Here is a 72,089-nt window from a genome sequence, read left to right as displayed (position 1 = left end):
TATTTGTTCTTTCGTTCTGTAATAATGAAATTTTGTGATTATATCACGTAGGGGTCCATCTTTCTTTTTGGCTGTGAGGGCTCTGTGTACTCTGTCCAGTTCTAAGCGTTCAATAGGGATATCTGGCTTTAGTTCTTGTAATAGAGCAGTAATAGTAGATTGCAGGTCTGTCACAGTTTCAGGTATTCCCCTTATGCGCAAGTTTGAACGTCTGGCTCATTTTCGTAATCTTCGAGCTTAGTTTGAAGTATTAAATTCTCTTTTTTTAATTGTTCCAATTCTGTTATATTTTCTTGGGTTGTAATTTCAATTTCATCCATTTTTATTTCTAAGGCTGCAGTGCGGTTTCCCAGCTCTCTTATTTCTTTGGTTAGGCTTTTTGTTATTTGGTCTGAGGTTTGTTTTAAAGCCTTATGAAGCATCTTTTCAAATTGTAATAATATTACTGGGGATACTGAGGAGGCTTGTGGAGAAGTTTGTGAGAGGATTTGTTCTGTATCTGACTCTAATGGAGAGTCTTGCTGTGACATTTTTTGTCTGTGAGAGCGCCCTGATGCTGTATCTTGTGAGGTGACTGGAGCTGCTTCAGCTGCAGTGAGTGCCTGCGAGCTCTTTGTGAGGTGATTTTTATTTCTGCCATGGTTTCCTCCCAGTACCATATTTCCTGCCCAAACTTTCACAGTTTGTTCCCTGGGGCAAAAATGTTCAAATGGATACCTTTTGAGCCTGCAGGCTCCGCTTTGTCCTTCTCTTCTCTCCTCAGCGGTGTGGAACTCTAACAATGCATGTCTGCTCTGCTAGGCTCCGCCTCCTGCAACCAAAAGCTGCAATTTTCATGTAAACATTAGTACAAGAAGGAACATCTGGAAAATTAGAATTGCGCTAACCTTAAATTGTTAACCAAAAATCAAAACTGATCTCATACGTGCATCTAATAGTGAAAAATCATAAAAATTAATTGAAGTCAAAACAATTCCCAAAAACTAAACGTGCATAAGCACATTAATAATTAAACCAAGCATTGATAAGTCCGTGGTTAATAAGCTGGAAAAATATTCTACATCAATATAAGAATATGTAAATTATGTGTCCATAATACATTCAGATAGTGACTGTGAAAAAAAGCAATCTAGTGAACAAATAAAAAAATATAAAACAGAACAAAAGACCACCCGTGCAAAAATGAAAAGTCCATATAATGCAAACAAGCCTTCCTCAAAAAGCGTTGATTGAGAAATTATGTTGAATCCACCACCAAATCAGCAGAAATGAACTCTTACCAGAGTTCCATGATCCCCCATGACAGAGGATCAGGGAATGCGTATAAGGAAACACTGTATGGCTCCAAGCACAATCACAGATGCCGGTTTTTCCCAGGAACAATCAGGGCCTCAAAAGACCTCCATGGAAATGGTATACAGCCATAAAACCGAGACACTTTCCAGATCATCTACCGAGAGATGCGATCGCTCAGATCCATTTTTTTCAAACCGAGGAAAAATTCCTCCAGCTCATGAGAAACCCTGACAATGCACCAACTCATGGGAAACCCTGACAACACACCAACCTGCACCCATGGCCTTTCCTTCTATCCAGATTTATCAGCTTACACAATGCAAAGATGGAGGAATATGGCCACTATCAACAAACCTCTGAGAAACAACCAAATCACCTACAGGTGGGCATATCCAGCGAAACTTCTCATCAAAAAAGAGGGGAAAGCCTTTTACATTAATTCAGTGGAAGAAGGAATACAGCTCCTGAGAGAGTGGAATATCCTGGAACTAGATGAAGATCATCCATCAGCATCCTCCTCACCTCGTCCTCAATCACCTACCTGACCACCCAACACAAATGATTAAAGGCTCAGGTTACACAGTATCACTACTACATGACTTCAGCTCCGGTGGACCTGTGATTCAATGCCTAGTTCTTTTTTTCGTCCCCTTGAAAGTTACAGGAGAATATCCCTACAGATTCAGTTGAATCATTTACTTTTTTACTCAATTTTTTGTTTACATCAGAGTTTGCGGATTCTGTTTTAATCTCTGGTGCATTATACTTTTGAATTAACATTACAGCACTTTGGACTCTGGCTCACCGTTAGCGCAACCTAATTAAAGACTCTTTTGCTAGAGATTACACAACTACACTGTTTGAAGATCTATGTCATCCAGTGATTCATACCATACATAGCCGATAACATGGGGCTTAAAATCTCTTCATTCAACGTTAGGAGGCTGAATAGCCTACAGAAAAGAATCATGTTATGGAAGAAAGCGAGATTTCTACAAAGTGATTTTTTATGTCTTCAAGAAACTCACTTTTCTTCTCAAAAACCCCCAAAATTTCAAAACCAACGCTTCCCAACGACATTCTATTCCAATGCTCCTAAGAAGAAAAGAGGGGTGGTATTCTCATCAAAGACACAGTATCGTTCAAACATATTCATACAGAAATTGACAAAATGGGTAGATATATCATACTCGTGTGCGAGGTAAATAACACAATCTACACCATAGTAAACATATATCTACCAAATGTGAAACAAATATCCTTTTTAAATAAGGTTTGAAAATTGGTACGTGGGGTGCGCAAGGGTCATACCATACTATGTGGAGTTTTCAACGCCATACCCAACAAATCCTTTGACATCTCGGCTGGGACAAAAAATCTACGTGGTATAGCTACCCTCTGGCACTTCATGTCTGCAGAAAACTTGTATGATGTGCGGTGATGCCAACACTCGACGGGACTACTCCTACTTCTCAAGTGTGCATCAGACATACTCGAGAATTGATCTCTTTTTAGTTGACAAATTTCTCCTGCAAAATGTTAGTGTGTCTACCATACATAACATCTTGTGGTCAGACCATGCTCCTGTCTCCATGGAGGTGGAGGTGTCCCACACCAAAACAAGGGCGATTAGATGGAAAAACTATGTTTTTCTATTTGAACACCCAGACCATAAACTCAAAATTACTAAAGAGCTTCCCAACTTTTTTATGACTAACGCCCCATCGGAGGCGGATCCCTTCACAACATGGAACTGCCATAAAGTGTACATACCAGACCTAAATCCAAATGAGAATCTGTGGCAAGACTTAAAAATTGCTGTTCAGAGATGCTCTCCATCCAGAGTGCAAAGCTGGTAGAGACATCCCCAAAAAGACTTTCAGCTGTAATTGCAGTGAAAGGTGGTTCTACAAATTAATGACAGGGGGGCTTAATACAAATGCACGCCACACTTTTCACATATTTATTTGTAAAAAAAATGCTATAAACCATTCATACTTTTCCTTCCAGTTCACAATTATGTGCCACTTTGTGTTGATCTATCACATAAAATCCCAATAAATTACATTTACGTTTTTGGTCGTAACATGACAAAAAGGCACTGTACATACAGTTTATACTGCACATCCAACTGTCTCACATGATAGTGAGGGACATAGTCCATTTGGGCCTGGCTCAATTGAACTATGTAAAGTATATCAACAGATGGAGTTCAGCTTTAAGGACTGCTGAGACAACCTTCACAAATATATAAGATTCTACATTTTTAAAGGAATTGCACAGGAATTTTATATGAGGACGCACACCTTGCAAAAAGTTCAACTTTTGTTGATCAGTCCACAGAATATTTGCCCAAAAGTCTTGGGGATATTTCAGATGTTTTTTGGCAAATGTGGGAGGAGGCTTTGTGTTCTTTTTGGTCAGCAGTGGCTTTGGCCTTGGAACTCGCCCATGGATGCCATTTTTGCCCAGCTGATTTTTTAATGTTGAATCATCAACACAGACCTTACCTAAGGTAAGTGAGGCCTGCAGTTCTTTAGATGTTGTTCTGGGTTCTTTTATGACCTCCTGGACGAGTTATCGTTGTGCTCTTGGAGTAATTTTGGTCGGCTAGCAACTCCTGTCAAGGTTCCACACTCTTTCAAATGTTCTCCATTTGTGGATAATGCCTCTCACCGTGGTTTACTGAATTACCAGAGCCTTAGAGATGGCTTTGTAACCCTTTCCAGACTGATAGATGTCAATTACTTTGTTTCTCATCTATTCTTGAATTTCTTTAGATAGCAGCATGATGCATTTAACTGATTTCTTGATTCAACAGGTCTGGCAGTAATCAGGCCTGAGTGTGGCAAGTGAAATTGAACTTAACTTTCCAAAAAATGTGGTTAATCACAGTTCATTCTTGATTTAGCAAGGGGGGAATTACTTTTTCACATAGGGCAAGGAAGGTTTGGACGGCTTTTTCCCTTTAATAAATAAAACCATCATTTAAAAACTGCATTTTGTATTTACTCGGGTTATCTTTGTGTAATAATAAAATTTGTTTGATGACCTGAGTCATTTAAGTGTGACAAATATGCAAAAAAAATCAGAAAGGGGGCAAATACTTTTTCACATAACTGTATACATATTGTTTTGAAGATATTCTATGTATTCTTTGGTGTACCTTACGGGAAAAATGATGACACACATTTGTATCAATATTTTAATATGATTACTATATTATCCCCATATGTGTATCTCATACAATTCTGATGAAGCAGACCTAGGTATTTGAGAAACACATCAAAAGCTACCACTACTCCACTTGAGACTAGCTCCACAGTCTACAAGACTAAGCCATGGCTCATTCCATTTAAACAGTGGTTGGGGGAAGGTTAGTTCATATTGGCAAATTACCTTTATGCTGTATAGATGCATTATGTCTTTGCATTGTATATGGGAATATGTTTTAAATAATAGCTTTATATGGATAATGAAAATTGTAATTTTTTATAATAAAATTAGATTTTTTGATTGTGAATTAGTGACGTGATTAATGTCTCCTATTAGTTGCTTTTTCTATGTTAACTTATTTACATGGTATGTGGTGTCCTTTTTTGTGGACCATCCTTAGTTATGTTCTGATTTACTTGATTGAAGACACGTATATATTTGTGGTCCCGTAGATTGTATATAGACAAAATCTTGTTGAGGATCAAGACAAGATACAAGGATTGGTAGAGATTTATTAGTTCTCACAATGTGTAATACTTATGAATGAAATTTAAACACCTGGGTTCATTATATTCAGTATAGGAAATGTGAATGATTAGTGTCTATACAATCTGATGATGATGTTGAATCTGAAATTTCCTTTATCTCCTCTGTTTCCTCACAGGTTAAGCATTGCGGTTTACACCTCCGTGGATACACAGAACACACGCAAGGTTTGGATCCAATCAACAAGAAAAGGAACAATCAAAGTATTTTTTCACAGGACATGGTTTCTTCTGTTCACACAGTCCATGACCAATCTAATAGGCAGCACTCTAAAGGTGGTGGTACATCATATTTGTCACAAGTAGCCAATTTATCTCATCCCCATAATTGGGTAATTCTAACATGTACATACAAGTGCAGCACTTAAAATCATTATAATGGATAAATGATATCTTTTCTCATAACTTTAGCGCATTGATTTTATTTGCTTATCAATTCTTCACATGGTCTTTTTAATCAAATTGCTTCACTTATTCCAGTATGTTCAGGTCCCAAAATTACAGTGACTCATGCACAAATACACAAGAATATGAAACTGAGTTTAGAAATTTACACAAAAAAATAAAAAAATAAACTTTTTGGCCATAGCAATGCAATAGACAGGGAATCCAGAGACCTGGACATCATACCCCAATTTTTGATGAAAGGGACACAAGGCAAAATAAGTTTAACCTTTCGTCACTAGGAGATGAAGGTACTCAGATTGGGATTAACTTTCTGCTTACACCAGGATTTTGATAGATTTCATAAATCCTCTCTCCAGAAATCATGTGACATTGTGGATGAATGGAAGGACTTTTCTCAGGATTTTTGCAATTTGATACATTTGAAGCAGATATTTCAAAGATTGAAAGTTGACTATGGACTAAGGTGAGGTTACTGATTGGGACATAAACATATCCCAGTTTCATGATGATAATGAAGGGACTCATTTCCTTTATGTATATCCCTGAGGTGTAATCTCTAAGTCTCCACATCTCTACAAATAATCCCCATGGATGGAGACTTTTGTAAACCAAGTATTGTCTGAAATCAAATATCTTCCCTTCAAAAAAGAAAGAGGGAGCTCATAATATAAATTTACTACCAATATCATGCATTAAAAAATCTTCAAAACAACCTTGATATCACCATTAAGTCATCTGATAACGAGGGAAACATAGTGATAATGAAAAGCTTAGAATATGAAAAAAAGTGTATGTATACAAAGTGTGCAAGTGTAATGCCGCATACACACGGTCGGATTTTGCGACGGGAAATGTTCGATGAGAGCCTGTTGTCGGAAAGTCCGACTGTGTGTATGCTCCATCGAACATTTGCTGTCAGAATTTCCGCACACAAATGTTTGAGAGCAGGTTCTCAAATTTTCCGGCAACAAAACTTTGTTGTCGGAAAGTCCGATCATGTGTACACAAGTCTGCGCACAGAAGTCCACGCATGCTCAGAATCAAGACGGAAGCACTCGGTCTTGTAAAACTAGCATTCGTAATAGAGATAGCACATTCATCACGCTGCAAATTTTGAAATCTTTCAATGGAGCTCATTCTCTTCTTCTTTATAATGCTAGAATAATGAAGTTGCTTTGCTGCTGATATTCACACAGAGTTCTGACAAACAGATTTTTTATTATTTCTCATGATCTCATAAATAATCTTTGCTTTTGTTGTTTTTTTTTTTTTTTTTAGAGTGATCTCCAGAATAATCTTTTTATTTTTTATAGTAATCTCTTTATTTTTTATTTTTGTTTCTCCAGATCTCAAAAATTTTTTTTTTTTTTTTTTTTTAAGAGTGATCTCCATAATATTTATTGTCGTTTTGTGTGTCAAATTACCACAACACCATTATTATCTTGTATTTTTTTACCTCAAAGTGGTTGGTTGGGGTTGGTGTCCCTTGTTAATTTGACATTGTATTTTTGAAATGTACCTGCCTGCTCACAAACAAACTGTCCTTTTTGAAGTAAAACACATAGCTAAGTATTTGTCAAAACAAAAATTGTAAATTTATTAGGGGTCATAAAAAAATAAAGAGGAAAGCAACGCTGGAGAAACAGTTGGAATTGATGAAGCCTTTGTACCCCAGGGCAGACATCAATTATTTGACAGGCAAAATTGGTAACCTGAGGAGTCAATTTAATAGGGAGCACAACACGGTCCAGGACTCCAAGAGATCAAGAACAGCAGCAGATGACATATATGTCCAGAGGCTGTGGTCTTACAACAGCCTGCGTCTTTTGCCAGACCACAGCAAACCCAGGCCATCAATATCAACACTTCCTTCCACGCTTCCTTCCATGCTGCTGTGGTGGGTTGGGTGGCTGTGTTGTTGGTGGTGTTGCTGGAGGTGGTGGTGGTGGAGGAGTAATATGGTCCAACTCACACAGGTGGTTTTTAGTTGTGAGTTTGTCTCTTGTCCCCTTGTTTAGGGCCTGATGTATTATCTCCTCACAGATGAGGCGTTAGCCCTCCTCCATTCATTCCAGTTTACTGGCTGTCAGACAGCCATACGACTCAGGGCCACCAGGGGTTGTTGTGAGGACCGCAGTAGCCTGCCGAATCAAAGCAGTCGCTGACTCCTCCAGGTTCCTCGCCTTCCTGGTCCTTTTTGTTGGAAGGTGGAGGGGAGGAACCTGGGATTCACTAAGGCTACTTTCCACGGTCACCTCCTTGCTGAGACTTTCCATATCTTCCTCCTGGCTGAGACTTTCCTGTGTATGAAAATGGGACATAGTTTTAGTTTTTTGGTCCTCAATCACACACAATTTTGAGCTCATGACTGTTGCAAATTGAATGTTACCAAATAGAAAAGACTATCATTCTGACCCCAGCATTTTTCATTCTTGTCCCAATCATTTTTGGCTACTATTGTCTATTGATATGTAAACTACTTTGTTAAATAAGAAATTAGTGTTCAATTATAACATCTAGTTAACATCATTAACCACTTATGGACTGCCCGCTGCAGTTTTACGTTGGCTGTTTGAAGGAGGATATCGTTGTCATGGCAGCAGCTAGCTGCCATAACCCCGGTATCCCCTTCTTCAGCGGGCGGTCCGCTACAAGATAAAAGTGGTCTCTGTGGCAGATTCGCCACAAGATCACTTTTATTGGCAGCAGGAGAAGGGCCCCCTTGCCCCGTTCCGGTGCCCTCCTCTGCTTACCGGAGCCATCGGCAGAGGCGATCACGTCCTGTCACTAGCTGGGGCCCCCACCCGTCTCCATACAATTGCTGGGCGGAAGCAAAGTCAAAACGTTACTTCCGCCCACAGGTCTTAAAGGGCCATTTTTTTAAAATATTTTTTTTTTATTTAAATTTTTTATTTTTTTTTTGCATTTTAGTCTAAATATGAGATCTGTCCTGTCATGCTTTTTTCTATTACAAGGGATGTTTACACTCCTTGTAATGGGAATAAAAGTGACAATTTTTTTTAAAACAGTGTAAAAATAAAAAATAAAAGGTAAAAAAATAAGAAAAAAATATTTTTTTTTAAACGCGCACCGTCCCGAAGAAATCGCGTGCAGAAGCGCACGCATACGTGAGTAGTGCCTGCATATGAAAATGGTGCTCAAACCACACATGTGAGGTATCGCCACGATTGGTAGAGTGAGAGCAATAATTCTAGCCCTAGACCTCCTCTGTAACTGAAAACATGCAACCTGCAGAATTTTTTAAACGTCGCCTATGGAGATTTTTAAAGGTAAAAGTTTGTCACCATTCCACGAGCGGGCTCAATTTTGAAGCGTGACATATTGGGTATCAGTTTACTCGGTGTAACATTATCTTTCACACCATAAAAAAATTGGGCTAACTTTACTGATTTATTATTTAATTCAAAAAAGTGTATTTTTTCCAAAAAAAGTGTGCTTGTAAGACCGCTGCGCAAATACGGTGCAACAGAAAGTATTGCAACGACTGCCATTTTATTCTCTAGGGTGTTAGAAAAAAATGTATAATGTTTGGGGTTCTAAGTAATTTTCTAGCAAAAAAAACTGTTTTTAACTTGTAAACAACAAATCTCAGAAAGAGGCTCGGTCCTTAAGTGGTTCAATTTTTGACAAGAAATATGTTCAACAATGCTATACCTGGCTTAAGCTGGGCTCCTCCACATCTTCTTCCTGGGTGGAAGACCCAGGTTGGACTTCAGGAGCCTCATATGATGTGGAAGGAATTGTGGAAGGAATTGTGGAAGGAAGTGTAGATAGTGATGGCCTGGGTTCACTCTGGTCTGACAAAAAAACCACAGCCACACCATTTAATAAAATGTAACGCTTGTCTCGGTGTGGATGGGGACGTCTTCTTCCCTGATGTTTATACGAAACGTACGTCGGAGCGGTACGTGGTCGCGTGATCTCTTCCTACGTCCGGTGTATCTGGTTGTTACTCACGCCGGGTGGAACGCACGCTGACCCTCGAGGAAAGGAACTCTTGTCCCCATCCACACCGAGACAAGCGAGCAGCCCCAGTGCCGGGTAGGCACCTACCAATGTAAGCGGCCATTTGGCTTTTTATCTGTTTATACATGTTATTAAACGGTGTTATACTATGAAAGTTTCTATTGTTTTTCACATATCCCATATCTGAACTACCGGGGCCTGAAGGTTTCTTTGCTTATGACCATCCAAACATCCAGTTATCCAATGTGAGCAAGCACAACCCTGCACAAGCGCTAATGACTCTCTTTTTAATTAAAGGAGTCATTGGTATCTGGTAAGCAGATATCTTTTTACTACTTCAAGGTGCATTTTCCTTTCTCTTGGTGAAGGAACTGTTTACATCAAGAAATTAATCAGTTTTGGAAGATCTTTTTGCTTCACTGGCTACTGAGCCAGTCCACCACTGGGACATTTTCCATTATCACTTTTATTGTGTGTGTCACAAATTTGTTATATATATATTTCCTTATTCATTCACTTACTAATTCTCAAGGTTTGTGAAAGGTTTTCCATATAATCTTTATATTACATTCAACACTCCAATAATTTTTCATTACTGTTTTTGACTTACCAGAGACATGGCAGCTCCCTGTACCTGTCTATAAGGTTTGGCAGGAAGTCAGGGTCTGTAAATTTATCCATTTTCTCTGCAAGACACAACACAAGACAAACCCTAATTTCAGGCTAAACTCTCCTAATCTTGTCCCAATATAAGCCTCAAACTATAAGCAGTATAGGCCACTAACCACTGATGTCCCAAGTTAAAATTATACCTTCGTTTGCACGATCAGCGCTTACGATGCTCCGTCCTCCGCTCACAGATCACACTGTGCATGCATGAAACTCCGCCCCTGACCTTCTTTCTACAGCAGGTGCATGCAGAGAGCAGCAATGAGGAGGAAAGCCCGAAGCAAGGCAGTTCCCGATCCAGGATGACATATAAGGCCTCAAATATGTCCTTTGTAGAGATGGTGGAGATGGTGGACATCTTGAAGAGGGCCGATTATCATGGGAAGTATGGACCGTACCCAAACCCAAATCTGAGAAAGACCAAGATCATGACTAAAGTTGTAAGAAATCTGCACAGGAATTTTGGGGTACAACGATCCAAGGAAACACTGGTCAGACCTGAAATTGAGGGAGCACGATCAGTACAGAAGGATCAGGAAATTGCTTCTAAAAAGTAAGTTTTTGTCATGTGTTCCTATTATTATTATTGCTTTAGTGCTGCTTCATGTGCTTTTCTTTGCTGTTGTACAATTTAAAATGCCAAGTTTGAGGTTTGTGGGCACAGTAATCGTTTGTATTAAACATCGTTCATTCGACCACTAATATAATGTTTTTGGCAGATGCATGTCAACTACATTTGTTCACAAATTTATTTTCCATTGTTTTTAAACAGTATCTGGCATATCAATTGCCCCCCTACTCGCAAAGTACTCCACATAGCTTTGCTATACTTAGCAGGCACTTTGGGGGGCAAGCCAGGACGGCCAGCTTTAAGTGCTGTCATGTTTGAGTCCAGTGATCCGGCCTCAGTCACAACTGAGGCCGCATAGTTGGCTGCATTTTTTAGTAAAAATTTGTGCAAAATACAGCAGGAAAGAGCAATGTGGTTTAGTTTATATTCCGTCATATTGATTGCAGTAAGGAATAGGCAGAACCGGCTGGCCATTATGCCAAAGGCATTTTCAACCACTCTTCTGGCTCTGGCCAGCCAGTAATTAAAAACCCTCTGGTCCTCGTAGGGAATGGCCACATAAGATGATCCCCCAGGGCAAATGCCTCATCTGCGACAAAGATGAATGGGAGGCCCACCACATTGTCTTCTGGAGGTGGCAAGCCCAAGTTGCCATTCTGGAGCCATCTGAAGAACTCCGTCTGGGTGAGGACTCCACCATCTGACATCCGGCCATTCTTCCCCACATCCACATAGAGGAAGTCACCGACACCACCACCAACAACACGATACTACTATACCCATTATAGTTATAATAGTACAACCCCGAGTTGGGGGTCGGACGATGTGGACATGTTTCCCATCTATTGCCCCACCACAGTTGGGAACGTCCCACTGCTGGCCAAATTGGGAGGCCACAGTCTGACATTCCTGTGGGTTGGAAGGAAACTGTGGAGTCAAACAAAAAAAATAGTACTTTTGCACATAATATTGCAAGCAGATTAGACACAAACATTCTTGGCCAACATAAGTAGAACATTTATTGAAATGAGTATTTAAAGTCAAAAGTATAAGGTACACTTATCAGATTCCTCACCCCCTCTGATGGCCCATTGTAAAATTTTTAGGGTGGGGGGAGATGTTTTGGACAAGTAACCCTCTACACTTCATTGAGAGCTGAATGCATACATAATGAATGTGTGTTACTTTGGCCAGGTCAGCCTTACTTACACTATTGGCAGCCCACTGGACAGGTAAGAAAGGTCATAATCCAAAAATATGAATACACACTGTCCAAATTGAAGCACATTTTTAACATTCTGCAATTACCTATCAAGATAATAGGAGAACAAAACTTGAAACAGTACCATTTGAAAGTATTCAGGCAGGCCCTTGCACTACATGCTTTGGTGAATTCATCCATAAATAGGACAACAAAAGAGGTAGGTATAGTATGTATGGATTTGGCAAAGTCAGCAGATAAAGTATTGGTATCTGTTGACTTAGCGGTTGGGGGGAGGAAGGGTTAAAAATGAGTTTTGGCCCCCAAAAAAAGCCTCTTGCACTCTGCCTGAATTTAAGGACAACAATAACATTTGGACAGATTTTTTGGGGGTGTTTAGGGTAAGCACTACAATGGAGCTGACAAAATACATTGTTAAGTGACTAGGCTAGGTGTGTATGGGCCCAGGATAGCATGTTGCGGAGGTTAGTTATTGAAAATATGCAGGACAATATGAAGGACAAAAAAGGAGCATTAAAAGCTTCCAGCATGCATGAGGAAAAAGAGGACATTCACAGCATATTACAATCATGGTAATTATGGAACGATGAAATAAATAGCAATACATTAGCAAACATTAAATACATAGAATGTAATTGCAAAATAATAGTATATATAAACAATTCAAGTAAACATACACTACAAACAGCACTATTGTTGAGCGAAAACATATAAATAAAAATCATGCGGCCAACTACGCACAAAAGTGACTAAACAGAGAGGTATAGAGTCTGTGAAGTGATCAGGAAAATGTCCATAAGTGATAATACAGCTGAATCACAGTGTGCGCCTTCCACCGGTCAGTAGGACTTCACCCTGTGTTGACACTCTCCCCCTAGGGGGTCAAACTCACCAAATATGCAAGTTAAAAAAGCCTCCAAGAGAAAAAGATCTCCTTAGCACATCTCTCTCAGTACCACTCCAGGGGAAGTGAGGTATGCGTTCCACCTCAGCCTGATCCACAAACCAGGAAGTGATTTGTTCCCCTGGATACCGAGCCGGCTGATCTTCTGAACGGTGATACGCAGTACTCCTTTTTGCTTGATTGACTGCTTTTATTTTGTACGTATATTGGTTGAGGGGTGTTTTGTGAAGATTGTGGGGTTCATCTTAATAAACAGAATTACGCTATGTGCATACTTTCTTTCTTTGTCATCTATCTGTTTGGAGTTGTGACCCCCCCCTGAACCCCCTGGAGTGGTACTGAGAGAGATGTGCTAAGGAGATCTTTTTCTCTTGGAGGCTTTTTTAACTTGCATATTTGGTGAGTTTGATCTCCTAGGGGGAGAGTGTCAACACAGGGTGAAGTCCTACTGACCGGTGGAAGGCGCACACTGTGATTCAGCTGTATTATCACTTATGGACATTTTCCTGATCACTTCACAGACTCTATACCTCTCTGTTTAATCACTTTTGTGCGTAGTTGGCCGCATGATTTTTATTTATATGTTTTCGCTCAACAATAGCGCTGTTTGTAGTGTATGTTTACTTGAATTGTTTATATATACTATTATTTTGCAATTTTATGACTTTTTAAACGGCTGCTGCTTCTTGGAACACTTAGTGTAGAAACTGAGTGTTTATACCTCCCCCATTCTCTAGTTCTACTCTCTCACTTTTGGACATTAATCTACCCATTTGGCGCTGAGCGGTGTGCTGCAGGCCCGAGCAAACCTTTCCTTTCACATAGAATGTAATGTTAAAGGATAAAAGTTGCCTTAATATAGTGCTTCTGCAGGACCTGTATGATGGCAGAACAGGTCTCTGGAATAGGGATGAGCTTCGACTCGAACATCGGCTGTTCACCCGTTCGCCGAATTGCGAATGATATGGGCCATTCGCGCCAAATTCGTGTGGCGCGTCACGGCCCATAATTCACTGCGGCATTGCAGTGCATTGCTGGCTGATGATTGGCCAAGCATGCACTATGACCCGCATGCTTGGCCAATAACAGCGCCGTCTGTAGAGAGAGCTGTAATTGGCCAAAGCCATACAGAGACAGAGAGACAGTGTCATTTGATTTAAGTTAGATAGATTAGGCAGGACAATCAGTCAGTTAGCTGCACTTACAGTGTATTGTGTGTATATATATATGCATCCCAGGTGTTGTATATATCTATATACACTGTATTCAGTTTAGCTAGATCCGTTCCTGTTATTATCTTCCTACTGACAGGCAGGCTTGTGTTGTTACAATATTTACAGCTACCTGAAGAAAATTGCTGGTGTTCTTCTGATCCTATTAGTACCACAGTCAGGCAGCTAGACTATTTACAGTTAGTGTAGTGCGTCCTCCTCACAGTGTTCAGCTAAAGCTACAAGTTAGTTTAGTGTGACCTCTGCACAGTGTTCAGCTAAAGCTACAAGTTAGTGTAATGTGATCTCTGCACAGTGTTCAGCTAAAGCTACAAGTTAGTGTAGTGCATCCTCTGAACAGTGTTCAGCTAAAGCTACAAGATAGTGTAGTGCACAGTGTTCAGCTAAAGCTACAAGTTAGTGTAGTGCGTCCTCCTCACAGTGCTCAGCTAAAGCTACAAGTTAGTGTAGTGCGTCCTCCTCACAGTGTTCAGCTAAAGCTACAAGTTAGTGTAGTGCGACCTCTGCACAGTGTTCAGCTAAAGCTACAAGTTAGTGTAGTGCATCCTCTGAACAGTGTTCAGCTAAAGCTACAAGTTAGTGTAGTGCACAGTGTTCAGCTAAAGCTACAAGTTAGTGTAGTGCGTCCTCCTCACAGTGTTCAGCTAAAGCTACAAGTTAGTGTAGTGCGACCTCTGCACAGTGTTCAGCTAAAGCTACAAGTTAGTGTAGTGCGTCCTCCTCACAGTGTTCAGTTAAAGCTACAAGTTAGTGTACAAAGCTTTGAATAGGAGAATCTGGATGCCGCACACTGGATGAAGTAGAAAAATTGGCTTTATTGTAAAAATAGGATCACCAAAAATACAAGACAATTTGGCAGAATGTTCAGGCTCAGCTGATGTGTTTCGCACTCCTGATTGAGTGCTTACTCATTGAGCTATGAGTAAGCACTCAATCAGGAGTGCGAAACGCGTCAGTTGAGCCTGTACATTCTGCCAAATTGTCTTGTATTTTTGGTGATCCTATTTTTACAATAAAGCCAATTTTTCTACTTCATCCGGTGTGCGGCATCCAGATTCTCCTATTCAAAGCTTTGTACTACCTTGCATTTAGCCAGCACCTGGGACTCTTCACCTCTGAAGGATTCACATTAACTACACACCTGGGTTTGGATATACCTGAGCGGTGAAACACTTTCTTTGTTTCAATTACAAGTTAGTGTAGTGCGACCTCTGCACAGTGTTCAGCTAAAGCTACAAATTAGTGTAGTGCGACCTCTGCACAGTGTTCAGCTAAAGCTACAAGTTAGTGCAGTGCGTCCTCTGAACAGTGTTCAGCTAAAGCTACAAGTTAATGTAGTGCACAGTATTCAGCTAAAGTTACAAGTTAGTGTAGTGTGTCCTCCTTACAGTGTTAAGCTAAAGCTACAAGTTAGTGTAGTGCGTCCTCTGAACAGTGTTCAGCTAAAGCTACAAGTTAGTGTAGTGCACAGTATTCAGCTAAAGGTACAAGTTAGTGTAGTGCGTCCTCCTCACAGTGTTCAGTTAAAGCTACAAGTTAGTGTAGTGTGTCCTCCTCACAGTGTTCAGCTAAAGCTACAAGTTAGTGTAGTGCAATCTCTGCACAGTGTTCAGCTAAAGCTACAAGTTAGTGTAGTGCGACCTCTGCACAGTGTTCAGCTAAAGCTACCTGTAGAAGGTTGGTGGTGTTTTCCTGATCCTATCACTACCGCAGGCAGCTACATTATTTACACGTTAGTGTAGTGCGTCCTCTGCACAGTGTTCGGCTAAAGCTAACTGTAGAAAGTTGGTGGTGTTTTCCTGATCCTATCACTACCGCAGGCAGCTACATTATTTACACGTTAGTGTAGTGTGTCCTCTTCACAGTGTTCAGCTAAAGCTACCTGTAGAAGGTTGATGGTGTTTTCCTGATCCTATCACTACTGCAGGCAGCTACATTATTTTAACGTTAGTGTAGTGCGTCCTCTACACAGTGTTCAGCTAAAGCTATCTGTAGAAGGTTGGTGGTGTTTTCCTGATCCTATCACTACCGCAGGCAGCTACATTATTTACACGTTAGTGTAGTGCGCCCTCTGCACCGTGTTCAGCTAAAGCTACCTGTAGAAGGTTGGTGGTGTTTTCCTGATCCTATCACTACCGCAGGCAGCTACATTATTTACACGTTAGTGTAGTGTGTCCTCTTCACAGTGTTCAGCTAAAGCTACCTGTAGAAGGTTGATGGTGTTTTCCTGATCCTATCACTACTGCAGGCAGCTACATTATTTACACGTTAGTCTAGTGCGACCTTTGCAGAGTGTTCAGCTAAAGCTACAAGTTAGTGTAGTGCATCCTCCTCACAGTGTTCAGCTAAAGCTACAAGTTAGTGTAGTGCGACCTCTGCACAGTGTTCAGCTAAAGCTACAAGTTAGTGTAGTGCGACCTCTGCACCGTGTTCAGCTAAAGCTACCTGTAGAAGGTTGGTGGTGTTTTCCTGATCCTATCACTACGGCAGGCAGCTACATTATTTATACATTAGTGTAGTGCATCCTCTGCACAGTGTTCAGCTAAAGCTACCTGTAGAAGGTTGGTGGTGTTTTCCTGATCCCATCACTACCGCAGGCAGCTACATTATTTACAAGTTAGTCTAGTGCGACCTCTGCACAGTGTTCAGCTAAAGCTATCTGTAGAAGGTTGATGGTGTTTTCCTGATCCTATCACTACCGCAGGCAGCTACATTATTTTAACATTGGTGTAGTGTGTCCTCTGCACAGTGTTCAGCTAAAGCTACCTGTAGAAGATTGGTGGTGTTCTCATGCTACAGGCAGGCAGTTGATTTTGCTAGCTGCAGTATCAGTATATATATATATAAATATATATATATATATATATATATATATATATATATATATATATATATATATATCCCAGCTTAGTGCAGCTACATCTCACTGCAGGCCATTTGTATGTCTGGAAAGCCAACAAGGAGAGGCAGACAGTCACAAGCCAATAAAAGAGGGCAAGTAGGCTCTGTGTCTAGAGGCAACAGTGCTGGTCATGGAGACGGTGCATCCTCATCAGCACGTGGCCATGGGACACGCTTGGCCTTTTTTTCGGCAGCTGGCCATGTTGAGCCGCAACATGCGGAAGACTTGGTCGAGTGGATGACCAAGCCATCCTCATCCTCTCACCCATGCTCAGGGTACTTTGTCTGGCAAAGCAGCTGCCAATGCAGCCTCTTCCCTCAATGGCATCAGTGACTCCTTCCCTAGCCCCACCATGTCCTCCTGAGGAGTCCCGCAAACTGTTTGACCACAGTGTTGGGTACATGCTCCAGGAGGATGCCCAGCGTTTAGAAGGCTCTGATGATGATACTGAGCTAGATGAAGGCAGTAATGTGAGCACGGACAGAGGGGGTGCCCAAGAAGGACAGCAATCTGGCAGTCATGCTCCCCCTGCTGCAGCATGCTGCCAGGTTTGCTCCAGTGATGAGGAGGGAGGGGATGATGAGGTCACTGACTCAACGTGGGTGCCTGATAGGAGAGAGGAGGAGGAGGCACATCACCAACGAGGCAGGATGCCCTCCAGGGGCCAGCCTAAGGGCAGCACACTGACTGCATCACACCGCAAAGCTCTGCATGTGCAGGGCGCTGCTATCTCTGCACGTTATTCCAAAAGTTCTTTGGTGTGGGCCTTTTTTGAGACCAGTGCATCAGATCGCACCGCTGCTATTTGCAACATATGTCTCAAGCGTATCTCGCGTGGCCAAAACATCTCCCGCTTGGGCACCACATGCTTGACCAGACATATGTTGACCTGCCATGCAGTTCGTTAGCAAGCGTACCTAAAAGACCCACACCAAAGAACAAAGAGGACCTCTCCTTGCTCCTCATCAGCTGAGATCTCCAACCCCACTATACCTTCAGTCCTCTCTGAGACCTGCACTGAGAGGAATGAAGGTGTCAGGAGATCTAATTGACCAGACTGTGTGGACTGCACAGAGATAACCCAAACGCATGTAAATGAATAAATAATATTTATTAAAAATAAGTGATAAACCAGAAAATACAAACAGTGCAAAACCAACACAACAAACCCACAGCAAACAATAGTATATACAGCAAGGGGCAATACCGGAATCACAGATGTCAGCCAGGCCAGGGTCATATACAGCAGGTAAGCAGGAACAAGGGATTAACCAGAAGCATAAACGTTAGCCAAGCCAGGGTCATACACAGGAGGTCAGCAGATGGGTAAGGATGGGAAACCAGCAGGAAGGGGAGAGGATGGATGGTAAAGCTGCAGGGTAGGGATCCAAGGGAATCAGGAGGGACAAGAACAGGATGGGCCTGGGATAGGGATCGGATCGGATCAGAGCAGAGCGGGACAGAGCAGGTTCACAAACAGGATACAGGCAGCAAGGTCAAGGCACAGGGAGAAAGATACCAAGGCAAGCCTATGAGGGCTTGCCGGGTATTTATAAGGCTGTGGTAATTGACCTCATGTCACAGCTGAGCGCAGTGTGTGCTGTTTGCTCCACACTGCCAGAGTGCACCCGCTGGTTGACACCGGTACTACGGCCCAAGGATGCAACAGTGCCACCAGCAGGAGAGACCTCTTACTGCAGGTCCTAGGTGTTGGAAGACACCTGCTGATGGACACTGGTACTGCGATCCAAGAGACCGATAGCGCCACCAACAGGTAAACCCTCTCATGACAGTACCCCCCCTAAAGGAGCGGCCTCCGGACGCTCCAACAAGGTGCATCTGTCCAAAATTAATGGCCTCCAACCGAACAGATGAGGGCACATCAGGCCGGGCATCGGGTACATCAAACTGGACGGTGGGTACGTCTGAGATGACAGTGGGCACATCCGAGCAGACAGCTGGCATGTCAGAGTCATTGAGCTGGGCGGCGGACAGGAACAACTTGAGCAGGGCAGCAGACAGGAACAACTTGAGCAGGGCAGCAGACAGGAACAACTTGAGCAGGGCAGCAGACAGGAACAACTTGAGCAGGGCAGCAGACAGGAACAACTTGAGCAGGGCAGCAGACAGGAACAACTTGAGCAGGGCAGCAGACAGGAACAACTTGAGCAGGGCAGCAGACAGGAACAACTTGAGCAGGGCAGCAGACAGGAACAACTTGAGCAGGGCAGCAGACAGGAACAACTTGAGCAGGGCAGCAGACAGGAACAACTTGAGCAGGGCAGCAGACAGGAACAACTTGAGCAGGGCAGCAGACAGGAACAACTTGAGCAGGGCAGCAGACAGGAACAACTTGAGCAGGGCAGCAGACAGGAACAACTTGAGCAGGGCAGCAGACAGGAACAACTTGAGCAGGGCAGCAGACAGGAACAACTTGAGCAGGGCAGCAGACAGGAACAACTTGAGCAGGGCAGCAGACAGGAACAACTTGAGCAGGGCAGCAGACAGGAACAACTTGAGCAGGGCAGCAGACAGGAACAACTTGAGCAGGGCAGCAGACAGGAACAACTTGAGCAGGGCAGCAGACAGGAACAACTTGAGCAGGGCAGCAGACAGGAACAACTTGAGCAGGGCAGCAGACAGGAACAACTTGAGCAGGGCAGCAGACAGGAACAACTTGAGCAGGGCAGCAGACAGGAACAACTTGAGCTGGGCAGCAGACAGGAACAACTTGAGCTGGGCAGCAGACAGGAACAACTTGAGCAGGGCAGCAGACAGGAGCAACTTGAGCTGGGCAGCAGACAGGAGCAACTTGAGCTGGGCAGCAGACAGGAACAACTTGAGCAGGGCAGCAGACAGGAACAACTTGAGCTGGGCAGCAGACAGGAACAACTTGAGCTGGGCAGCAGACAGGAACAACTTGAGCTGGGCAGCAGACAGGAGCAACTTGAGCTGGGCAGCAGACAGGAACAACTTGAGCTGGGCAGCAGACAGGAACAAGCCGAGCTGGGCAGCAGACAGGAACAACTTGAGCTGGGCAGCAGACAGGAACAAGCCGAGCTGGGCAGCAGACAGGAACAAGCCGAGCTGGGCAGCAGACAGGAACAAGCCGAGCTGGGCAGCAGACAGGAACAAGCCGAGCTGGGCAGCAGACAGGAACAAGCCGAGCTGGGCAGCAGGCTCCGGGTCATCGAGCTGGGCAGCAGGCTCCGGGTCACCGAGCTGGGCAGCAGGCTCCAGGTCATCGAGCTGGGCAGCAGGCTCCGGGTCATCGAGATGGACAGCAGGCTCTGGAACATTGGGCCGAACAGCGAGCACCGTAAGGGCAGGCCGGAATACAGGCACCGGCTCAGCAAGCTGGGTAACGGACCCCGGCCCAGTGGGCTGGGTAACAGGCCCTGACTCAACGAGCTGGACACCGGGCACTGGTTCGGCAAGCCGGATAACGGATACTGGCTTGACAGGCCAAGTGACGGACTTCGGTTTAGCAGACTGGGTAACGGGCACCAGTTCAGCAGACCGGGTAGCGGGCACCGATTCAACAGACTGGGTAACGGGCACCGATTCAGCAGGCTGAGACATGGGCACCGAAACTCCAGGCTGAAACACGGGCACCGAAACTTCAGGCTGAGACACGGGCACCGAAACCTCAGGTTGGGACACGGGCACCGAAACTTCAGGTTGGGATACCAACATCACGACATCAAGCTGGAAGACAGGTACCAGGATATCAGGCTGGAGGATGGACCCATCAAACCGGAAAGCAGGCTCACCAGGCTGAACAGTGGGCACATCAGGCAGAACAACAGGTACTGGCACAACAGGCTGAACAGGTACATCGGAGTCAGTAGTCGCTGGAGCGTCAGACTGGAACATGGACACTGGGATTTCAGGCTGAGCAGCAGGCACTGGGACCTCAAACTGGGCAGCGGACACAGGCATTGGCACAACTGACTGAGTAGCAGACACTGGCACATCAGGCTGGAAAGCGGACTGGGAAGCCGGCACCGAGACATCAGACCAGGCAGCAGGTGCTGGAACTTTGGACTGGGCAGCAGACACAGGCGCTGGCACATCGGGCAGAACAGCAGGTACATCGGACTGGTCAATAGTCGCTGGAGCGTCAGACTGGAACATGGACACTGGGATTTTGGGCTGGAAGGCAAGCTTCAAGACATCCGGCTGGAAGGCAGGCATATCAGACTGGATAGCAGGTGCATTAGACTGGAGAGCGGGCGCATCAGACTGGAAGGTGGGCACACCAGACTGGAAGGTGGGCACACCAGACTGGAAGGCAGGGACATCAAACTGGAAGGCAGAAACCAAGACATCAGGCTGAAAAGCAAGCTTCGGGACATCAGGCTGGGAGGCAGGCATGAAGACATCAGACTGGGGAGCGGGCACAGACTGAAAAGCGGGCACCGGGACTTCAGGCTGGAAGGCAAGCTTCAAGACATCCGGCTGGAAGGCAGGCATATCAGACTGGATTGCAGGTGCATTAGACTGGAGAGCGGGTGCATCAGACTGGAAGGTGGGTACACCAGACTGGAAGGCAGGGACATCAAACTGGACAGCGGGCACAGGCATTGGCACAACAGGTTGAGTAGAAGACACTGGCGCATCAGGCTCGGTAGCAGGCACTGGACTGTCAGGCTGGGTAGCAGGCAGAGGTTTGACAGAATCAGGTGGGTTAGTTGGTGTGGAAGCAAGTTGAGTTACTGGCAGGATCGTGTGGGTAGGAAAGAATTTTTGTTTCTTTTTTGGTTTAGCCCGTGCAGTCTTGTATGTAGGTGCAGGGCTGAAAGAAAAGAAAGTAGCTGGATCGAAGGAAGACCAAGGAACTGTAGCTAGAGAGGGGTTTTGTGGGACTGTTACAGGTGGAGGAGAAGAGACAGGTGGATTGAAGGCGGGATAGGTGCTACACTTGGAGACTGGGTAGTAGTATTTGGTAGAGGGTTGAGTAAACTGGGCTGTAGCTGAGGTTGCCATAGGCGACGGGGAGATACATTTTTGGGGAGACAGATGATTAATGGCAGGGCTGGAATATTGTGGCTTAGCTAAAGACAGGAGATCTGACCACACCTGCAGCACAGGTTGAACAAACGCTGATTCACACACAGCCTGACAAATCAAGGATTGCACCGACTGGATGCAATTAGACAATACTTGCTGTGAACAAGAGGAATAATGTTCCATAAAATAGGCTGGATCATCCTCTAATAACCAAACCAGGGATTCAACTTGGCCATAATTGAAGGGGGGCGAAAAATCATCACTTCCCTCGGGAATGCATGACAGGGCTGGTTTTGCACATAACTGGATCAGGGGCTGAACATCTTCAAAAGACATATACCCCTGATCCACTAGGGAATGAGCTGATCGGATAGTTTCCAACAGCCTGTCACTAGTCCACCCTTTTAAAATCTGGCGACAATATTCACCATCCTCTTCTGCTAGCAGAGAATAATAAAGGATTTCATCGAAATCCATATTAGCAGACCCAATAAACCAGGATGGTTTCCTCAATGCAGCCACGTCTGGTCAGGGATGGCCTTGGTATACTGTCAGGAGATCTAATTGACCAGACTGTGTGGACTGCACAGAGATAACTCAAACGCATGTAAATGAATAAATAATATTTATTAAAAATAAGTGATAAACCAGAAAATACAAACAGTGCAAAACCAACACAACAAACCCACAGCAAACAATAGTATATACAGCAAGGGGCAATACCGGAATCACAGATGTCAGCCAGGCCAGGGTCATATACAGCAGGTAAGCAGGAACAAGGGATTAACCAGAAGCATAAACGTTAGCCAAGCCAGGGTCATACACAGGAGGTCAGCAGATGGGTAAGGATGGGAAACCAGCAGGAAGGGGAGAGGATGGATGGTAAAGCTGCAGGGTAGGGATCCAAGGGAATCAGGAGGGACAAGAACAGGATGGGCCTGGGATTGGGATAGGGATAGGATCGGATCGGATCGGATCGGATCAGAGCAGAGCAGAGCAGAGCAGAGCAGAGCAGAGCAGAGCAGAGCAGGTTCACAAACAGGATACAGGCAGCAAGGTCAAGGCACAGGGAGAAAGATACCAAGGCAAGCCTATGAGGGCTTGCCGGGTATTTATAAGGCTGTGGTAATTGACCTCATGTCACAGCTGAGCGCAGTGTGTGCTGTTTGCTCCACACTGCCAGAGTGCACCCGCTGGTTGACACCGGTACTACGGCCCAAGGATGCAATAGTGCCACCAGCAGGAGAGATCTCTTACTGCAGGTCCTAGGTGTTGGAAGACACCTGCTGATGGACACTGGTACTGCGATCCAAGAGACCGATAGCGCCACCAACGGGTAAACCCTCTCATGACAGAAGGTGTAGAATTAGGTGTGTCACAGCTAAGTACTTGTGGGCAATCTGCTTTCGGTACACCGACATCAGATTGTACCAGGCAAATTTCCCTGCCCCAGCTGCTGCACCGCCAAAAGAAGTTTACTCCCAACCATCCACATGCCCAGCGGTTGAATGCTAGCTTGGAAAAATTGCTATCACTTCAACTGCTACCTTTTCAGGTAGTAGACTCTGCCCCCTTCCGTGAGTTTGTGGAATGTGCGGTTCCTCAGTGGCAGGTACCCAAATGCCACTTTTTCTCATGGAAGGTGATTTTGGCCCTCTACTGGCATGTGGAAGGCAATGTCCATGCCTCGCTGGACAGGGCGGCCAGCAGTAAGGTGCATATTACCACTGACTCATGGTCCAGCAGGCATGGACAGGGACATTACCTAAGTTTCACAGCGCATTGGGTAACTCTGCTGGCAGCTGGGAAGGATGCAGGACAAGGTGCAGTAGTGTTGGAGATTGTTCTGCCACCATGCCTCCAAAATGCCACTACTAATGATTCTGACACACCTCTCTCCTCCACCCACTTCTGTTCTTCTTCCTCCATGGCCTCTTCCTGTGCTTTGTCCTCGGAACCAGCGGTGCTCCATAGGCGTTCAAGGGGCTACTCAAGTATGCAGGCCAAAAGATACCATGCGGTGCTTGAGCTGGTGTGCTTGGGGGACAGGAGCCACACTGGGGCAGAGGTTCTGTCAGCTCTGCAGGGGCAGGTTCAGAGATGGTTGACGCCATGCCAACTTAAGGCAGGAATGGTGGTTTGCGACAATGGCACCAACCTCCTCTCCGCCCTCCGACAGGGACAAATGACCCATGTGCCCTGTTTGGCTCACATCCTTAACTTGGTGGTGCAGTGGTTCTTGGGCAGGTACCCGGGCTTACAGGATGTCCTGAGGCAGGCCAGGAAAGTCTGTGTGCATTTCCGCCGGTCATATAATGCCAGTGCTCGGCTGGCAGACCTCTAAAAGGAATTTAACCTGCCCAAGAACCGCCCAATCTGTGACATGCCCACCAGGTGGAACTCAACGTTGGCTATGCTGCAGCGGCTGCACATGCAGCAGAGGGCCATCAATGAGTACCTGTGTGACTATGGCACCAGGACAGGGTCAGGGGAGCTTGTTTGTTTTTCCCCACAACAATACTGGCTGGCAAGCCTCCTTGATCCATGTTACAAGGGTAAGGTTGCGGACCTTATCGCAGAGGGAGCAGAGGATGAAACATCTTCGAGAGGCCTTGCAGAAAGGTCTGTGCAACGCGTTCCCAGAGACTGGGAGGTTACAAACTCCTGTTTCTGGAGAACGTGTTTCTGAGGCTTCAGTCAGTCAAAGAAGGAGCGGTGGAGAAGGTAGCCATCTGACTGACGCGTTCAGACAATTTTTTAGTCCGCAGCCCCAAGGTAAGATCAGTTCCAGCAACCATCGCCAGCGCCTGTTTTACATGGTGCAGGAATACCTAGGGGCAAGATCTGACTTGGACACCTTTCTCAACGAAAATCCTCTGGGTTACTGGGTCTTGAGGATGGATTACTGGCCAGAGCTTGCACAGTATGCAATTGAGCTACTGGCCTGTCCTTCAGCCAGCGTTCTTTCGGAACGCACATTCAGTGCTGCTGGAGGCTTTGTAACCGATCACAGGGTGTGTCTGTCCACCGACTCGGTCGATCGACTAACCTTCATAAAAATGAATCAGTCTTGGATCACCACCAGCTACCAAGCACCTGATGCTGATGTAACCGAATACATTTTTTTGAAATGTCAGATCCCTTCAAAGACGGTCTATGCTGATGCTGAGTGACTATCCTGTTATAATGATTTATTTTCCTCTTCCTCCTCAATGATCATGATGATAGCTTGTAAGAACATTTTTGGTTCTGGGCGCCGCCAGTCCCGCCACCAGTGCCTAAGGCCCAATTTTTCAGCCCCTGTTTAACAGGGGCATGTAATTACAATTTTTGATGCAATTCTTTGCAGCAGGGCTAGTTCCTGCCCGCCAACTAGAATATCTGTGAGGGGTTCCAGTGTTGTGGCACCAGCACCAGTGCCTAAGGCCCAATTTTTCAGCCCCTGTTCAACAGGGACATGTAATTAGAATTCTTGATCTAATATTTCACAGCAGGGCCCGTTTCTGCGCCCACCAAGAGTATCTGTGAGGACTTACAGTGTTGTGGCACCAGCACCACCACCAAAGGCCCAATTTTTCTGCCCCTCTTCAACAGGGGCATGTAATTACAATTCTTGATCTAATATTTCACAGCAGGGCCCTGTGAGGGCTTACAGTGTTGTGGCCATAACAACACCTAAGGCCCAAATTTCTGCAGAGTATATAGGGCAGGCCCCTACTTTCAAACATCCAACTTACAAATGACTCCTACTTGCAAACGGAAGGAGACAACAGGAAGTGAGATGAAATCTACCCCTAGGAAGGGAAATTCTCTCCTGTAAGAGTTAATATGGGAAAAAATTTTCTCCTTTCCACTGATGCTTTATCTCCAATCCTTGTTTCACAAAAAAACCCAAATTTTCAAAAAACATTTGTCATTGGGACAAAAAGTGAGGTGAAATCTTCCGAAGAGGAGCACAGACAGCAAAACAAATGTCACAGGGGTGATAACCCTTCCCTAGGTTTTCCAAAAAGCTTAAAATAGATTTTTTGGCTGGAGCTAAACACGTTAAAATGTACCAGTTCAAGATTACAGATTCTACTTAACAACAAACCTACAGTCCCTGTCTAGTTTGCACTGTATACTGCTGTTTAGAGTATATAGGGCCTGGGGGCCCCATACCTTTCCTTTTTTAATTTGGGTGCGGGGTTCCCCTTAATATCCATACAAGACCCAAAGGGCCTGGTAATGGACTTGGGGGTACCCATGCCGTTTGTCTCACTGATTTTCATCCATATTGCCAGGACCCGACATTACATTAAAGCCGCAAGCAGTTTTAAATGACATTTTGTGCAGGGACTGTTCTAAACACGGGAAACACGCGCCACTTTACAGGCATACTATAGACACCCCCCAGGTACGATATTTAAAGGGATATTTCACTTTTTTTTTACTTTAAGCATCATTAAAATCATTGCTCCCGAAAAAACGTCCGTTTTTAAAAGTTTTTTTTTGCATTGATACATGTCCCCTGGGGCAGGACCCCAGGGGACAATACCTTGCAAATTAGCCTTTAAAATGAGCACTTTTGATTTCGAATGTCGAGTCCCATAGACGTCAATGGGGTTCTAACGTTCGTGCGAATTTTCGGTCCGTTCGCAGGTTCTGGTGCGAACCAAACTGGGGGGTGTTCGGCTCATCCCTACTCTGGAATAATGATTCCCAGAGCTGGGGGGAGATCCCAGTTGTAAACTTAATATCCTGGAGACTTCTCCCTGTCGCCAAGTACCGCAAGTGCCTCTGCTCGGGAGTGATGGCTTGCCGCATGCAGGTGTCCTGCTTCATAATATAAGTAGACAGCAAAGCCAATAGACGGTGAAAAATGGGGTCTGTCATCCGAAGATAATCCCTGAAATCATCAGGATTATTCTCCTGGATCTCCCGCAGCAAAGGCATGTGAGAGAATTGGTCATGCTGGAGTAACCAATTCTTGGTCCATGAACTCCTCCTCGCCCTGTTCATGGACTGGACTTGGGTCAAAGTAAGAACTCCAACACCAAGCCCAACAACGGCACAAGCTCTCCGACGAGAATGTAACCGCAACATGGCTAGAAAACGGTCGGCTGGTAAGAACGAACTAACAGAATGCACTGAAAATCAGAAAGGACCTGAGAAGAACGAGCTGAAAATCAGAAATGAGCAGACAATAACGCACTGAAAAACAGAAGCGAACTATAAATAGAACGCACTGAAAGACAGGAACAAACTAACAACACACACTGAAGAACAGATACGAACCCACAAGCACAAACTGACAAGCAGAAACGAACTGAAAAGCAAAAGGCTGAAAAGGGAGAATCATCTCTCACCAAACTTATACTAACACGAGATAAACAAGAGATTAGCAGAAGGAGCCCAAAGGGTGGCGCACTGGATTTTGAACTTCCTTTTTATAGTCCCGTCGTACGTGTTGTACGTCACCACGTTCGCACGTTCGGAATTTTGTACCAACATTTGTGTGACCATGTGTATGCAAGACAAGTCTGAGCCAACATTCTTCGGAAAAAAATCCACGCTTTTGTTGTCGGAAAATCCGATCGTGTGTACGGGGCATAAGAATTGATGTTGGTTTGAAGCCAAAGGGATATTCGTACCAAACATTGTTTTGATTTAGATTTCTCTTCTGCTTGCTTACATTGAAATTTGTAAATTAATAAAAAATAAACAAATAAAATATATATTTTTGAAAGAATTCTTACTTTACGGCATTTTTTCACAGCTGACTAAAACTTTTGCACAGCACTGTATTTTATTATGGATACTACTCCCTCACAAAATCTAGATATGCCTCTCTATACTCTTGTATTGGACAATACCAAACCCACCCAGCCCCCGACCTCCCCTTCCCCCCAGGACTTTGTGGCTATTTTATCCACCATGTTATGGGCCACTTGAGTGTTTTGTCAGTCTCTTTGGGACCTCTGTACTATGATCTATATAATTAATGTATGTATTATGTCTTTGGTGAAAATAAATAGATAGCATTCAGGGCTAACTTTGAACTATACACATTAGAGGGTCCATGGTCCACTGGCTTGATATTGGTCATAGTTCCTATGGGGAATTACTGGAAATTCACCAATATTGTCCCACACCTTCAGTGTAAATAGGTAAATAGCATATAGTTAACATAATCTGTGGATTTGGGGCTTTCGATACAAGTTAGCTTGTTTACAATAAAATTCATTTTTTTAAATTTATATTTTCTACAGAACTTTTTTCCCTGGGGGATTAAAGTGCTCTATCTGTTCTTTTAAAATAAAATTGGTTAACTTTTTATGTGAATCATTCACACCATTAAAGTCCCCTATTACTTGCTTTCATTATTTGGATTATCTAATTAAAAGTAGTGTTAGGCAAGCAGTTCGGATGGAGCATAAGTTTGCGTGTTTGGCGAACACCCGAAGTTTCCCCGCTGAGGACCCTGCAATACACTGTGAGCTGTACAGTGCATTCCAAGCTCAGATTAGCTAAAGAAATGCACTCGACTGCTGGTCCTAGATCCCAACTGCTCCCACCCATGTGAATGAGTATGGGGTACCTTGTAGCCCAAACAAACAAATACTCTTGCACACAAGTGTGATGTCCGGGTAATCTAGCATTCAAAAGGATAATTTCTCGGGCCTTGCTGCCCTCCAGGATAGACAAAAAAGATGTACTACACACGCATCTACCCCTGATGAAGCGAGCATGGTCTTGTGAAACACATTGGAATAGTTTTAATGCATGTGTACTCTGCAATTTACATTTTATACCTTGATACGTGTAATGACATTTTCTACTGTAGGTATCATTTCAGTGGCTTGGCTATGATTCATCTTTATGTTTGCATGACTATTTTAATACATTTTGAGACTGCATTTACTCTGTCAATTGTTGGTTAAACGCATTCACCTCATTTAAAGTCCCGGGGCGATTTCCTGTTAGGGGTATTCTAGCAGTCAAGAAAAGGAATAGAAAAAAGAGGATGCACCAGCCTTGTGTATTAGCCTTAGTAAATTTAATTATAAAAACAGATAAAAAACTACTCACAAACTTGTGAAGAAAAACCACTTTGAAAAGGCCTCCAAATGGTGGCAATTGGTCTAGGTGCGACAGTCTCCAGATGATAGAGGAGAGGACATCAGGACCACTGCTGGCTGATGCATTTTGAAGAGACACATGCATAGATGGAGTATAATATCATAGTCCATACCTTAGCATATTGAAGTGCTAATTACCATCCATCTATGCTGCTGATATGTATACTTAATGCTCTACATCAGTGGTGTCCAAACTATGGCCCTCCAGTTGTTAAGGAACTACAACTCCCATCATGCCTAGTCATGTCTGTGAATGTCAGAGTTTTACAATGCCTCATGGGAAGTGTAGTTCCGCAACAGCTGGAGGGCCGTAGTTTGGACACCCCTGCTCTACATTGTACCTATACTCGTTCATCAAAAAAAAGTGTCAAAAATAAATAACATCACACACACACAGTTTTTGACATTTCCTTTAAAAAAAATAAAAAACATCCCCCGATGTAGATCCATCATCAATCACGATGCCCACTGCACTGGCAGACCCAAAAAAAAGAAATGTAAAAAAGCTCTGCCCGCGATGAAGGCTAACTGCTGACTGCCTGCTTCGCTGTCTGAAAGTTCTTTTTTTTTTTTTTAAAACTCTTTATTACAAAATTTTACTTTACAAGTTATTTAACACAGCTTACATTATCATTTCCATATCTTTTCTTCCACAAATTTTTACATATATATCAATTATCACTCCCACGTTTACACTCATTATTCTCTCTCATTAATCCTATGGTCACTAATTGTTTCTCATTCTATACTGTATTTCCTGGTCTTCCTGTATCTGTCGTCAAGTGTGATTTATTCCATTTTGCCCAAATCTTATCATATTTCTGCATATTTCCTCTCTGTTCATACATTATTTTCTCATATAGAACCACTTGGTTAACTGCTCTCATCCACTGAGTTATTGTAGGTGGATTTGGCTGGATCCATTTTTCCACTGTTTGTTTCCGGGCCATGAATAATACTTCTTGCAAGAATATCCTAGTGTATCCACACACCCTATCTTTTACCACCCCCAACACACATAGTTCCACCGTGGCCATAATAGGTTTATTTAAGACTTTTCTTAATTTCTTGACCACCTGTTGCCAATACCTTCCTATACATTCACACTGCCACATCACATGGATGAAATCTGCTCCTCCTTCCCCACATCTTGTACAGTCTGGTGCCCGCATCCTCCCCATCCTATACAGTCTATTTGGCGCCAAATATGTCTAAAGTATTATATTTAATTGAATTATCCTGTTGTTCATTGCCAGCGATACTTTCAAATGCGAGGAGCAGATTTCATCCCAGTCCTTATCGCTCATTCCCGGAATGACTCCCTGCCATTTATCCCTCCCGCCCACTGGGTCACCCTTTATTTTACTCTGTAATAGGTGTGAATACAGCTTAGATATTAATCCCTTTGGTCCTTGAGATTTTAATATGCCTATGAGGGGGTATCTAGAAATTTTTGGTTCTTTTCTTTCAAACTGTTCCTGTAGTAAATGTCTTAACTGTAGGTATTTATAAAATTGTTTACTCTGGAGGTTATATTGTTTGCACAGGTTCTCATATGTCACTATTACATTATTATTATACAACTCACCAATAGTTATTACTGTTTCCAGTAATTACTATCTTCAAATATTTCTAGTTTTTCAAACATTGGGTTATTCCATAATGCCGTTTCTGGTGGAATGTCTTTAAATCCCGTTAATTTTTTTACCTCCTTCCAAACTGACCTAGCCAACTTTAGAATAGGTATTTTTACTGCACTCTTTCTTAATTCTGCTATTTCTAATCCTACCAATAAATTTCCTACCTGCATTTTATTTGGCAAGTATTTCTCTACCCTTGTTTCTCGTTCCTGAACTACCCAGGTTCTTAGGTGTTTTAATTGCCCCGCCAAATAATATAAATATAGATCTGGTATTGCCAATCCTGTTGCATTATTAGGTCTTTGTAGCGTGGAGAGCTTTAATTTACATTGTCCATTTGCCCAGATGAACCTAGTTAGCTGGGAGTTTAATTTTTTAAATATATATTTTGGTATCTTTACCTCCGAATGTGCCATCACATAGAGACACTTCGGTAGTATAATAGATTTAATCAACTGTATTCTCCCTGCCATTGATAACGGTAGTTTTTTCCATACTCCCAATGTGTTCTTTACATATTCTACCAAGGGGTCAATGTTTGCTTTAAGAGCTTCTTCTGTTTCCAATGTGATATTTATTCCTAAATATTTAAAAGTTTCCACTATTTTTAATGGGGTCTGAAGATTCCTCTCCTTTCCTGGCCTTAATAACATCAATGCGGATTTCTGCCAGTTTATTTTAAGTCCAGATAGTATCCCATATGTTTCTATTATTTTCATTGCCTCCCCCTAATGAGCTATGTACATTCCCCATATATAATATGATATCGTCTGCATATAATCCTATGTGTTCAATCCTATCCCCCACCCTGATCCCTTTATATATTTTAGATTGTCTAAATCTATTAGCTAATACTTCTATAGCAAGTGAGAACAATTGGGGGGACAGCGGGCACCCCTGTCTTGTTCCCCTTTGCAGTTTCACTGTGGGAGACAAACTTCCATTTATCAAAAGGTTAGAGCATGGTTGTTTATACAGTATTCTCACCCATGTTCTAAATCCTTCCCCAAATCCACTTTTTTTCAACACTGCCTGCAGGAATTCCCATTCTATGGAGTCAAATGCCTTGGCCGTATCCAACGATGCCAAGGCACTCGACTCTGGGAAGTACTCCCTCAGCTGAACCATCAGCTGAGTTCTTCTAATATTATTTGTAGTGGACTTCCCCGGCATAAATCCTGTTTGATCTTCTGATACAATGGATAGAATTACCCCATTAAGCCTCTTAGCCAATATCCTTGCCAATACCTTATAATCAATATTTAGCAAAGATATTGGTCTGTAGGACGCACAATTTTTTCTGTCTTTTTCCGGTTTTGGTATAAGTATTACTGTTGCCTCATACATGGATGCAGGCATCTCCCCTCGATCGAATGTCCCCCTATACATCTTAGTGTTGGAGCAATAATCTCCACATACCTCTGATACATTTCCAATGGGATACCATCTGGACCTGGTGATTTGCCTTTTCCCATAGACCCTATAGCTTCTTTTACCTCCTCTACTTCAATAACTTTCTCCAACTCCCCTTTTTGCTCTTCTGATAATTTCAGGAACTCCAAGTTCTCTAGGTATTTCTCTAGCTCCTCTCCTGTGCAAGTCAGTGTTGATGTATACATTTTCTCATAGTATCTATAGAAGGTTCTCCCAATGTACTCCACTGTTTTGACCGTCTTCCCCTTCTCATCCCTCACCTCTGTTATAGCTAGTGTAGATACTTGTTGTTTTATCAAGTAATTTACTATTTTATTGGCATAATATCCTTGGTCAAAGTTTTTTTGTTTTAACTGGAGCCTCTTGCGTTTATTTTTGACTATTAATTGATTCTTATATTGACGCACCGCTCCTACCCATTTTATCTGATTCATAATTGAGGGGTTCTTAATAAACTCTGCTTCAGCTTTCTTACATTCATCTTCCATTTCCTCTTCCTCTCGCCTATTAGCACGTTTAATATATTATATGGTGGATCTTACTATCCCTCTTAAATACACCTTAAAGGTATGCCATGTTACACCCTCCAATATACTGTCCTCGTGGGCCTCCAGAAAAATTTCCATTTGCTCCGGTATATGGTCATTTGACCCAATCTGGGCTAGCCAATAGGGCTGTATTCTATATCCCGGCCGCCTTCCTCTGGGGCCTATCTTCAACTCAAAGACAAGCCCAGAGTGATCAGACACCCCTTTAAGCATATATGTGACCAATTGCACCATTGGGAGTATTTTCTCATTCCCCAGTGCCAGGTCTATCCTAGGCATGCTCCCCCCACCCAGAGCATGCCATGAATAGACTCTAAACCCTGGGTTTCTTATCCTCCATAGATCAATCCATCCCACCTCCTTCAAGAAGTTTTCCAATGTTTTAGACCCTTCACCTCTCCCAAGACTTTTTTTTACCAAATCTATCCATCTTTGGGTCCAACCACATATTAAAATCTCCCATACATATAACATATGCCTCTGGGTATTCTGACATAAATAATATTGCTTCCTTCAAAACTCCCAATGTGGCTGGAGGTGGATTATATATCACCATAATAACCACTGGAAGTGAGTGCATCAGGGCAAAAAAAAACCATAACGCCCCTCCGGATCCCTCCTTACTCTGATGCCCTCCCACGCCACCGATTGATGCACCATTAAAGAAACCCCTCTCGAAAAAGTTGTATGGCATGAGTGATAAGACCATTGTATCCATGTTTTTTTCAAGTAATCAAGTCTCTCGTTAACCATATGTGTTTCTTGAATGCAGGTTATTTTGGCCTGAGTTTTCCTAATTTCTGTATGTGAAAGTTCTTAAATAGGGAAGGGGCAGGGCCACTTGGTGATGTCACCTGGTGGCACCGTCCCATGTGACGTCACCGACCCAGCATGCACCGGTCAGTGGTGTCACAAGAGGCCGGTGCTACCAGGTGACATCGCTGGGTAGCTCCACCTCTTACCTATTTAAGAACTGCCAGACGGTGGAGCAGGCAGTCGGCAGAGCAGGCATTTGGCAGTTAGCCTTTGTCATGGGAGGAGCTTTTTTATGGGTGTCGTGATTGACGATGGATCTACACTGGGGACATTGTTTTTTATTTTTTAATAAAGGACTTATCAAAAACTTGTGTACTGTCTTTACTCACTTTGTACACTTTTTTGGTGAATGGGTATGGGTACCCCATACTCATTCATAAAGGGGAGGCAGAATCTGGGGGCCCCCTTGTTAAAGGGGGCCTTCATATTCCCATAAGCCCCCTGCCTACAGACCCCCACAACCACAGCCCAGGGTTGTGGGGAAGAGGCCCTTGTCCCCATCAACATGGGGACAAGGTGCTTTGGGGTGTGGGGAGGCAGAACTTTCTCATCCCCCCTTTCCTGGCCTGCCAGGCTGCATGAATAAGGGTCTGGTATGGATTTTCGGGGGGGGGACCCCACGCCATTATTTTTTCTTAATTCTGGTGTGGGATTCCCCTTAGTATGGATTGGGGGGGACCCCACACCATTTTTAAATATTCTTGTATTGCCATCCATATTGATATTGATGAGTACAACAGGCATCACTGTACTGCTGGTTCATTAATTCTTATGATATATAATGGCTTCATATGCTTGTGAGTACTTGCAGATAGTCCAGGGTTGCCATATTTTGTGAAATGTCTCTATCTTCTCACTAGCTTGAGCTAGGGTCTCTTTCATTTCGTGAATGTCCGAGACCCTATTCAGCCAGTCATTGATGGAGGGGACCCGCTCAGAACTCCAATGTATGGGGATCAAGGATTTAGCTGCCTTGAGCATATGTCTGAAGAGAGAGTGCTTATATTTTCGGAATGTGAAATTGGTCACATTCAATAGGCAACAAGCCACGTTTAGATTGAGTTTAGTTTCAGTAATTTGTTTGATTAAGGAGATGATTCTGTCCCAGTAGGGCGTGATACGCTGGCAGTGTCACCAAATATGAGGCACAGTACCTCTCTCACTGACACCTCCAGCATGTCTCCGGTATTTGCGGGTTCCAGCCATGTAACTTAGCCGGTGTTGAGAGGTTTATAAGCTGTCTCTTGCATATTTGTACTGATGGAGTGAAGATGCAGGCATACCTCCATTGTTTTGTTGAGAGCTCCATTTGTAGTTCCTCCGACCATCTCCTCTTGAGTCCCTCCGTGCCAGTGGGGTTTGAGTGCTGCAACCATGAATAAGTGATAGAGGTGGCCCTAGGGAGTGGAGTGCCCTCTTGACATACAGACTCCAGGTCTGTAAGGGTTCTAGCGAAATCGCTTCTATTTGACTTCTTTCCCAAGAAGCTGCTTAGCTGGAGATATGCCCAAGGAGGCATGTGTGGCAAGCCCACCTACTCTTTGAGTGAGGCCCAGGATTTCAGTTTGCCTCCAGCGAAGCAGCCCCCTGCCAGAAGCGTGTCCGTTTGCTGAGTAGGTTTGAATGTCAAGTTGCCCACACCTGGGGTGAAGTCAGGAATAACTTTTATTGGAGTCAAGAGGCTATAAGAGGAGGTGACATCTGAGTTAGCAGCTACCTTGTGAAAGACTGCCAGGGTAGTTACGGTCAATGGGTGTTTTCTCAAGCTAGAAGGATAGCTTTTCCAGGGAATCCAAGACTATTTTAGTGGGATAGGGATTAAAAGAAGGTAGCGGGTATCCTAACTGGTAGTATGTGGAGGAGATAAAGTAACCTAGGTGGAATAGTCATCTTAATTATGGCAGCCCGGCCAAACCAAGAAAAGTAGCCGGATTGCCATCGGTTCAGATCCTTTTCAATGTTTTTGAGAAGAGGGGGGAAATTCCGTTCATAAGTGGAGGACAGTGAGGGCGTAAGCCAGGTATTTTAATGCCTTGGGGTCCCACTTAAAAGGGGAATTTGTCTTAGTCTGTATAAGTATCTGTTCCGGGAGGGTTATGTTCAGAGCCTCGGATTTAGAATAATTTATCCGCAAATTGGATACATAGCCATAGTGCGCAAATTCATTCATTAGATTTGGTATATAAATCACCGACTTGGTTAGGAAAAAAAGTAAACCATCTGCATAGGCAGCTACTTTAAATTCCCTGTCTTTAACCCAAAAACCTGAGACGTCCGCATTAGCTTTGACTGTTCTAATGAATGGTTTGAGGGAGAGTATGAACAGATGGGGTAAAGTGGGCACCCCTGCCTGGTACCATTGGTTATTAGCACCCTGTTGGATAGTGTGCCATTCATTTTTAGTTTTGCTGATGGGTTCTGGTATAACTCTGCTATTCTAGCCATCATTTGAGGCCCTAGTGCTATCTTCTCACAGACGGCCAGCATAAAATCCCAGGCGACCCTATCAAAGGCCTTCTCCGCATCCGTGGACTGGAGAAGGCCCTCGATTCCCTTAGTATGTGCTGCATGGGTTAGTAACAGTGCTTTAATCACATTATCTTTGGCCTCTCAACCTGGCATAAAGACTACTTGTTCGGGGCCAATCAAGTCCGTCAGAATAGGGTTCAGCCTTGTCGCTAAAATTTTTGCAAACATTTTTACATCCAAATTCAATAATTAGATGGGGCGATTGCTTGCACAGTCTGCGACATCTTTGCCCGGTTTCAGTATGATGGCAATATATGCAAAAAGAAAGTCTGGAGTGACTTTCCTTGGTTTGGATAGTGAGCTTGAGGCCATCCGAAGTGGTTCGGTCAGAATGTTGGAAAAGGTTTTATAATAGATGGAGGTACAGTATATCCATCCGGGCCTGGGCTTTTGCCCGCTTTTACATTTTTAATTGCATGTGTGATTTCAGAGGCTTCAATCGGGTTCTTCAGGAGTGCTATGTTCTTGTCTGTTAACGAGGGCATGCCACTGCTTTCCAGATAATCCCTTATAATTTGCTGTCTGTCCTCTGGTGCATTTCCCTGTCTATGTTGCGGTGGGAGGTTATACAATTTCATATAAAATTAGTGAAAATGCTGTGCGATTGCCTCTGTGGACACATCCACTTTCCCGTCCTCCTGTCTAATGCCTGGTATGAGATTACTAGTTGTTTGTGCTCTCAGGGCTCTAGCAAGGAATTTACCTGACTTGTTGCCTGACTCGTAGTATAGTTTTTTCTTAAAAAACAGAAATCTTTTTGATCTATAGTCGAATATCTGCTGAAGGGCTTTCCTGGTATCTAGAAGCGTTTGTGCCATTTGGGCGGTAAGAGATTGTTTATGAAGTGTTTTTAGGTGTTTAATATGGTCAGTCAAGGTCATGATGTTTTTGTCTCTTTCTCTTTTATTCTGGGCCCCCATTCTTATAAGTTCCCCTCTCAGGGTGCATTTATGTGCCTCCCAAACTACAAGTGGGTCTGCCTCCAGGGAGTTATGTTGGAAAAATTCAGTAAGAGATGTTGTAAGTTTCGATAGAAGAGATGTGTCGGTAAGCAAGGAGGCGTTAAGTCTTCATGTTTGGGGTTTCTGCAGGTTTGATACCAGGTCCAGGGCCAGAGAGGTTGGTGAGTGGTCGGTCAGGGTTTGAATTCCTATGTTTGCAGCAGTCACCGATGGCAAGTCACGTTGAGAGATATATAAGTAAGCAATAAATAGTATCTGGGTGCATAAAGCGCCAGGTATTAATTAAATGTAGGGAGTGTAAGATGGTTTTGATTTTTTTAAGAATTTTGTAGGTGATGCATGTTTTCCTGTTAGACGTGTCATGTAGAGGATTCAGGGGAATGTTGAAATCCCCGCCCAGGATCAAGCATCCTGACATAAAGCCCTGGAGTTCTTGCGCCATTCTTTGGCAGAAAGCGACATGTGCTTTTTTGGGAAAATATACATTGACCAGCGTGATGGGTGTGTTTTGGTATAACCCTTTCAGAAAGATAAATCTGCCTTTTGGGTATACAAGGGTGTCCGTGAGATTAAAAGGGGCTTCCTTACTTACTAGGATTGTGACCCCTTTAGACTTGGATTCATCGTTCGTAGCATGGAAGGCATCTTTGAAAAAGGAGACAGTCAATTTGGGCAGATGGTGTGTTTTAAAATGTGTTTCTTGAAGGAACATAAATTGTGGCCTACCTTTTTTTAGCTCCCGCAGTAAAGTAGTGTGCTTTTCAGGTATGTTTAGGCCTCTGACATTGTGGGAGATAACGAAAGGACCATGTCCTATTTCTTTATACGCCATCTGGTGGACTCAGGAGGAAATGTCCGGGATCAGCTCTGCAAAATAGGAACAAAACAAAACTGGGGGAACCCATTTAGTATCGCTTAAAGACACTTTTAGTATAAACAGTATAAATCTTATGCCAAATGATAGAAAGAGGAGAGGAGGAAATGAATAGAGTTTAGAGAATAGATATGAGGAGTTAGAGATATCCCCTATTAGATAGGTTATACTATCGTGAAGGGTACAACTTAGTGTACATAGAACCAGCTGGCTGGTATCCGGTCCACTTGGTGAGGGTAGTGGGAGGCGACCGACAACCTGGTGTTGAATAGTCTCCTGTTTCAGTTGATGCGGAAAGTTAGAAAAACAAACCAGTATGTGGAACTGGGTTGCAACACACACAACCTTCTATTGTTAAATGCAGAGTTGAAGAAAAATTATTTAGATCAACCCGACCTAATAACATCAATACTGGCTCTATTAAACAATAAAACCATACCCATAGCCCCATCTTCCCCCTCATCCCGTGTCCACCCTCCTTTTAAAGTGTAGTCCAGCCACTGTATCAGGGCTTCATTAAGAAAGGATCCATTAGCTAGCAACAGTTCTGCAAAATCCATGGTCTATGGTGGCATATACCTGAGGGATCAAGCTGATGTTTCCGGGGGGGGGTCCTAGGTGGGGAGAGGCAGTGGACGAGGGAGGGGTGGTTGTAGTCAGGGTGTATCTCGGGCCTTGTCAAACTACAAAAGCTCATCCAGTAGAGCAGCTTAATACATTGCAAACATAGTGACATTTGGCAAGTTGGTAATGGGTATGGGTGGTGTGGGGGCGGGGAGAGGTGAAAACAATACAGACCGGATGGTGATTAGGGTAGTCCAGGTAGACAGAGGTAAAGGAAATAGTTCTGGGTGTTCCTGTTTGGAATTATTATATTTCTTGTTCCCTCCATTCATCTGATTGCCGGAAGTTAGTTTTTAAGTCCATTATAGCTGCTGAAAATGTGGACTTAATGTCTGCAGCAAATACAGACATATTGGCATAAGTAAGGGCGTTATATAAGCGGGAAGCCCCCCCCTACCGTAATCCTTCGGTGCAGATTGTGAGTCCTCACTAGCTTCTTCCTCGGCGTCACCATCTTGGAGCTTCTCACACTGCTGCGAACCTCAGGCTTTGTTTTAAAGATGTCTGCAATGTTTCTGGCTGAGTAAGACACCGATCCTTGTCTTGGACAGGAGTGTGGCGTGCTGTAAATTCTTTTGTGCGGCATCTGCGTTCAGAAGGTCGGGAGATACGGCTATGAAGGCTGTGTGTGTGCTGGAGCTCCTTCAGTGTGCGACCATTCCTGTCGCTTGCCAAGCCACGCCCCCATACCCTTTTTATGGGCAATAACTTGCATATGAGGGACTTTTGATTTTTGGAGATCGGGTCCCATGTATGGACTTTAATAGGGTTCTTGGTTCGGGTACAAACTTTTTCCATGTTCAGGAGTTCTGGTGGGAACCAAACCAGCCCATCAGTATTTAAACGTAATTTCAATAATTACACATGTGTAATTTTAATAAACCTTTTGTTTTAACACTGGTTATATTGATAAAAAATATCCTAAGCAATCCTATCTACACAAATTCTTAAAGCGGGGTTCCACCCAAATTTTGAACAATATCTGTATGTATTCTCTTCCTTGCCTAGATACTGACATGCCATTTAAAAAAATGTAAATCGCCGTAATTACCTTTTATTTTTCTATTCTTCTTTGCACTTCCTGGTTCTCCTCCCGTGGGAGTAGGCATGTTTCTAGCCTCTCCCAGACTCCTGGGAGCTAGTCTCAGGCTTCCCAGGATGCCACTGAGCATGTGCGGGAATGAGCGGTGAATGCTGGGAGCACAGCATTCACCACATCCAGGAAATAAATGCTTGTGGGCTTCAAATGCCCACAATGAAGATGGAAACCGCCTGCAGTGAATAATATAAGTTATTCTTTCCGATGAAATCTGACACAGGCGGACATATTACACACAATATGTGAGTATGTAATGCTGAGAAGAAAAGATTGTGAATGAACTAAAAAAAAAAACGATAGATAGGTGGACCCCCGCTTTAAAGTAGTGAGTGAGTGTTGTCATCTGAGGACAAGAAGTGTGTTACTGGCAGGATCACCAGATGAAAATAAAGGGAAAAAAAGCTTGAAAAAGAAAATTAATGCAGCCTCCATATCTAAGAATTGGTAAACTGCAATATTACATTTTTGTTCTTGGGTTTAGCAATGCGTTAAGATTTTATTCTGCCTCAATTTTTGCATTTAATTTAACACAATTTATAATATAAATGTGAAGATTTTTTAATATAAATAGTTGGAAGACAGCATATTCATGGCAAATTTCTCCTTACAAAGCACAGAGCATTTTTAGTAGAGAAACAAAATGGTCAGCAGCATGTGTCATATTGTATTTGAATGGGAAGTAATTTATCGTCTCTAAAATAAAAGCTCCTCACTTCTGTGTTTTACTGTCTGCGGCAATCTTTACCATTTATTTGAAAAAAAAAGAAGAAAACTGTACCACTATTAGCATATGAATACTTGGCATATCAAATTGCCTGTTCAAAAACAGAAGGACATTTGCTGCTGGCATGTGCACACAGACAAAGCAGCCATTTTGGGAGAAAAAAATAACACAAATGAAGACTGGTTAACCCATTGTTACCATCGTAGGATGCATAATATACACTAATTAATCATGACTTAGTGGCATTATGGAGGTTTAAAAAAGGAATCTGGAGAAAAACCTGGATATCATTTTAAAATAAAAAGTTGTTAAGACCACTATATTTAGCCAATTAACATATATAGTTCCTAGCTGGCAAAGCAGCTAATAACTAAGTAGCCAAGAATCCAATACCAACATTTGGTGCCTGTGCCCAACCTCTCCACTCCATAGCACTTGGTGGCAGTACAACTCACATAGAGTGCAGAGGCCACTGTATTCCCCTTAAAGTGGAACTAAACAACCCCCCCAATCCCTACAGCTAAGGAAGCTGCTATTGTAGCCTATTTTTGATCTTTATATCTTTAGCTGTCATGGCATTGCACATGTTATCAATTATGACACCAGCCATTTGATGGCTTGACAGTTCAGTTGAGAACACAAGCAACTGTGTTAGTTATAATTTTCTGTATGCCTTGAATACAGCTGTTTTGAATACAACTGTTTTGGGAAGCAGGTGTCAGGGCTGGACTCAGCCCTTCCTTCTCTGAGCTGGCCGCTCAGCTGTCGGCTAATTGCCAGCTCCCATCTCTCTCCACAGTTACCCAGCTGTTGTTGATTCTGCTTGTAAGTCAGGAGTTCAGGAACCGGAACGGATAGTCAGACAAGCCAAAATGTCAGGGAGCCAGAGATGAGCGTAGTAGAACAGCAAGCAGGATCTGGAGCTAGAAGGAATGTCAGCCAAGAAAGTAACACAGAAGAGCGAATGCAGAGATCATCTGGACTGGATGGCCTAAGTAGGCAGGACTGACGAGCAGCATATCATCAACAGGTGAATCACTGTGGAGAGATAGGAGCTGGCAATTAGCTGACAGCTGAGTGGCCAGCTTCGAGAAGGAAGGGCTGAGCCCAGCCCTGACACATGCAGATTAAATCAGTACCTAATTGTATCTGATCACCACAAACTGAAAACATGATCTGATTCACTTTTATTATTCAAAACAAACTCACTTATCCGTCCATGCTTTATTTTGTTGAGAAAATATTTTGAAAAACATTACTTCCTGGAATCCATCTGCCTGTAGCTTAGGCAAGCAGGCAGATGGGGCATGCTTAAATGAGCAATCCCCTATTCTCCTTCTGGAATCCATATGTCTGTAGCTCAGGCATGCAGGCACAGGGACATGCTAAGATGAGCAATCCTTTACTCTCCTCCAGAAGAAAGGAAAAAAAACTCTTGGGCTGTAAGACATCATTCTGGCATAGACCAGAAACCTGGAAGCAACTGAAGAAATGTAATACAAATAAATATAATATAATTTTATATCTATTTGGTAATGATAGCAGTATAAGGATTAAAAATGGTTACAGTTGATTGAGAGAGTTTAATTCTGCTTTAATAGCACAGTAGTCACATGAATGTCACCCAACTAAACTAATAACCATCAATAATTATAAATACACACCATCAAATGCTTGTGTATATAAAGAAACACACAAATGATTTTTAAATGTGTTATATTGTCCATACACAATCCGTGTAGTCTTTGCACTCACATACATGTGAAAATCTTCAAACACCATCCAAAGTGGCCACCATCTGTGCTCAATTTCAAACCCACCAAAGTTGTATGACCCTACTGATATTTCAGGTCTCATGCACTTCGTTAGTTTATATCCCTTATTCAATTCTTCTTCACATTCGCCTGGATCACTGTATTAATTTCAGGATGAAGTTCCATATGATGAAACGCATTGGAAGAAGTGACTGAGGCACATACCTGAGTTCCATATAGCTGACTGGAGATGTTGCAGTAGTTGCTCAGGACCGGGTGGGTGAGAGAAGGCTGGTGCAACACAGTTGTAATACATAATGTTACAATAAGCTGCACTAATCTGAGCTTTATATTTGAATGCTCGGATTAGTGTAGTTTATTACAGCATTAGATGTGAATGCAACTGTTAATGGCTTGTCAGTTTCATTAAACATTAAGTATTACATTTTTTCATATACAGTATTTTCTAAAAAAACTATTTGATGTGAACAATACAATATTTGAAGCAGAACCAAGTAAGGGATCATTTTTCCCACAAAGACACTTTGCTGGGAGTTTAAAAATGTTTATATACAGTATATGCACATTTGAAGACAGCAAAGATTATTTATGGGTGATATAACTAATTTTTAAATAGATATCAGATGTTTATATACACAATGACTTAATGGTGTTTATTGATGTTTATTAATGGTTATAAGTTTAACTGGGCTACATTCATGTGATACTGAGCTAGTAACAATTTCAGAGGAAAAGGTCCATAAGCTGCACATCATAAAGCAGACCCATATGCATGAAGTGAGATAAATGGCAGCCTCTTCCCAGACTTCAGCCAGGGCATGCCAGGGGCAGAGCGTGTTTCGCTCCGCCCCTTGGAGCTTAATCAAGGGGATAAACTCTTTGATTAAGCTCCAAGGGGCGGAGAAAAATGTGTTGGGAGCGTGGCCTGGCTGGAGTCCCGGCTGAGGCTGCCATTCATCTCATTAATGCACATGGGTCTACTTCATGATGTGTGGCTTATGGACCTTTTCCTTTGACATTGCTGCAGCTTGGAGCTAGAACGAGCTCCCTGTCTCTACCTGCACTCACAGCAATCTAGTTGAAGTTTATCTCTCTACCTGAGCTAAATTTTGTCTTTTTGGGTCATACTGAGCTAATAACCTACATATGATAGACAATGTTTAGAGGGCTTGTTTAGCACTTAGCGGTGAGCTGCAGTATTTAACCACTTGACGACCGCTGCACGCCGATATATGGCAGTGGTGAGCAAATGGGTGTACCTGTACGTCCCCTTTAAGAGCCAGGGATAGCAGGCGCACCCGCTGCATACACTGCGTAAACTATTCCCTATTTTGTAGACGCTATAACTTTTGCGCAAACCATCAATATACGCTTATTGCGATTTTTTTTTACCAAAAATATGTAGAAGAATACATATCAGCCTAAACTGAGGGAAAAAATAGTTTTTTTTATATATTTTTGGGGGGATATTTATTATAGCAAAAAGGAAAAAATAATGCGCTTTTTTAAAAATTGTCTTTTTTTGTTTATAGCGCAAAAAATAAAAACCGCAGAGGTGATCAAATACCTAAAAGAAAGCTCTATTCAGCCCCAGACCATTTGGCTGGCCAAAGACCAGAGTGTTTTTTGCGATTCGGCACTGCGTGGTTTTAACTAACAATTGCATGGATGTGCGATGTGACTACCAGACAAAAATGACATCCTTTTTTCCCCACAAATAGAGCTTTCTTTTGGTGGTATTTGATCACCTCTGCGGTTTTTATTTTTTGTGTTATAAACAAAAAAAGTAATATTTTTTACTTTTTACTATAATAAATATCCCCAAAAAATATATGAAAAAACATTTTTTTTCCTCAGTTTAGGCCGATACATATTCTTCTACATATTTTTGGTAAAAAAAATCGCAATAAGTGTTTATTGATTGGTTTACGCAAAAGTTATAGTGTCTACAAAATAGGGGAAAGTTTTATGGCATTTTTATTAATAATTTTTTTTTACTAGTAATGTCGGCGATCTGCGATTTTTATCATGACTGCGACATTATGGCGGACACTTTTGGCGCTATTTTGGGACCATTCACATTTATACAGTGATCAGTGCGATTAAAAATGCACTGATTACTGTGTAAATGTGACTGGCAGTGAAGGGGTTAACCAGTAGGGGGTGCTGCAGGGGTTAAGTGTGTCCTATGGTGTGATTCTAACTGTAGGGGGGGTGGGCTACGTGTGACACGACAGTGATCACCGCTCTCGATGACAGGGAGCTGTGATCAGTGTCCTGTCACTAGGAAGAATGGGGAAATGCTTGTTTGCATCAGCATTTCCCCGTTCTACCTCTCCGTGAGACAATCGCGGGTATCCCAGTGGACATCGAGTCCGCGGGACCCACGATCACACTCACGGGGCTTGCGGCGGGCGCGCGCATGCCCACAATGCTGTGTCTTAAAGGGTAACATACAGGTATAGTAATATGCCTGTACGTGCCCTTCTGCCAACGTATGTCGGCGTGAGCCGGTCGGCAAGGGGCTAAACATATATGTGCATTGTACGAGGGCTACTTGAGCTGACAGAAATAACAATCCAATATCTGAATTATTACTAATTTCAATCGATTTGAATTTGAAAAAAAAAATCGTAATGAGTACATCATATTCCTGCTAATGAAAGAAATTATGATCATTCTTCCTTTCTAAAAATGTTGTCTTAGATGTACTAATAGTGCCCCATCAACATTTGTCACAGTGTACCTGTGCCCAAAAACATCTGTAGTAGTAGTAGTAGTAGTAGTAGTGTGTGTCCAATCAACATCTGTCATAGCTTACCAGTGCAACCAAGCAGCTGTCACAGCAGGCATGTTCCAGTGTACAAAAACATCTGTATGACTAGTGTCCCATCAACATCTGTCACACACAGATTTGGTTGAAATGTTTTTAAATGTGGTTGAAATGTTTTCAAATGCTTTCTAATTCAGAAATTCGAATACGAATAAAGTAAACAAATTCCGAAAACTAATTAAATTAATTTAACTAATCTAACTAAACAAAATTAGTCAAATAACAAATGGATATGAAACAAAACAAATTTTTTCATATTGTACATGTCTACTTCTTTTACCAAAATGATGCACCTCCAATGCCCCTCCACCCCAGCTGCCATAGTCAAGAGTTCCTGACTATGCCTCCCTTTCTGCCCAGCTGCTCCATTCATAGAAGCTATTACTAAAACCTGTATGAATGAACTGTGATTTATGAATGAAGGGGATGGACCTATCAATCATTGGCCCATCCTCCATTCCTAGATCCAATCATAGATTCTCTTAACTTCCTGTTCCACAGACGCAACAAGAAATGAGAGGAAATCTTCTCTTAGACGTGTTATAACAACAAGTATCTCTGTTTAAGGAATTACCCTCTATTCATGTTCCAGTGGTCTCCAGGGAAAATCTTCTATACGATCACGCAGGTCACGTGTCAGAATTAATTACCCTGCTCATAGCATTAACACAGTAGTCTTTATTCTAAATCCCCCTGTGATATAATTTATCACCTGGTGATCTAGCCAGTAAGTCTGTTGTTTTCCAAATTCCTTTAACTGCTTCATTACAGGGCACTTTACCCCCTTCCTGCCCAGGCCAATTTTCAGCTTTCAGCGCTGTCACACTTTGAATGACAATTGAGCTGTCATCAACACTGTACACATATGAATATTTTATCATTTTATTCTCACAAATAGAGCTTTTGTTTGGTGGTAAACTGCTGGGTTTTTTTATTTTTATAAAACAAAAAAAAGTTTTTCTTAGTTTCTGTCTGAAAATGTTGTAAATAAGTAATTTTTCTCCTTCACTGATGTGCGCTGATGAGGGTGCACAGATGGGCACTGATAGTCAGTACTGATGGGCACTGATAGTCAGCACTGATGGGCACTGATGAGGTGGCACTGATGGGCACTAATGAGATGACGCTGAAGGGAACTGACAAAGTGGCACTGATGAGGAGGCACTAATATGCAGCACTGATGGGCACTGATAGGTGGCACTGATATGCAGCACTGATGAGCACTGATAGGTGGAATTGATGGGCACTGATAAGTGGCACTAATGGGCACTGATAGGCAGCACTTATGGGCAATGATAGGCGGCACTGATGGATTGCACTGATGGGCAGCACTGATGGTCACTAATGGGTGGCACTGATGAGCAGGCACTGATGTGCACTGAAAGGCAGCACTGACTGGCATTACTGATGGGCACAGATTGACATCACTGATGGGCACAGATTGGCATTACCGATGGGCACTGAGTGGCCTCACTACTGGGCACTGTTGGGGCTGCACTGATCATCAGGGCACTGATGATCAGTGCCCTGATTACCTGTACAGGTCTCCCCTGTGAGCAGATGCCACTGATCGGCTCTCCTCTCCTCACACTCTGTCAGTGTGCGGCGTGGAGAGCCGATAAACTACATTTCCCTGTTTACATGTAATCAGCTGACTGGACACAGCTGACCACATGGGTAAACAGCTGCGTCATCGACTCTTTACCGAGACCAGGGTTGCGCCATGTGAGACTGGGGCAACGTCATATGACAACATCCCACAACGAGAAAGGATCCCGCCCACCATCATTTGTCTATAGGGCAGGCGGGAGGTTGTTAAAGATCAAGCTTTCAAGCAAAAGTATCAGTTAGAGGGCACAGTCACAGTTTACCACTGACAGGAGTGCTTACAATGGTCAGCTTTTAATAATTTATGTCATACTCTCACCCCCTGACTCTTTTCTACACTCTCTAACTCACATCTTCAACCTCTCCCTCTCTTCTGGCATCTTCCTCAACTCTCTAAAACATGCAGTAGCCACCCCTATCCTTAACAAGCCCTCACTGGACCCCACCAATCTTAACAACCTACGCCCCATCTCCTTACTCCCCATCTCCTCCAACCTCCTTAAAAGACTGGTCTACAACGACTTAGCAACCATCTGACTAAGAACAAACTTCTTGATCCCCTTCAGTCCAGATTTTGCCCTCAACTTTCTGCGATAACTATGCTCCTAAATTCACAAATGACCTACTAACGGCTAAAACCACTTTAACAGGCCACCCTGTTATGGGCTGACTGACAAAGTAGCTTTGGATAACGGTACCATAGCTCTTTACACCCTTTGTTCCTTTGTACAAGCCCTAGTGGCAAATGGTTCAATGCCTTGGAACACACCTTCAACCCACGCAATTACCCTCTTTTGCGGTTAATGCTACCCTGTGGGGGACGGCATGGATGGTAGTAGGCCACCCACCACAGGTTACGGCTGCCGGTAGGTCCCACGGACTGTTTGTTCATGGTTCTTCTCCTTGATGATTCCCTAGTTCCCTGCTAGCACCTTATTAACCCCGGCTAGCTTTCCCACTGTACACCCTCTAGGAATCCTGCCACGAGCCCTGTACGAGCTTAACATTTGTCACCCACCTCCACTAATACTACATACTATCCTGTGGCGGCGGACTATAGAATTTATCCAATCACCTATTCATAATCCCTCTTCACTGCCCTGGTTTTGGTCAACCCCCACACAGGTACGTGCCGGGGTGCCGTATCCCGTAGAGGGGCACGCACACTGTACACGTCCTGTACCTCACCAATTAATTGAGTCTTCGAGGTCAGTGGACAAACCTCTCCACACCTCATCAGTTTATTCCCAGTGACCCACAAACTCTACCTCCATTAACCTTACACGCAGAAGACCCATATCCTTTCCTCTCCCCCACACCTATGGCGGGCACAACAGATACAGGACCCTCCTTGAGCAATACACAGTCCCAAATACAATCCCTTAAACTATGCTCACTCAACATTAGGGGCCTCAACACCCCTGAAAAGAGGTCTAAACTTCTTTACTACTTGCGACAATCAAAGACCCAGATAGCTCTTATACAGGAGACGCATTTCCGAGCGGACGCTATTCCTAAACTACAGAACAACTACTTCCCCACAGTTTATCACTCCTCTAACACTGAGGCAAAATCTAAGGGTGTGTTCATCCTTATTTCCAAAAATTGCCCCATTCAGGTTACCGACGTTCAAAGAGACCCGCTTGGCAGATTCATCTTTATTAAAGGCACTCTACACCGCCAACCACTCACAATCGCCAATATCTACGTCCCCAACTCCAAACAAGTTGCCTTTTTCCATACCACACTCCAATTGCTTACCGACTTCCAAACAGGCACCCTAATAGTTGGAGGAGACTTTAATGTTGCCTTGACCCCTTCTATGGATACCTCAAATGGAACATCCTCTCTAACCTACAGGGCCCTAAGGGTTATTAAGAAACATCTTAGCAACCTACTGCTTCATGACACATGGCGCACGCTGCACCCATGGTAAAGGACTTTACTTACTTTTCGACCCTGCACAATAAGTATTCCAGATTGGACCACTTTTTTGTCTCCCAGAAAGATCTGACCTACCTCACGGAAGCCACCATTGACCCATCTGTACTCTCTCACCATAACCCCATATCCATGACCATACAACTGCCAACATCTCCCTCTAAAGCACATATTTGGCGACTTGACAACTCCTTGCTGACTGACACCACTAACATTCACCGGATAACCACATGCCTAACCAACTTTTTTATGGAAAATACTTCAGACAATGTTGCACCTACGGTCACGTGGGCCACACATAAATGTGTTATCCGGGGTGAACTAATATCTCTAGCTGCGCAACGTAACAAACTCAAGAATGCACATATCGCTGAACTGACTGCACACATCCGCACACTCGAACAGGCACACAAGGAATCCCTCGCTGCCTCCTCTTTGGCAGACCTCACTCAGGCAAGGGAAGAACTCTTAGAAACGCTCAACAGTATACTGAAACGTAAGTTTGCGCTGACACACAAACTATTCTATGAATTTAGCAACAAAGCCGGTAAACTTTTGGCCAGGGCTCTCCAACCCAAGAGAGCCGCACATACGATCTACAAAATACACCACCCTTCAGGTGACACCTTGGTTACCAATGAGGACATCACTGACCAATTCGTCCAATACTTCTCTACACTTTATAACCTTCCACCCGCACAATCCACTGAAACTAACATGGACCGTAGGACGGTCATCACAGACTTTCTAGCACAATACGGCCCGACCCCCCTCTCCCTGGATGACTCACAAACACTGGACCTACCCCTCTCTACTGAGGAAGTCCTCACGGCCCTAAAACAAATGAAGACAGGCAAAAGGCTTGTTTCAGATGGCCTATTGGCCAGTTACTATAAATCCTTCCCGACTATTCTCGTCCTACATCTCACTAGAGCATTCAACAACCTTGCTCCTGAATCGATTGTCACAGAGATATCCTTGAAGCACATATCACACTTATCCCAAAGCAGGGTAAAGACCCCACACTGGTATCCAATTACCGCTCAATCTCGCTACTAAATGTAGATCTAAAACTTTACGCCAAAGCATTGGCGAATCGTATCCTCCCCTTCATTCCAAATCTCATATCTCTAGACCAAGCTGGTTTTGTCCCAGGCAGAAAAGTTAGGGACAACACCACCAAAGCCCTAAATGTCCACCATTGGCTTTCCAAAACCTCCACGCCAGGCTTCTTCCTCTCCCTTGATGCAGAAAAGGCATTTGACGGGGTGGCCTGGGATTACATGGAGGCTACGTTACGGACTATAGGACTACCACCCCGCATGCTACAAATGATCCTGGCTTTGTACTCCTCCCCGACGGCTAGAATCAAGATTAACGGCGGCCTGTCGAGCGCCTTCTCTGTATCCAATGGAACCCGTCAGGGCTGCCCCCTATCTCCGCTAATTTTTATCCTAACCATGGAACCCATGCTCCGAAAACTGAAAGACAATCCTGCCATCAGAGGCATAGACATAAACCACAAACAGTATAAAATAACTGCATACGCGGACGACATCCTGCTCTTCCTCACTGACCCCATCACTGCCATCCCCAAACTACTGACTGACTTCACTTTTCAAAACCCTATCCAACCTGCAAATCAATTTTGAGAAATCGAAAGCACTCAATGTTACCCTTACGTCCGCTACGGTGACCCAATGTAAACATAACTTTCCATTCGGATGAAAACAGCACGAAATATCTTATCTTGGAATCAAAATCCCGACAAATTTGCATGACCTTTATGCTAGAAATTTCTTACTGGTGCTCCTGTCAATCCAAGGCGACCTTCAGACATGGCATTTGGGCTCCTTTTCCTGGATGGGTTGGATCGCCATAATAAAGAAAAATGTCTTGTCCAGACTTCTCTACCTCTTTCAAGCAATACCCATTAAACTACCGATCTCCTTCTTCAAGTCTTATAAACATATATGCAGGATCTTTATCTGGGCCTCCAAGACCCCACGACTTAGTTGGGACAGGCTGGTTCTACCCAAACAGCTAGGAGGCTTAGACCTCCCAGACCTTCAAAAATATCATTGGGCCTGCCACCTGACCAGGCTAGTGGATTGGCATGTGCACCACCTCACCAAAGACTGGATCACATTGGAAGATTCATTTGCACATCTCCTATTACCCAATTCGCCCTGGATTGAGTATGCATCATGTACCCAAAGATTACACGTTACACCCACTCATTGGAGCTACACTAACAATCTTCAAAATTGCACGTAAACCGCTCGCTATCACTCCCTCCCTTGGCCCTATGACCCCATTGGAAAACAACCCTAACTTTCCCCCGGGCCTGTCATTAAAAGATCTGACACTTGATGCACGATCCTCACATGCTAAGGCGCAATGTTTTTTCACAACGGGACACTCCTATCCCACCACGCACTCTCCGAAACTATACCTGAATACAACATCCCCTTTAATAAATACCTTCAACTGAGACACTTTTTCGCCACAACCAAACTTACCTCTCAATGGCACAGGGTCTACACATCCTTTGAACACATTTGCGCCATTACGGAACCCCAAAGTCACTTAATCTCCTCAATCTATTCCCTCCTATTTTACAGGCACAAGGTCAAGGAAGACAAAATAGTTAAACAATGGGAATCAGATCTATCTATAGATCTTACCCCATCTGAATGCATATTCTCCCTCATCCACAAAGGCTCAATCAACATCTCAACAAAGGAAAATAGATACAAACTGTTCTCAAAATGGTATAGGACACCCGACAAAGTCCACCACTTCCACCCCACTATACCTCCCACTATATGCTGGAGATGTAACGTGGCTCGTGGTACCCTCATGCACCCTCATTCAGCCATTCTGATCAGAAATACATCAGCTGATCTGACACATTACCACCTATTCACCAACCTTTTCTCCAGCACACTATCTACTACACCACACCCCTGTTTCCCTTAGCTCTTACAAAAAATCCCTATCAATCCACCTCATCAATGCAGCCAACCTATGCATCCCGCTCCTGTGGAGGAATGCTACTACCCCCACGGTGAAAGACTGGATCCTTCTGGTAGACAGAATAGCGGACATGGAAAAACTTATATGCCAAGCTAAAGACAATCCAACCAAATGTAATGTTACATGGACATGCTGGCTACACTACAGGCAATCTAAGACACAAACCACACCACCTGCCACAATATCACCTCCACCTGGAACCCCCTGAACTGTTTATACTCCAAGACCTCATGCTCCACACACCCAACACCCATGCCCGCCACTCCCTACACCTTCCCCACACCCCCCTTCTGCCCTACATGCCCACACCTATTACTGCCACGGCTTTCAGAAGCCCCCTCCGGGCCGCACCCACTTTATTTACAACAGCCTCTATAACAAAGTATAGATACACACCCGAAAGGTCACTGGAAATCCCGTCCCCGTCCCCATCCCTGAAAAGTCAACTTCCTATCGAGATTCAATGTTGGGCTCTGCCACACGTTGTATCCTCATCTGCTGATGAAGTCCCCACCCACTGGGACGCAACGCGTCCAGAATGAGGATACGCCGTGACGTCACCCGCGGCCACTGCGCATCCACAATACCAAACGGAGGTTCACATCGCTTTTGTTGTTTACATGCACTTACCGAGTGCTTAACATGTGAGTGTCACATTTTTTAGCTATTTTATAATAAAAACTTTGCATACAGAGAGCACTATCTTTCTGCCATTCTATTTTATATCTTGGTCATATTGGAGTGTCTGTTACCGGAGCCCTACGGTCCCATTGGAGTGTCTGACACCTGAGCCCTGACGGATGCCTATACATGCTGTACCTTGCCTGATTACATGAATAAGGCAATTTTTGACCCTCTATAACTAAAGGGTCCATTCCTTCAGGTGAGAGGCCATCTTATTCCTTGGTGGTGGGCTGCCTGAAATCACTTCTCTGCAAACGGGTGTCCGCTCGCACTTGAGGATGATTTATTGATTACTCTGATGGACTTATTAATTTGATACTATGGTGGACTTTAGTGTTTTATTTGGATTTTAGCGCTGCACTATCTGATGTTGTAATTGTATTAAGGGATTTGTTCTTTGACCCTAGTGTTCAGCAGCTACATTACGCATATATACCACTTTGCGCTGATTTATTATTTTTTATACTCAGAGATCATGTCCAATAACCAGGTCGGGGCAGGAAGTGACGTCTGTGTTACCCAGAATTCTCTACGCGTTTTGCATCCAATCACACTGTCACGACTAATACTCACCGAGGCCAAGATGCCGAGAGCGGCTCGCCCTTACGACCACGCGCACCCAGACCCCCGGAGTTGATACAGGGAGCTGGGGGCACGCGGAGGAGATCTGTAGGTGGGAACTGAGGCACTGGCAGTCCGTATATCAGGCAAAAGGTCAGAACCGGGTATCAGGCAGGAGCAAGTCCGTTAAGCAGGCAAAAAGGTCAGAACTGGGTATCAGGCAGGAGCAAGTCCGTTAAGCAGTCAAAAGGTCAGAACCGAGTAATCAAGCAGAAGCAGATCCGTTTAACAGGCAGAGGTCAGCACCAGGCAATCAGGCAGAGGCAAGTCCGTTTAAAGCAGGCAGAGGTCAGAGGGGTATCAGGCAATCAGGCAGAGGCAAGTCCGTTATAAGCAGGCCGAGGTCAGAGAGGTATCAGGCAATCAGCGGTATAAGTGTTTAACAAGCCAGGGGTTCGGTACACAGAGCAGCAGACAGGTTTCACAGGAACAACTAAGGCACAGGGAACAGGAGGAGCTGATGATGAACCAGCAACCCGACTGGGTGCTGGAGTCGTCAGAAATAGTCTCCCCCCCAGCGAGCGCATCAGCGTGACGCGCTACCGGGTACCCGCACGGGCGACGGCGCGCACATGGGGACCGCCATGCACCCGCACGCGCCACACCATGCGGACGGGTGTGCGGCGAAGCGCCAGTCCACCGCGCATGCGCCCCGGAGCCCGGCGAGCGGAGACACTCACAGTCTCCTGACAGTGCCCCCCTCCTAAGGGCAGACACTGGACGCCCAGGCTAGCCATCAATTCCGGGTGATCTTGGTGGAAGGCTTGGATTAGCCGTGGAGCATGCAGGTTCCTAGCGGGTTCCCAAGAATTGTCTTCAGGTGGGTAACCCTTCCACTGGATCAGGTACTGTAGCTGCCTGCCCTTCTTTCTGCAGTTCAGGATGGACTCCATCACGAACTCATTTTCGGCATCCACCCTGATTGGCGGAGGAGGAGGCTCTCCTCTTCCCGGAAAAGGGCTAGGCACAACAGGCTTCAACAATGATACATGGAAGACAGGATGAATCCGGTATGTCTTGGGTAGTGCTAGCTCAACAGCCACAGGGTTAATGATTCTCTTGACTTGGAAAGGACCAATGAACTTGGGTCCAAGCTTTCGAGATGGCAAAGGTAATTTAAGGTTAGTGGTGGATAGCCAGACCTCCTCTCCTAAGTTAAACTTTGGGTTCACCCTCCTGCCCTGATCGTACTGTTTTTTGTAATCTTCTTGCGCTTTGTGTAACATGTCTTGAATCTTCTGAAAGTTGGATTGCAATGAGGTTATCCTGTCCTGGACTGCAGGAACTGTCATTTCAGGGATGTCATTAGAAAAGAACGTGGGGTGGAACCCACAATTTGCCCAGAAGGGTGTTTGGTTGGTAGAGGCATGAACTGAATTATTATAGGCAAATTCAGCATATGGGAGAAGACTTGCCCAACCGTCCTGGGAACCTGAGCAGAAGCAACGGAGGTATTGCTCCAACGTTTGGTTTGTCCTCTCCATTTGGCCGTTGCTTTGAGGGTGATACGCTGAGGAGAGACAGACTTTGATGCCAAGGGTCTTGCAGAGTTCCCTCCAGAATTTGGACGTAAATTACACGCCCCTATCCGACACAATACTCTTTGGTACACCATGGAGCCTAACGACCTCTTTCAAAAAGATATTGGCTGTGTCTGCGGCAGAAAGAGTGCCCCTCATAGGTAAAAAATGGGCCATCTTGGAGAGACGGTCGATAACGACAAAAATGGTGGTAAAATTTTCTGAGGTTTGCAAATCAACAATAAAATCCATGGACACATCGGCCCATGGCTGTTCCGGGATGGGCAAAGGTTTGAGCAAGCCCCAGGACTTAGCGTTTTGGCCTTTGTTCCGTTGGCACAGAGGGCAGGACGCCACGTACTCCTTACAGTCCCGTCTCCATCCAGGCCACCAGAAGGAGCGAGAAATCAGCTCAGACGTCTTCTTTATCCTGAAATGTCCCGCCATTTTATGGTCCTGACACATTTTAGGGGTTAAAGGCCGTGTCTCTTGTGGTACGAAAATTTTTCCTCGAATCCAAAAAAGATCCTCATATTTTTTCAAGGAATGCACTTCTGGTTCAGTACACGAGCTAGATGAGGATCTGATGGATAACATTAGGTCCGCCTGAGTCAATCCAAGAAAGTTTTGTGGAGAGAGGATAGTGCTTGGTGCTGATGTTTGAAAATCTGCGGAGAACATCCGAGAGAGTGCGTCTGCCTTTCCGTTCTTTGCCCCAGGTCTGTAGGATATATGGAAGTTGAAACGGGAAAAGAAGAGAGCCCAACGGGCTTGTCGGGGTTTTAGTCGTTTTGCTGTTCGGAGGTATTCCAGATTCTTGTGATCCGTAAAGATCATGACCGGGTGTACTGCACCTTCCAGCAAATACCTCCATTCCTCCAAAGCGAACTTTATGGCCAGCAGCTCCCTGTCACCCACATCATAATTGAGTTCCGGCGGACTGAGTCTCCTGGAAGCGAAGGCTACAGGGTGTAGAATGGCTTTAGGTCCCTGTCTCTGGGAGAGAATCGCTCCAGTTGCGATTTCCGATGCATCTACCTCTAGCACGAATGGTTGAGTCAGGTCAGGATGACGAAGAATCGGGGCGTAAATGAACAACTTCTTCAATTTCAGAACAGTTTCTTGAGCGTCTGGGGACCACTGAAAAGAACCGTGCTGACGGGTTAGTTGGGTGATAGGTGCCACAATAGCAGAGAATCCAACAATAAATTTTCGATAGAAGTTGGCGAACCCTATAAACCGCTGTACCCCTTTTTTGTCAGATGGGGCCGGCCACTCTTGAATTGCCTGAATCTTCTGCGGGTCCATTGCGACCCCATTGGTTGAAAGGATGAACCCAAGAAATTGTATGGTCGATTTTTTCGAATTCACATTTTTCAGCTTTCAGGTATAGCTTGTGTTGTCTTAGTATGGTAAGGACCTTTTTTACGTGTCCCTTGTGCATTTCCAGAGTGGAGGAGAAAATAAGAATATCATCCAGGTATACAACAAGGAAGTCATCCAGGTATTCTCGGAATATATCATTCACCAGGTGTTGGAAGGTTGCCGGGGCATTACAGAGTCCGAATGGCATCACTAGGTCCTCGAAATGCCCGAACCTGGACCTAAAAGCTGTCTTCCACTCGTCCCCAGCCCTGATCCTGACGAGATTGTAGGCCTGAGTTTAGAGAATACTTTAGTTGATCGGAACCGTTGAAATAGCTCAGGAATGAGTGGTAGTGGATACCAGTTTTTAATAGTGATGTTGTTGAGCTGCCGATAATCTACACAAGGTCTCAAAGTACCATCCTTCTTCCCTACAAAAAAGATACCGGCTCCGGCAGGTGAGGACGAGGGACGGATGAAGCCTTTTTTGAGATTCTCATCAATATATTGTTTGAGAGCTTCTAGCTCAGTTTCCGAGAGAGGAAATATACGGCTGAATGGGATCTCGGATCCGGGCAGGAGGTCGATCGGACAGTCGTAAGACCGATGAGGTGGTAGGCGGTCAGCCATTTGTTTACTGAAAACTTCTTGAAACTCAAGGTATTCGGAGGGGACATGTTGGAGGTTGCCTGACGGAGTAGTAATCATAGCACAAACTTTAGGAGCCGTGAGGAGACAATGTTGAGAGCAATACTGAGAGGAGAAAGATACCGCCTTGGTGCTCCATTTGATCTGTGGGTCATGAGCCTGTAACCAGGGCAAGCCCAGTATAACAGGGAAGATGGGTGAATGAATAAGGTCAAGCCCTAGAAACTCCTTGTGGCCGGAATCGGTGGTTACCAGAATAGGTTGGGTTTCCTGGGTGATGGGTCTTGAGCGAGGAAGAGATCCGTCGACCAGATGTACCCGTAGACCTTGAGTTTTGGTTTACAGAGGAATATTCAGACTGTGGGCCAAGGCAGCATCTATGAAGCAACCGCATGCTCCGGAATCAATGATGGCCTGCAAGCGGGTCTCCCCTTCCGGAAGCTGTAGGGAAACAAACAACATCACGTAAGTCTTTGGGATACTGTTGTTTGGACAGTTCAACACATTTGGCTGAGGGGACTTACTAGGCCTGATCGGACAGTTGCGCAGGAAGTGTCCGGCTCCTCCGCAATAGAGGCACAGGTTGGACTGCCGTCTGCGTTGCTTCTCTTCAGAGGTCAGCGGGGCCCGGACCAGGCCGAGCTGCATAGGTTCGACCTCAGGAACTGGTGTAGCAGCAACCGTTGAGGTCGGGGTCTGAGCTGATTGGGGTCTGGATAGCACCCAGGAGGGGCGCGGGCCTTGGAAGCGCTCTGAGCGTCGCTCCCACAGTCGCCTATCCAATTTCGTGGCTGCTTGGATTAATTCTTCCAAGGAAGCAGGGGTTTCCATCCTAGCTAATTCATCCTTGAGTAACTCGGACAAGCCTTGGCGGTACTGATAGCGCAGGGCCGGCTCGTTCCAATTTGTATCGGCCGCCCATTTACGAAATTCCACCATATAGTCCTCAATAGGTCTTCTTCCTTGGGACAGGTGGTGCAAGATGGCCTCAGCTGTAGCCATACGCTGCGGGTCGTCATAGAGCTGGGACATACTCTCAAAGAAGGCATCAATTGTATTTAGAACTGGACTGCTCTGTTCCATCAAACCGTGGGCCCAGGCTTGAGGTTCCTCAGACAATAAAGAAATCGCAAATCCCACTTTAACGATTTCTGAAGAAAAGGTTCTAGGATGGAGGGCGAAGTAGAGGGAGCATGCGTTTTTGAAGGCCCTGAACTTCTTACGGTCCCCTGAGAACCGTTCCAGTGTGGGGACCCTGGGTTCTGGGAGCGCCATGACGACTGTGGGATTGGCGGAAGCCTGAGGGAGCGAACCCCCACTGCTGGGTGCGGGAGCTGTGGCTGCAGAGGGCAGTGACCCTGTAATTTGCTGAAGGCGTCAATTTGGGTATATCCCTCCTGTAGCTTTTGTACTGAGTCAGAGTGTCAGAGAGCTCACCTTGCTGGTCATGGGATTGGCCACCAGAGGGCGTGCCTGTGAGCAAGCCGGCCTATTTAAGTTTGTCAGGCACTCTGTTCAGTGCTGCCTGATCATCAGCTTTCTGTGCATTAGTTCCTGTTTCCTGTCTTGTCTTCCTGTTTACCTGATCTCCTGACGACCCGGATTGCCCTTGGATTCTCCTGTTTGCTGCCTGTACCTGACCTTGGCCTGTTTGACTCCGCTTCTGCCTGCTCCTATTGTACCTTGCTGCCAGTCTGTTGCCGAACCCTGCTTGTGTCCCGATCTGCCTGTCTTGCTCCTGCTCAGCACCTGTTACCAGTGTTACGGACTACTGACCTGTTGTCTGAAGATCATCTCTCATCCTGTACCTGGATCTCTTCAGCAGGCTCTCATACCATTCCGCACTCTCGTGCCTCCTGTCTGCTCTACCAGGGGCCGTGAGTCGGATAAGTAAGGGAGTCTACCCTCTGCCCAAGCGGACTCATCAGTCTGGTAAGTAAAAGTCTGACAGTATCAGGCAGCCTTGACTGAGTCTGGGCAGGGGGCCTCCCCCATGGATGAACTATGTAGACACCTGGCAAGACTTACCCAGGCCGTGAAAAGCCTTCAGGAAGGTTACTCAAGATTGAAGGAACAAGTCCAGGCCTTATCTTCCTCTTCCAACCCCCAGGGGGCGTCTTCTGCTGGATTCCAATCTGTACCCTCCGTAGTAATGCTTCCTCCAGAGCCCAGAGTACCCACTCCGAGAAATTTGCCGGTGAACGCAGCAAGTATCGTGCCTTCCGCAATTCCTGCGAACTCTACTTTGCTTTGCAACCCCGCACGTTTTCACTGGAAGCGACCAAAGTAGGCTTTGTTATTTCCCTGCTGACAGGTGAGCCACAAACCTGGGCTCACCGCCTTCTGGAGCAAAAATCTATCTCCCTAGATAGCCTAGACAATTTCTTCAGGGCCATGTCCCAATTATATGAAGATCCCCAACTGACAGCGACTGCTGAAGCTGCACTGCACTCTCTGCAACAGGGTCGCAGAGCGGCCGAAGATTATGCAGTCGACTTCAGATGTTGGAGCGCCGATACGGACTGGAACGACGCTGCCCTGCGTCATCAGTTCAGAATGGGGCTATCTGACCCACTCAAGGACGAGTTGGCTCGAGTGGGGGTACCTCAGTCTCTGAAAGACCTCATCGATCTCTCCATCCAGATTGACCGTCGCCTAAGAGAGCGTCGGTCAGAAAGGTCTACCAGCCACCTTTGTCCCACCTGGATGTTACCCAAGGTTCCCAGTCCGGTCAGTCAGTTTCCTCCGGCTTCATCTGTCTCGACTCCAGAACCCCCTGAACCCATGCAACTCGGTCTGCTCCGGCCGACGCTTACTCCAGAGGAAAAGATGCGCAGACGAACCCACAACCTGTGCCTATACTGCGGTGAATCCGGGCACTACCTGAGAGCCTGCCCCAACAAGATACGTAAGTGTCGTTCTGCCTCTTCAATGTGTGCATCTGTGTTACCTAAACTTGGTTCTCATCTCGCTCTTTCCTTCACTCTGCAGCTTCCAGGAGGGAGTATTCCAGTGTCAGTAATTATTGATTCCGGTGCATGCAGCTGTTTTATCGATTTGACCTTTGCTGCCAACCATCGTATTCCGCTTCAACCTAAGGCTCAGGGGCTTGCTGTCCATCTAGCGGATGGATCCATCCTTAGTTCAGGCCCGGTCACTCAAGAGACCGTCCCCTTGCTGGCCACCATGGGTACCCACCATCAGGAGCTTCTGCGTCTGGATGCCATCTCTTCTCCTCTCTACCCTATTATCCTAGGGATGCCCTGGCTGCAGGCCCACAATCCCAGTATCAACTGGGCCACAGGAGAAGTCAAATTTCTCTCTGATTATTGCCAACAGCATTGTTTACAGCAATTTTCTGACATGACCTCCCAACTCCTGTGCTTGGACTCAGATGCTGAACTACGTCAGTCCGTCCCTGAAGCTTATCTGGACTTCCTGGATGTATTTAGTAAAAAAGGAGAAGAGACCTTGCCCCCTCATAGGCCGTATGACTGTCCTATAGAACTGTTACCTGGTACTGAAGTTCCATTTGAGAGAATCTTCCCGTTAACTGAGCAGGAGTTAGACACATTAAAGACTTACATAGATGAAAACTTGGCAAAAGGGTTCATTCGTCCTTCTACCTCCCCAGCCGGTGCTGGCATCTTCTTTGTCGAGAAGAAGGACCACTCGTTACGTCCCTGCATCGATTACCGGGAGTTGAATAAGATCACCATTAAGAATCGTTATCCCTTGCCTTTAGTACCTGAACTTTTTCAAAGATTAGGAACCGCAGTAATATTCACAAAACTAGATCTCCGCGGAGCTTATAACTTGATCCGTATCAGAAAAGGGGACGAATGGAAGATGGCCTTCCGTACTCGATTCGGGCACTTCGAGTACCTTGTCATGCCATTTGGATTATGCAACGCTCCCGCAACCTTCCAACATTTCGTCAACGATATTTTCCGTGATTACCTGGATCTGTATGTAATAGTATACCTTGACGACATCTTGATCTTCTCCTCTTCACTAACCGATCACCGTAGACATGTCTGCAATGTCCTAACCGGGCTTAGGCAACACGGCCTCTATGCAAAACTCGAGAAATGCGAGTTTGAACGTCAATGCATTCAGTTCTTGGGCCTAGTGATCTCAGTGGAAGGTATCAGGATGGACCCCCAAAAGGTGTCTGCTATTCTGGATTGGCCCGCTCCGATAGATAAAAAAGGGGTACAACGCTTTATTGGCTTTGCCAATTTTTACCGGAAGTTTATTAAAGGTTTTTCTGCAATCATCGCTCCAATCACCGAATTGACCAAACAGGGAACCCGATTCTCTTGGACTGACAAAGCCCAGTTGGCTTTTGAAAGACTCAAAAAGCTATTTACTTCAGCCACCATTTTGAAACACCCTAACCCTGTCCTACCATTTGTCTTGGAGGTCGACGCTTCGGAGATCACAGTGGGAGCGGTGCTCTCTCAACGACAGGGCGCCAAGGCCCTCCTCTATCCAGTAGCGTTCTTTTCACGCAAACTTTCAATTTCAGAAAGAAATTATGATGTGGGGGATCGAGAACTTCTGGCCATCAAGGCGGCTCTGGAGGAATGGCGTTACCTATTGGAGGGTGCTGCACATCCTATTCTGGTCTACACCGACCACAAGAATCTGGAATACCTGAGAACAGCCAAAAGATTAAGACCTCGTCAGGCCAGATGGGCACTTTTTTTCTCACGATTCCAGTTTCACATAACTTACAGGCCCGGTTCCAAGAATATAAAGTCAGATGCTCTTTCCCGCATGTTTTACGATTCAGAGAGGACCGTATCTCCCGATACGATTCTTCCTTCGGGGAACTTCCTGCTCCTCCAAGGGGACCTTGTTTCACGGATAAGACAGGCCTCGGTGGGAATGCTTCCGTACCCCAAAACAGATTGGAGAGAGGGCCTGTTTTGGCGAAGAGACAAGATCGTGGTTCCCGAGAAGCTAAGGGTGATTGTGGTGGAACTATGTCATGATCATAAGTTGGCCGGACATTTCGGTGTCTTGAAAACCACTGAGCTGGTACAGCGCACCTTCTGGTGGCCTCAATTAGCCTGTGACTGTAAAAATTTTGTGGATTCATGCAACACTTGTGCTCGGAGTAAGAACACCAGGACAAAGGCTTGGGGATTATTAAAACCCTTACCTGTTCCAGAGAGGCCATGGAAGATGATATCAATAGACTTCATCGTGGAATTGCCCCCCTCCGAGGGTTTCTCTACTATTTTTGTTGTGGTAGACAGGCTGTCGAAGATGGCACATTTTCTCCCCATGAAGGGTACACCTTCGGCTATGGATACGGCAAAGATTTTTGTCAAAGAAGTGGTTAGGTTACATGGAGTCCCAGCAAGCATTGTGTCCGATCGGGGTGTTCAATTCACTTCAAGGTTCTGGAAGGCCCTCTGTGGTTCCCTCGAAATTGAATTGGCCTTTTCATCAGCCTATCATCCCCAGACGAACGGGCAAACTGAGAGAACCAACCAGACCTTGGAGCAATACCTCAGGTGCTTCTCTGCCTTCTCTCAGGATGACTGGGTTTCCTTATTACCCGTTGCAGAATTCTCCTATAACAACTCCTTGCACTCTGCCATCAATCAAACACCTAATTACGGGTTCCATCCATCTTTTCTACCAATCTCAGTACCTGAATGCTCCGTTCCGGCCGTCTCAGAGACTATGAATTTCTTTTCCACCAACAATAAGATCCTACAAGAGACTATGGCCAAATCCCAGGATTACAATAAAAAAATGTTTGATAAGAAGAGGCGTGGAGAATTGATCTTGGAGTCCGGCAACCAAGTGTGGTTGTCCACAACTAACCTGAAAATGTCTTGTCCCTCTAGGAAATTAGGCCCTAAGTTTATGGGTCCGTTCCCAGTGAAGAGGAAAATAAATGATGTGACCTATGAACTTGATTTGCCAGACTCTCTAAAAGTACACCCGGTCCATGTGACGCTGCTGAAACCTGCTACCTCTAATCCTTTTGCTGGTCGCACTGTCGGCCCACCCAAACCTGTCATAATTGACAACGAAGAGGAATTCGAGGTAGAGGCAATCCTTGACTGTAGGAAAAGGAGAAATGGAATTCAGTATCTTATTAAATGAAGGGGTATGGTCCGGAGGACAATTCCTAGGAACCAGAAAACAATTTACATGCCCCGGAACTTTTACAGACTTTCAGAAATGTTCATGCCTCCAAGTTGGCCTGGCTGGGCATCCGGAGGCTGCCCTTAGGGAGGGGGCACTGTCAGAGAGCTCACCTTGCTGGTCATGGGATTGGCCACCAGAGGGCGTGCCTGTGAGCAAGCCGGCCTATTTAAGTTTGTCAGGCACTCTGTTCAGTGCTGCCTGATCATCAGCTTCCTGTGCCATAGTTCCTGTTTCCTGTCTTGTCTTCCTGTTTACCTGATCTCCTGACGACCCGGATTGCCCTTGGATTCTCCTGTTTGCTGCCTGTACCTGACCTTGGCCTGTTTGACTCCGCTTCTGCCTGCTCCTATTGTACCTTGCTGCCAGTCTGTTGCCGAACCCTGCTTGTGTCCCGATCTGCCTGTCTTGCTCCTGCTCAGTACCTGTTACCAGTGTTACGGACTACTGACCTGTTGTCTGAAGATCATCTCTCATCCTGTACCTGGATCTCTTCAGCAGGCTCTCATACCATTCCGCACTCTCGTGCCTCCTGTCTGCTCTACCAGGGGCCGTGAGTCGGATAAGTAAGGGAGTCTACCCTCTGCCCAAGCGGACTCATCAGTCTGGTAAGTAAAAGTCTGACACAGAGAGAGTGGATACCTGTTGACACAGGATCTCCAAAGGAGAGCACGCTCTGTCGGCCTCGGACATCTGGAGGGTTCGTACTGTCACGACTAATACTCACCGAGGCCAAGATGCCGAGAGCGGCTCGCCCTTACGACCACGCGCACCCAGACCCCCGGAGTTGATACAGGGAGCTGGGGGCACGCGAAGGCACGGGCTTCCGGTATGCAGGAGATCTGTAGGTGGGAACTGAGGCACTGGGAGTCCGTATATCAGGCAAAAGGTCAGAACCGGGTATCAGGCAGGAGCAAGTCCGTTAAGCAGGCAAAAGGTCAGAACCGGCAGAGGCAGGTCCGTTTAACAGGCAGAGGTCAGCACCAGGCAATCAGGCAGAGGCAAGTCCGTTTAAAGCAGGCAGAGGTCAGAGGGGTATCAGGCAATCAGGCAGAGGCAAGTCCGTTATAAGCAGGCCGAGGTCAGAGAGGTATCAGGCAATCAGCGGTATAAGTGTTTAACAAGCCAGGGGTTCGGTACATAGAGCAGCAGACAGGTTTCACAGGAACAACTAAGGCACAGGGAACAGGAGGAGCTGACGACGAACCAGCAACCCGACTGGGTGCTGGAGTCGTCAGAAATAGTCTCCCCCCCAGCGAGCGCGTCAGCGTGACGCGCTACCGGGTACCCGCACGGGCGACGGCGCGCACACGGGGACCGCCGTGCACCCGCACGCGCCGCACCATCAGGCTGCGGATGGGTGTGAGGCGAAGCGCCAGTCCACCGTGCATGCGCCCCAGAGCCCGGCGAGCAGAGACGCTCGCAGTCTCCTGACACACACCAACTTCACTTCCTGCCCCAACCCGCACCAAATTGAGGCTTCAATCATACGACCAATCCCGGGAGATGGAACAATGCTTGCTAGCCCTAAGAGCTAGCCCCAAGAGACAGTGCCGGTCTATAGGCACCACAATTGTGAGTGAAAATTCCCTATACTTATTTTAATGATTGAATAAATTATAACATGTTGCGCAATGATGGCTGTTTGCTTTTTTATGAGATCCTGAGATTAGTGTGGAGATGCAAGGAGTGATTACTGGCATTCAATCGGGAAATCTTCACGCATGCTTATATGAGTGAAGTGGTTAACCCAAAAAAAAACAAAGGCGTCTTTTTACCTTGTTTCTGGTGAGTGTCCATTTTAGGAGGTGGTGTCTCATGAATTGGTGAAAATTTTCCAATTACGGATGTGGATTTGTGCATGTGGGATTCGGATAATCATTTTTTGAAGACGAATATTGGGACTGTTCTTTGTTTAACACATGATTTTATTCTCGATTAAGAAGGGTCATTTTCTTTATAATATTGCAGTTCACTAAATATGCACTTTATTTGAATTCATGATGATGAATCACTGATAAAGATTGTTTTTGATATGTGGTAAGATTAATATATTATTTAGGGTCAGCGCATTTACACCTTTTTTTTGTAACATTGTTTACCCCACACTATTGTTGGGGGATCTATAACTGCAGCAGATCTGCTATTTAAATCAAAAGCTAAAGTCATACATTATTATAAATTTATATATATTTGCGTGGGTGACACGTTTTTTCACATTTTTGTGGACATTATATGTTGATAGACTCTGTCCTTCCTTTGGGGAACAAAGGTTCTTTGGTGGGGGGGTATGTAGCAGGCATGTTGTAATGCAATTTCTCCTTTTTGGCCAAAAGATGGAGACAGGGAGATGCTGACCCACACGGTACACCACTGTTTGGCCCAGAGACCATGCTCAGCAACTCAGCACCACCTAGCCTAGTGGAGATGACCCACACCACTTTAGAGATTGCAATACCCATCCACGTGTCCAGTCGTCCGCTGTCCAGATCGGCTGACAGGAGGTGATCCGGTGCCTTACAACATTGCCAGGAGACTGAATTAGCATTAGGAATCCCTATTGTGTCACATAGGATTGGTGAGCGGGTGAAAACCCAAGCATCCTTCTTAAAGCGGGGTTCCACCCAAATTTTGAACAATATCTGTATGTATTCTCTTCCTTGCCTAGATGCTGACATGTCGTTTAAAAAAATTTAAATCGCCGTAATTACCTTTTATTTTTCTATTCTTCTTTGCACTTCCTGGTTCTCCTCCCGTGGGAGTAGGCGTGTTTCTAGCCTCTCCCAAACTCCCCAGTGTCTCCTGGGAGCTAGTCTCAGGCTTCCCAGGATGCCACTGAGCATGTGCGGGAATGAGCGGTGAATGCTGGGAGCACAGCATTCACCGCATCCAGGAAATAAATGCTTGTGGGCTTCAAATGCCCACAATGAAAATGGAAACCGCCTGCAGTGAATAATATAAGTTATTCTTTCCGACTAAATCTGACACAGGCGGACATATTACACACAATATGTGAGTATGTAATGCTGAGAAGAAAAGTTTGTGAATGAACAAAAAAAAAAAAAAAATGATAGATAGGTGGACCCCCGGCTTTAACACAGTACAGACACTGCATGCAGACACCTATTCCCCTTTCTAGTGTCAGAAGATGCTTGTTTGCAGCTGCCACCTTTAGCCAGTCTGTTCTTACAAACCACTACATAGCAGAATTTCCTAGATGATTACTGTCTCAATTTTGCTTGATTGAACCTACTTTCTTTAACAATCCACAACCAGGCTAACAGTATTTTCTACTTGTGTGCTTAAAAAGTGTTTGCAGAGATATTAGCTAACCAGGTGTGCCAGAGGGGCTGAGGCCATTCTTGGAGTTGAGGCAGAGATCATAGAACCCAAAATCATGAAGCGGATCCTTCAGGGGTGGCGCTACACTATGTGTTAGGTGGAAATCAGCTTTAAATTGCTAGTCGCTTATATAAAGTTTCTAAATCTAATCTAATCTATGGGATTAGAGGCCAAATATTATTCAACTTATACTTTAAAATAATAAAACCAATAGACTTATTCTGTGGTATGAATGGCCGCGGCCCTTTATTACTGGTATGACGATATAAATAACCAATAATAATTGCCAATACAGTTTACTTTGACGATATAACATTTATAACCATTCATAGATTATAAATACCAATGGTTCAGCTTTATAAGCTCGAACCAACCAATCAATAACAAAACCACTATCCCTTATGACAAAGGAATGTACAAACAAAATTAAATAAGGGGAAAGGGAAGGACCGCGACAAAGGGAGGGAGGGGTGCTTTTTTCTTCTGCTGCAGTCGTTGTTCTGAGGAAAACCATTGGTTTGGATGCTTTCATAAACTCTTCTTTATTTTTATAGGTTCGTTGGATCACCTGATCAACTGTAGAAAATTCTAGAAGTTTGAAAGTCAGCTGACTGGTAAGTAACCAATAAATTAACTGAAATTTAAATTATGTATTTTAAACTGTTATTTGTCTTGTCCCTAATCCCATAGGTAGTGGGCGCTATTGCGTTCCCCCTACCCTCATGGGATTAGAGGCCAAATATTATTTAACTTATACTTTAAAATATAATAAAACCAATAGACTTATTCTGTGGTATGAATGGCCGCGGCCCATTATTACTGGTATGACGATATAAATAACCAATAATAATTGCCAATACAGTTTACTTTGATGATATAACATTTATAACCATTCATAGATTATAAATACCAATGGTTCAGCTTTAAAAGCTCCAACCAACCAATCAATAACAAAACCACTATCCCATACGCCAGGCTCGCCTAATTAACACGAGCCTGGCACCCCACCCGGGCCACGGCCAATTCTACACATGTATTAAAATCTAAATTTAGAATATCACAACCGATTTCCGACAGATGGACCAGGTCAAAACGATAGAGACCAGGCGAACCCCCTTCCAGGTCAACATGGCGGAAGGATAGTCCATCAATGGTCGGCATAAATCTTGCAACTAATCTATTAACCCTTTTGCTGATCTTTTCTAAGTATGAAAAGTTAGGAGCAGTCAACCATAGCAATCTTGGAACGATTTCAGAGAAAATTAAAACAGTGGAAGGTAAAACAGTATGAAGATGTAAAAGATCCGTTTGAATTTGAGCCAATAAATCCAATGTTTTAGAAGAACCTAAATCATTTCCAGATAGATGAACAACAATTACAGATGGAGAAGGCAAAGAGGCAAATAGATTATCAAATGCAGGACGTAGATCGAACCAGGACATGCCTCTGTAGCCAAACCAAGAAACTTTGTAAGTTGAGGTGTCAAGACTCAAGTTGAGACTGTAGCATCTCAATGAAGCTCTCTTTTCTGTCCAATAGACGAACGAATGTCCTATAATCCAGACATGGCAGTATTGCCCTAAAAGGAAGTCAGAAAAAACATAGATTAGGCCTGACATAAGACTTGAAACAGTCAGATTTCCAACCTCCCAGATTTTTGATAGCTTGAGATGACAAACCCAACTGCGAAGCAGCAGTAGCCGCTCCGATTCTAAAAGAATGCAATGTAATATGCAAGTGACCCAAGCCAACATAGGCAAGACATTTACGCAAGATTACCTTGAACTGGAATTGCGTAAGCGGAAGACCAGAACTGTGCAACAACAAATGGCCTTGACCGGTAGGTCGCAATGGCAAATATTTCGACAGCAAAGAAAGGATGCATATGGGAGAATCAGCCATTCTGTGAATGACAATCCAGCGACCCTTCCCTAATTAATCGGTTTTGCTGAAGCGCAACAAGATTCTGACACGATCTTTATGCATAAAAACGTCAGAAATTAAAAGGCCATTGCCAGAGGACTTCGACTTCGGCAGTAATTCTGAAATGCAAAAAGCACCAAGGAAACACAGGCAAAAAGAAACATTCAAAAGAAGGGATTCATAATCCGAATAACAAATGTCGGGCAAGGCAAGCAACAGACGACGTAACATGTCGGAAGTAATCGGTACTCTGTCGTCAACTCTAAAATGTGTCTTACGGTACCCATTAAGGGCTTGTTTAACTAAAAGGAATGAGAGCACGGAGGAAGACCTCACATATTATTAAAAAAGGAAACACCCGCCAAAATTTTAATCAAATGAGAAGAAGAGTAGGATCTTTTCATCAACTCATCAAGAAAGGCCAAAACCAACAATTCAGAGAAAAAGTGAACAGGAACATTAGCAGATTGTAAAAAGGAGCTCCATAGAGACCATGCCGCGTTGTATTGTGCCCACGTGGAAGGAGCCAAAGAACTGGAGATAGCGGAAGTCACGGAGGACAAACCACCGACCACAAATGTTCCGGGCATGGAGAACCCACAATGTCCACATCCGGTGCCAAACTGCGAAATTGATCCAGCTGAAAACGGGATAAGGAATCAGCAATATCGTTAATGGAGCCCGGAATATATTTAACTTTAATCCATAAATTAAATGCAAGACATTTAAAAAATAATCTTCTTAAAACCGCTAAAACAGGCAAAGATTTAGATGTTAAGCAGTTTATCGCAAACGCAACACCTTTATTGTCTGAATGGAAGAGAATACGGGAATTCCGAAGACGATCTCCCCAGAGTTCAAGGGCGACTAAAATAGGAAAGATCTCAAGCAGAACCACATTTTTAGTTAAACCGTGATCAACCCATGAAGTAGGCCAAAAGTCCATAGACCACTTGCCACACCAATAAGCTCCATAACCTACTGAACCGGAAGCATCAGTAAATAATGAAAGAGTAGAGGAATCACAAAAAGGACTTTGCCAAATACAACAGCCATTATAAGAAGACAAAAATTCATCCCAAATTAATAAATCAGAAACTAAGTCTGAAGTAATCCGAACAAAGTGAAAAGGTGACTTAAAACCTACTAATGCTTTGTACAACCTTTTAGAAAAAACCCGACCGATAGGTATAATTCTAGTAGCAAAAGCGAGAAGCCCCAATAAGGACTGTAAGGTACGAACTGTAACCTTTGGTCGCAAAATGACAAAAGAAACCAAATCACGCAATTGAGTAACTTTAGCAGAAGGGAGACGACATTCCATCAGTGAAGTATCTATGGTAATGGCCAAAAACTCGAGACTGGTAGTAGGCCAAACAGATTTTTCTTCAGCAAGTGGAATGCCAAAACGCCTACAGAGGACACGGAATTCACTAAACAAATACAGACAATGTGAAGAATTGGCTGGACCTATAAACAAAAAATCATCCAAGTAATGTAACAAGCTATTCGAATTAGATAGGAAAGAGACTGCCCATTCGAGAAAGCAAGCAAAGGCCTCAAAATATTTACAATATAATGAGCAGCCCATAGGAAGGCATTTATCGAAATAATAAGCTTCATTAAAATAAAAACCTAGGGAGCTGAAAGCCGTAGGATGAATAGGCAATAAACGGAAAGCAGATTTAATGTCAGCCTTAGCAAGTAAAGCAGATTGACCAATTACACGGATTTTCGAAAGGGCATCATCAAATGACGCATAAGAAACTGAACTCTCAAAAGGGTCGATACAATCGTTAAGAGTAGAACCAACAGGGAATGAGAGGTGGTGTATTAAACGAAAACTATTTTTGTCTTTTTTATGTATCAAACCCAGAGGCAAAACCCTAAAATCCGAAAAAGGTGGCGAAGGGTCCAGCAACTCTACCTTCAGTAAGTTCTTTAGAAATTTTGTCAGCCACTACATCTGGAAATCGACGAACTGAAGGGAGATTGTCATGACGGACGCAACCTGCACCATCAAAAATTGGCAATCGAAAACCATTAGAAAAGCCATCAAGAACGAGACCCGCTTTCGAATGATCTGGCCAAATTACTAGAAATGGCAGCATTTCGACTAGTTTCACTGGGGTAATTGCCAGCACGAAAATTATTCCCAGAATGCAAAGGAACAGCCGGTTTTTTGAAACAGCGATGAGCGGGATGAGAACCCGCGCATGTAGCACATTCATGCCTATAGCGACAAGAGTTAGGCCATTTACACTGCCCCTCATTAAAACCAAAACACAAGCCCTTTTTAAAAGGCGCTTGTTGTGAAGGGAGTGAGTGCGGCATCAGTAGATTCAGCCACAAGCCTACATGTTTAGAACCCCACTTTAGATTTTCATGAATCGCCAACTTCTGACGGAATGACTCATCGTAATAAAACCAAGCCAAACCCGAACATTTTTTAAATGCCTCGAGAATGATGTCCACGTGTTGAAACATTCCACAACATAATTCTGGGCGTTTTTCACCCATGACACTAGCGTATATACAAAACGCCTGAAGCCAGTTGTTGAAAGAACGAGGCACGTGTTTGGGTTTTTCGTCATCAAACTTATCAGAGTCCCGTTTATCTAAACGATTTTCTTTAAACGAAGGAAGGAGAGAAAGAAGGTCAAGAGGGGAGACTTCGCAAACCAATGCCTCTTGCAAACACTGGCAATTTCCCTATCTGGGTGGTTTGACCTTCTTGCAGCTCTCACTTGGTAAGTACACTCTTTAGCATTGTGTCTCTGCACTGTCTCAGCCCTGCATGTAATGATCAGTCTATTATACTGATCTTATATACATAATGGTTGCTTGATACCATATACAATGTTACTTTCTTTACATATGTTTAGACTGTCAACTCTGCTTGGATGAGCGTCCACTGAGCCTGACAAACCGTGTGGCCAATCCCGGGTCGGGTCACATTTGGGTCTAAATATAAAGGGCAGTACAGTGCAGTTTCACATTCTGCTTGCACGTTGGTATAAGGTAATGCACTGATCATGATTACTATTGTTTATCTCACTATGTTTTATCACATTTTTGTGGGCACTTTCACCTTTTTTTCTGTTTTTTCAGTACTTTACCTTCACATCTCTGTTCACTCACTTATATTTGAGTTACTTATTTGGTATACACGCTCCATTTATTTTCTTTCTCTATACAGCGTATATAATATATTATACATGCTGCACACTTAGTCCTTTACTTTCAAAGTCCCAGCACCCAATACTCCCACACTATAACATGCACGATCTATTTATTTCTAAATACATATATATCCAATACTAGAGAATTACAGTCTGTATATGAGGTATGTGTATAGACTGATACTTTCACTTTTTCACGTCTTACCTCTACCCTCTCACATAATTAAGCATATACTTCTTAATACAATGTTTGGATATAAATCGTAAGTACGATTCTCAAAAATGCTCTCTTTGGGCTTCTGCTGCAGGTGTTTGCCTTCTCCCCGACCGACCGTGTGGTCCAGGTGGGGGGCGATCTTCAGTGTGACCTCTCATAAGCCACATCACTGGCCTCTGCCCTGGCTCCGGTGGCTGTGTTGGTGGAGGCGTTACAGGACCTCTTGGGGAGAGTGAGCAGGCATTTTGATTTTAAGGGGCCTCTCTCATAGGAAGTTTTTCGTTTATGGGACACGCACTATTGGGTGACCATGCTATATGGAATATGATATGTTTCTTTTGGTATATGCAACCAAGCTTCTATAAGTATTCTTTCATTGTATATTTTTTTTAACAGACAGACCTCTGAAGAAGACCTTGAATACATAGGTTGAAATGCGTCAGGTCCCTTTTTTCGATATTAATAATATCTATGTGATGTTGTTATGAGAAATTATGTCTGTATAAATGTGTGTCTGCGTCTACCAGATTTGTAAACACTCTATATCAGAGCTCATCTTTTTAACAATCCTTGTGTAAATTTATTCTTTGTGTAATAAACATATTCTTTTTATACAACATTGGTCTAATATTTTAAACCCCGCTGCCTAAAAACCTCACCTGGGGAAATCCTCTTCCTATTTTTGCCTTTGCCATATCAGGGGTGAGCAGCAATTTCTTTTCCCCTCCCCCAACAGTGTCTCCTTTTTTGCCAGAGTAACCAATAAATTAACTGAAATTTAAATTATGTATTTTAAACTGTTATTTGTCTTGTCCCTAATCCCATAGGTAGTGGACACTATTGCGTTCCCCCTACCCTCAATCTAAATCTAAATCTACTAGTC

The sequence above is a fragment of the Aquarana catesbeiana genome, linkage group LG01 (genome assembly GCF_042186555.1).
Source record: "Aquarana catesbeiana isolate 2022-GZ linkage group LG01, ASM4218655v1, whole genome shotgun sequence".
In the NCBI taxonomy this organism is placed as follows: Eukaryota; Metazoa; Chordata; class Amphibia; order Anura; family Ranidae; genus Aquarana; species Aquarana catesbeiana.
This window is presented reverse-complemented; position numbering follows the sequence as displayed.